The sequence below is a fragment of the Anopheles moucheti genome, chromosome 3, assembly GCF_943734755.1.
Source record: "Anopheles moucheti chromosome 3, idAnoMoucSN_F20_07, whole genome shotgun sequence".
Taxonomy (NCBI): domain Eukaryota; kingdom Metazoa; phylum Arthropoda; class Insecta; order Diptera; family Culicidae; genus Anopheles; species Anopheles moucheti.
This window is the reverse complement of record NC_069141.1, coordinates 76,676,082-76,745,526: the sequence shown is the minus strand read 5'-3', so window position 1 is coordinate 76,745,526 and position 69,445 is coordinate 76,676,082. Positions and strand designations below refer to the sequence as shown.

Here is a 69,445-nt window from a genome sequence, read left to right as displayed (position 1 = left end):
TCTTGGCCGCCATCTTGTGTCCGCCATCTTGGCCGCCATCTTGTGTCCGCCATCTTGTCCGCCATCTTGTCCGCCATCTTGGCCGCCATCTTGGCCTCCATCTTGTGTTCGCCATCTTGTCCGCCATCTTGTCCGCCATCTTGGCCGCCATCTTGTGTCCGCCATCTTGTCCGCCATCTTGGCCGCCATCTTGTCCGCCATCTTGTCCGCCATCTTGGCCGCCATCTTGTCCGCCATATTGGCCGCCATCTTGTGTCCGCCATCTTGTCCGCCATCTTGGCCGCCATCTTGTCCGCCATCTTGGCCGCCATCTTGTGTCCGCCATCTTGTCCGCCATCTTGTGTCCGCCATCTTGTCCGCCATCTTGGCCGCCATCTTGTCCGCCATCTTGTCCGCCATCTTGTGTCCGCCATCTTGTCCGCCATCTTGTGTCCGCCATCTTGTGTCCGCCATCTTGTCCGCCATCTTGGCCGCCATCTTGTGTCCGCCATCTTGGCCGCCATCTTGTGTCCGCCATCTTGTCCGCCATCTTGTCCGCCATCTTGGCCGCCATCTTGGCCTCCATCTTGTGTTCGCCATCTTGGCCGCCATCTTGTCCGCCATCTTGGCCGCTATCTTGTGTCCGCCATCTTGGCCGCCATCTTGTGTCCGCCATCTTGTCCACCTTCTTGGCCGCCATCTTGTCCGCCATCTTGTCCGCCATCTTGGCCGCCATCTTGTCCGCCATATTGGCCGCCATCTTGTCCGCCATCTTGTCCGCCATCTTGGCCGCCATCTTGTGTCCGCCATTTTGTCCGCCATCTTGGCCGCCATCTTGTCCGCCATCTTGTCCGCCATCTTGTCCGCCATCTTGTGTCCGCCATCTTGTCCGCCATTTTGTCCGCCATCTTGGCAGCTATCTTGTCCGCCATCTTGGCCGCCATCTTGTGTCCGCCATCTTGTCCGCCATCTTGTCCGCCATCTTGTGTCCGCCATCTTGTCCGCCATCTTGTCCGCCATCTTGGCCGCCATCTTGTCCGCCATCTTGTCCGCCATCTTGGCCGCCATCTTGTCCGCCATATTGGCCGCCATCTTGTGTCCGCCATCTTGTCCGCCATCTTGGCCGCCATCTTGTCCGCCATCTTGTCCGCCATCTTGGCCGCCATCTTGGCCGCCATCTTGGCCGCCATCTTGGCCGCCATCTTGTCCGCCAAATTGGCCGCCATCTTGTGTCCGCCATCTTGTCCGCCATCTTGGCCGCCATCTTGTCCGCCATCTTGGCCGCCATCTTGGCCGCCATCTTGTCCGCCATCTTGGCCGCCATCTTGTGTCCGCCATCTTGGCCGCCATCTTGTCCGCTATCTTGGCGGCCATCTTGGCCGCCATCTTTGCCATCATCTTGGCCGCCATCTTGTCCGCCATCTTGGCCGCCATCTTGTCCGCCATCTTGGCCGCCATCTTGTCCGCCATCTTGGCCGCCATCTTGGCCGCCATCTTGTCCGCCATCTTGTCCGCCATCTTGTGTCCGCCATCTTGTCCGCCATTTTGTCCGCCATCTTGGCCGCCATCTTGTCCGCCATCTTGGCCGCCATCTTGTGTCCGCCATCTTGTCCGCCATCTTGTCCGCCATCTTGTGTCCGCCATCTTGTCCGCCATCTTGGCCGCCATCTTGGCCGCCATCTTGTCCGCCATCTTGGCCGCCATCTTGTGTCCGCCATCTTGTCCGCCATCTTGTCCGCCATCTTGGCCGCCATATTGTCCGCCATTTTGTCCGCCATCTTGGCCGCCATCTTGGCCGCCATCTTGGCCGCCATCTTGGCCGCCATCTTGTGTCCGCCATCTTGTGTCCGCCATCTTGTCCGCCATCTTGGCAGCCATCTTGTCCGCCATCTTGGCCGCCATCTTGTGTCCGCCATCTTGTCCGCCATCTTGGCCGCCATCTTGTGTCCGCCATCTTGTCCGCCATCTTGTGTCCGCCATCTTGTGTCCGCCATCTTGTGTCCGCCATCTTGTCCGCCATCTTGTCCGCCATCTTGGCCGCCATCTTGTGTCCGCCATCTTGGCCGCCATCTTGTCCGCCATCTTGGCCGTCATCTTGGCCTCCATCTTGTGTTCGCCATCTTGGCCGCCATCTTGGCCGCCATCTTGGCCGCTATCTTGTGTCCGCCATCTTGTGTCCGCCATCTTGTCCGCCATCTTGTCCACCATCTTGGCCGCCATCTTGTCCGCCATCTTGTCCGCCATCTTGGCCGCCATCTTGTGTCCGCCATCTTGTCCGCCATCTTGTCCGCCATCTTGTCCGCCATCTTGGCCGCCATCTTGTGTCCGCCACCTTGTCCGCCATCTTGTGTCCGCCATCTTGTCCGCCATCTTGTCCGCCATCTTGTCCGCCATCTTGGCCGCCATCTTGTCCGCCATATTGGCCGCCATCTTGTGTCCGCCATCTTGGCCGCCATCTTGGCCACCATCTTGTCCGCCATCTTGGCCGCCATCTTGTCCGCCATCTTGGCCGCCATCTTGTCCACCATCTTGGCCGCCATCTTGTCCGCCATCTTGTCCGCCATCTTGGCCGCCATCTTGTGTCCGCCATCTTGTCCGCCATCTTGGCCGCCATCTTGTCCGCCATCTTGTCCGCCATCTTGTCCGCCATCTTGGCCGCCATCTTGTGTCCGCCATCTTGTCCGCCATCTTGTCCGCCATCTTGGCCGCCATCTTGTGTCCGCCATCTTGTCCGCCATCTTGGCCGCCATCTTGTGTCCGCCATCTTGTCCGCCATCTTGTCCGCCATCTTGGCCGCCATCATGTCCGCCATCTTGGCCGCCATCTTGTCCGCCATATTGGCCGCCATCTTGTGTCCGCCATCTTGGCCGCCATCTTGTCCGCCATATTGGCCGCCATCTTGTGTCCGCCATCTTGGCCGCCATCTTGTCCGCCATCTTGGCCGCCATCATGTCCGCCATCTTGGCCGCCATCTTGTCCGCCATCATGTCCGCCATCTTGGCCGCCATCTTGTCCGCCATATTGGCCGCCATCTTGTGTCCGCCATCTTGGCCGCCATCTTGTCCGCCATCTTGTGTCCGCCATCTTGTCCGCCATCTTGGCCGCCATCTTGTGTCCGCCATCTTGTCCGCCATCTTGTCCGCCATCTTGTCCGCCATCTTGGCCGCCATCATGTCCGCCATCTTGGCCGCCATCTTGTCCGCCATATTGGCCGCCATCTTGTGTCCGCCATCTTGGCCGCCATCTTGTCCGCCATATTGGCCGCCATCTTGTGTCCGCCATCTTGGCCGCCATCTTGTCCGCCATCTTGGCCGCCATCTTGGCCGCCATCTTGTCCACCATCTTGGCCGCCATCTTGTCCGCCATCTTGGCCGCCATCTTGTGTCCGCCATCTTGTCCGCCATCTTGTCCGCCATCTTGTCCGCCATCTTGTCCGCCATCTTGGCCGCCATCTTGTGTCCGCCATCTTGTCCGCCATCTTGTGTCCGCCATCTTGTCCGCCATCTTGGCCGCCATCTTGTCCACCATCTTGTCCGCCATCTTGGCCGCCATCTTGTCCGCCATATTGGCCGCCATCTTGTCCGCCATCTTGGCCGCCATCTTGGCCGCCATCTTGGCCGCCATCTTGGCCGCCATCTTGTCCGCCATCTTGTCCGCCATCTTGGCCGCCATCTTGTCCGCCAAATTGGCCGCCATCTTGTGTCCGCCATCTTGTCCGCCATCTTGGCCGCCATCTTGTCCGCCATCTTGGCCGCCATCTTGGCCGCCATCTTGTCCGCCATCTTGGCCGCCATCTTGTGTCCGCCATCTTGGCCGCCATCTTGTCCGCTATCTTGGCGGCCATCTTGGCCGCCATCTTTGCCATCATCTTGGCCGCCATCTTGTCCGCCATCTTGGCCGCCATCTTGTCCGCCATCTTGGCCGCCATCTTGTCCGCCATCTTGGCCGCCATCTTGGCCGCCATCTTGTCCGCCATCTTGTCCGCCATCTTGTGTCCGCCATCTTGTCCGCCATCTTGGCCGCCATCTTGTCCGCCATCTTGTCCGCCATCTTGGCCGCCATCTTGTCCGCCATATTGGCCGCCATCTTGTGTCCGCCATCTTGTCCGCCATCTTGGCCGCCATCTTGTCCGCCATCTTGGCCGCCATCTTGTGTCCGCCATCTTGTCCGCCATCTTGTGTCCGCCATCTTGTCCGCCATCTTGGCCGCCATCTTGTCCGCCATCTTGTCCGCCATCTTGTGTCCGCCATCTTGTCCGCCATCTTGTGTCCGCCATCTTGTGTCCGCCATCTTGTCCGCCATCTTGGCCGCCATCTTGTGTCCGCCATCTTGGCCGCCATCTTGTGTCCGCCATCTTGTCCGCCATCTTGTCCGCCATCTTGGCCGCCATCTTGGCCTCCATCTTGTGTTCGCCATCTTGGCCGCCATCTTGTCCGCCATCTTGGCCGCTATCTTGTGTCCGCCATCTTGGCCGCCATCTTGTGTCCGCCATCTTGTCCGCCATCTTGTCCACCTTCTTGGCCGCCATCTTGTCCGCCATCTTGTCCGCCATCTTGGCCGCCATCTTGTCCGCCATATTGGCCGCCATCTTGTCCGCCATCTTGTCCGCCATCTTGGCCGCCATCTTGTGTCCGCCATTTTGTCCGCCATCTTGTGTCCGCCATCTTGTCCGCCATCTTGGCCGCCATCTTGTCCGCCATCTTGGCCGCCATCTTGTCCGCCATCTTGTCCGCCATCTTGGCCGCCATCTTGTCCGCCATATTGGCCGCCATCTTGTGTCCGAAATCTTGTCCGCCATCTTGGCCGCCATCTTGTCCGCCATCTTGTCCGCCATCTTGGCCGCCATCTTGGCCGCCATCTTGGCCGCCATCTTGGCCGCCATCTTGTCCGCCAAATTGGCCGCCATCTTGTGTCCGCCATCTTGTCCGCCATCTTGGCCGCCATCTTGTCCGCCATCTTGGCCGCCATCTTGGCCGCCATCTTGTCCGCCATCTTGGCCGCCATCTTGTGTCCGCCATCTTGGCCGCCATCTTGTCCGCTATCTTGGCGGCCATCTTGGCCGCCATCTTTGCCATCATCTTGGCCGCCATCTTGTCCGCCATCTTGGCCGCCATCTTGTCCGCCATCTTGGCCGCCATCTTGGCCGCCATCTTGTCCGCCATCTTGTCCGCCATCTTGTGTCCGCCATCTTGTCCGCCATTTTGTCCGCCATCTTGGCCGCCATCTTGTCCGCCATCTTGGCCGCCATCTTGTGTCCGCCATCTTGTCCGCCATCTTGTCCGCCATCTTGTGTCCGCCATCTTGTCCGCCATCTTGGCCGCCATCTTGGCCGCCATCTTGTCCGCCATCTTGGCCGCCATCTTGTGTCCGCCATCTTGTCCGCCATCTTGTCCGCCATCTTGGCCGCCATATTGTCCGCCATTTTGTCCGCCATCTTGGCCGCCATCTTGGCCGCCATCTTGGCCGCCATCTTGGCCGCCATCTTGTGTCCGCCATCTTGTGTCCGCCATCTTGTCCGCCATCTTGGCAGCCATCTTGTCCGCCATCTTGGCCGCCATCTTGTGTCCGCCATCTTGTCCGCCATCTTGGCCGCCATCTTGTGTCCGCCATCTTGTCCGCCATCTTGTGTCCGCCATCTTGTGTCCGCCATCTTGTGTCCGCCATCTTGTCCGCCATCTTGTCCGCCATCTTGGCCGCCATCTTGTGTCCGCCATCTTGGCCGCCATCTTGTCCGCCATCTTGGCCGTCATCTTGGCCTCCATCTTGTGTTCGCCATCTTGGCCGCCATCTTGGCCGCCATCTTGGCCGCTATCTTGTGTCCGCCATCTTGGCCGCCATCTTGTGTCCGCCATCTTGTCCGCCATCTTGTCCACCATCTTGGCCGCCATCTTGTCCGCCATCTTGTCCGCCATCTTGGCCGCCATCTTGTGTCCGCCATCTTGTCCGCCATCTTGTCCGCCATCTTGTCCGCCATCTTGGCCGCCATCTTGTGTCCGCCACCTTGTCCGCCATCTTGTGTCCGCCATCTTGTCCGCCATCTTGTCCGCCATCTTGTCCGCCATCTTGGCCGCCATCTTGTCCGCCATATTGGCCGCCATCTTGTGTCCGCCATCTTGGCCGCCATCTTGGCCACCATCTTGTCCGCCATCTTGGCCGCCATCTTGTCCGCCATCTTGGCCGCCATCTTGTCCACCATCTTGGCCGCCATCTTGTCCGCCATCTTGTCCGCCATCTTGGCCGCCATCTTGTGTCCGCCATCTTGTCCGCCATCTTGGCCGCCATCTTGTCCGCCATCTTGTCCGCCATCTTGTCCGCCATCTTGGCCGCCATCTTGTGTCCGCCATCTTGTCCGCCATCTTGTCCGCCATCTTGGCCGCCATCTTGTGTCCGCCATCTTGTCCGCCATCTTGGCCGCCATCTTGTGTCCGCCATCTTGTCCGCCATCTTGTCCGCCATCTTGGCCGCCATCATGTCCGCCATCTTGGCCGCCATCTTGTCCGCCATATTGGCCGCCATCTTGTGTCCGCCATCTTGGCCGCCATCTTGTCCGCCATATTGGCCGCCATCTTGTGTCCGCCATCTTGGCCGCCATCTTGTCCGCCATCTTGGCCGCCATCATGTCCGCCATCTTGGCCGCCATCTTGTCCGCCATCATGTCCGCCATCTTGGCCGCCATCTTGTCCGCCATATTGGCCGCCATCTTGTGTCCGCCATCTTGGCCGCCATCTTGTCCGCCATCTTGGCCGCCATCTTGTGTCCGCCATCTTGTCCGCCATCTTGGCCGCCATCTTGTGTCCGCCATCTTGTCCGCCATCTTGTCCGCCATCTTGGCCGCCATCATGTCCGCCATCTTGGCCGCCATCTTGTCCGCCATATTGGCCGCCATCTTGTGTCCGCCATCTTGGCCGCCATCTTGTCCGCCATATTGGCCGCCATCTTGTGTCCGCCATCTTGGCCGCCATCTTGGCCGCCATCTTGTCCGCCATCTTGGCCGCCATCTTGGCCGCCATCTTGTCCACCATCTTGGCCGCCATCTTGTCCGCCATCTTGGCCGCCATCTTGTGTCCGCCATCTTGTCCGCCATCTTGTCCGCCATCTTGTCCGCCATCTTGTCCGCCATCTTGGCCGCCATCTTGTGTCCGCCATCTTGTCCGCCATCTTGTGTCCGCCATCTTGTCCGCCATCTTGGCCGCCATCTTGTCCACCATCTTGTCCGCCATCTTGGCCGCCATCTTGTCCGCCATATTGGCCGCCATCTTGTCCGCCATCTTGGCCGCCATCTTGGCCGCCATCTTGGCCGCCATCTTGGCCGCCATCTTGTCCGCCATCTTGTCCGCCATCTTGGCCGCCATCTTGTCCGCCAAATTGGCCGCCATCTTGTGTCCGCCATCTTGTCCGCCATCTTGGCCGCCATCTTGTCCGCCATCTTGGCCGCCATCTTGGCCGCCATCTTGTCCGCCATCTTGGCCGCCATCTTGTGTCCGCCATCTTGGCCGCCATCTTGTCCGCTATCTTGGCGGCCATCTTGGCCGCCATCTTTGCCATCATCTTGGCCGCCATCTTGTCCGCCATCTTGGCCGCCATCTTGTCCGCCATCTTGGCCGCCATCTTGTCCGCCATCTTGGCCGCCATCTTGGCCGCCATCTTGTCCGCCATCTTGTCCGCCATCTTGTGTCCGCCATCTTGTCCGCCATCTTGGCCGCCATCTTGTCCGCCATCTTGTCCGCCATCTTGGCCGCCATCTTGTCCGCCATATTGGCCGCCATCTTGTGTCCGCCATCTTGTCCGCCATCTTGGCCGCCATCTTGTCCGCCATCTTGGCCGCCATCTTGTGTCCGCCATCTTGTCCGCCATCTTGTGTCCGCCATCTTGTCCGCCATCTTGTCCGCCATCTTGGCCGCCATCTTGTCCACCATCTTGGCCGCCATCTTGTCCGCTATCTTGGCGGCCATCTTGGCCGCCATCTTTGCCATCATCTTGGCCGCCATCTTGTCCGCCATCTTGGCCGCCATCTTGTCCGCCATCTTGGCCGCCATCTTGTCCGCCATCTTGGCCGCCATCTTGGCCGCCATCTTGTCCGCCATCTTGTCCGCCATCTTGTGTCCGCCATCTTGTCCGCCATTTTGTCCGCCATCTTGGCCGCCATCTTGTCCGCCATCTTGGCCGCCATCTTGTGTCCGCCATCTTGTCCGCCATCTTGTCCGCCATCTTGTGTCCGCCATCTTGTCCGCCATCTTGGCCGCCATCTTGGCCGCCATCTTGTCCGCCATCTTGGCCGCCATCTTGTGTCCGCCATCTTGTCCGCCATCTTGTCCGCCATCTTGGCCGCCATATTGTCCGCCATTTTGTCCGCCATCTTGGCCGCCATCTTGGCCGCCATCTTGGCCGCCATCTTGGCCGCCATCTTGTGTCCGCCATCTTGTGTCCGCCATCTTGTCCGCCATCTTGGCAGCCATCTTGTCCGCCATCTTGGCCGCCATCTTGTGTCCGCCATCTTGTCCGCCATCTTGGCCGCCATCTTGTGTCCGCCATCTTGTCCGCCATCTTGTGTCCGCCATCTTGTGTCCGCCATCTTGTGTCCGCCATCTTGTCCGCCATCTTGTCCGCCATCTTGGCCGCCATCTTGTGTCCGCCATCTTGGCCGCCATCTTGTCCGCCATCTTGGCCGTCATCTTGGCCTCCATCTTGTGTTCGCCATCTTGGCCGCCATCTTGGCCGCCATCTTGGCCGCTATCTTGTGTCCGCCATCTTGGCCGCCATCTTGTGTCCGCCATCTTGTCCGCCATCTTGTCCACCATCTTGGCCGCCATCTTGTCCGCCATCTTGTCCGCCATCTTGGCCGCCATCTTGTGTCCGCCATCTTGTCCGCCATCTTGTCCGCCATCTTGTCCGCCATCTTGGCCGCCATCTTGTGTCCGCCACCTTGTCCGCCATCTTGTGTCCGCCATCTTGTCCGCCATCTTGTCCGCCATCTTGTCCGCCATCTTGGCCGCCATCTTGTCCGCCATATTGGCCGCCATCTTGTGTCCGCCATCTTGGCCGCCATCTTGGCCACCATCTTGTCCGCCATCTTGGCCGCCATCTTGTCCGCCATCTTGGCCGCCATCTTGTCCACCATCTTGGCCGCCATCTTGTCCGCCATCTTGTCCGCCATCTTGGCCGCCATCTTGTGTCCGCCATCTTGTCCGCCATCTTGGCCGCCATCTTGTCCGCCATCTTGTCCGCCATCTTGTCCGCCATCTTGGCCGCCATCTTGTGTCCGCCATCTTGTCCGCCATCTTGTCCGCCATCTTGGCCGCCATCTTGTGTCCGCCATCTTGTCCGCCATCTTGGCCGCCATCTTGTGTCCGCCATCTTGTCCGCCATCTTGTCCGCCATCTTGGCCGCCATCATGTCCGCCATCTTGGCCGCCATCTTGTCCGCCATCTTGTCCGCCATCTTGGCCGCCATCTTGTCCGCCATATTGGCCGCCATCTTGTGTCCGCCATCTTGGCCGCCATCTTGGCCGCCATCTTGTCCGCCATCTTGGCCGCCATCTTGGCCGCCATCTTGTCCACCATCTTGGCCGCCATCTTGTCCGCCATCTTGGCCGCCATCTTGTGTCCGCCATCTTGTCCGCCATCTTGTCCGCCATCTTGTCCGCCATCTTGTCCGCCATCTTGGCCGCCATCTTGTGTCCGCCATCTTGTCCGCCATCTTGTGTCCGCCATCTTGTCCGCCATCTTGGCCGCCATCTTGTCCACCATCTTGTCCGCCATCTTGGCCGCCATCTTGTCCGCCATATTGGCCGCCATCTTGTCCGCCATCTTGGCCGCCATCTTGGCCGCCATCTTGGCCGCCATCTTGGCCGCCATCTTGTCCGCCATCTTGTCCGCCATCTTGGCCGCCATCTTGTCCGCCAAATTGGCCGCCATCTTGTGTCCGCCATCTTGTCCGCCATCTTGGCCGCCATCTTGTCCGCCATCTTGGCCGCCATCTTGGCCGCCATCTTGTCCGCCATCTTGGCCGCCATCTTGTGTCCGCCATCTTGGCCGCCATCTTGTCCGCTATCTTGGCGGCCATCTTGTCCGCCATCTTGGCCGCCATCTTGTGTCCGCCATCTTGTCCGCCATCTTGGCCGCCATCTTGTCCGCCATCTTGTCCGCCATCTTGTCCGCCATCTTGGCCGCCATCTTGGCCGCCATCTTGTCCGCCATCTTGTCCGCCATCTTGTGTCCGCCATCTTGTCCGCCATCTTGGCCGCCATCTTGTCCGCCATCTTGTCCGCCATCTTGGCCGCCATCTTGTCCGCCATATTGGCCGCCATCTTGTGTCCGCCATCTTGTCCGCCATCTTGGCCGCCATCTTGTCCGCCATCTTGGCCGCCATCTTGTGTCCGCCATCTTGTCCGCCATCTTGTGTCCGCCATCTTGTCCGCCATCTTGGCCGCCATCTTGTCCGCCATCTTGTCCGCCATCTTGTGTCCGCCATCTTGTCCGCCATCTTGTGTCCGCCATCTTGTGTCCGCCATCTTGTCCGCCATCTTGGCCGCCATCTTGTGTCCGCCATCTTGGCCGCCATCTTGTGTCCGCCATCTTGTCCGCCATCTTGTCCGCCATCTTGGCCGCCATCTTGGCCTCCATCTTGTGTTCGCCATCTTGGCCGCCATCTTGTCCGCCATCTTGGCCGCTATCTTGTGTCCGCCATCTTGGCCGCCATCTTGTGTCCGCCATCTTGTCCGCCATCTTGTCCACCTTCTTGGCCGCCATCTTGTCCGCCATCTTGTCCGCCATCTTGGCCGCCATCTTGTCCGCCATATTGGCCGCCATCTTGTCCGCCATCTTGTCCGCCATCTTGGCCGCCATCTTGTGTCCGCCATTTTGTCCGCCATCTTGGTCGCCATCTTGTCCGCCATCTTGTCCGCCATCTTGTCCGCCATCTTGTGTCCGCCATCTTGTCCGCCATTTTGTCCGCCATCTTGGCAGCTATCTTGTCCGCCATCTTGGCCGCCATCTTGTGTCCGCCATCTTGTCCGCCATCTTGTCCGCCATCTTGTGTCCGCCATCTTGTCCGCCATCTTGTCCGCCATCTTGGCCGCCATCTTGTCCGCCATCTTGTCCGCCATCTTGGCCGCCATCTTGTCCGCCATATTGGCCGCCATCTTGTGTCCGCCATCTTGTCCGCCATCTTGGCCGCCATCTTGTCCGCCATCTTGTCCGCCATCTTGGCCGCCATCTTGGCCGCCATCTTGGCCGCCATCTTGTCCGCCAAATTGGCCGCCATCTTGTGTCCGCCATCTTGTCCGCCATCTTGGCCGCCATCTTGTCCGCCATCTTGTCCGCCATCTTGGCCGCCATCTTGTCCGCCATCTTGGCCGCCATCTTGTGTCCGCCATCTTGGCCGCCATCTTGTCCGCTATCTTGGCGGCCATCTTGGCCGCCATCTTTGCCATCATCTTGGCCGCCATCTTGTCCGCCATCTTGGCCGCCATCTTGTCCGCCATCTTGGCCGCCATCTTGTCCGCCATCTTGGCCGCCATCTTGGCCGCCATCTTGTCCGCCATCTTGTCCGCCATCTTGTGTCCGCCATCTTGTCCGCCATTTTGTCCGCCATCTTGGCCGCCATCTTGTCCGCCATCTTGGCCGCCATCTTGTGTCCGCCATCTTGTCCGCCATCTTGTCCGCCATCTTGTCCGCCATCTTGGCCGCCATCTTGGCCGCCATCTTGTCCGCCATCTTGGCCGCCATCTTGTGTCCGCCATCTTGTCCGCCATCTTGTCCGCCATCTTGGCCGCCATATTGTCCGCCATTTTGTCCGCCATCTTGGCCGCCATCTTGGCCGCCATCTTGGCCGCCATCTTGGCCGCCATCTTGTGTCCGCCATCTTGTGTCCGCCATCTTGTCCGCCATCTTGGCAGCCATCTTGTCCGCCATCTTGGCCGCCATCTTGTGTCCGCCATCTTGTCCGCCATCTTGGCCGCCATCTTGTGTCCGCCATCTTGTCCGCCATCTTGTGTCCGCCATCTTGTGTCCGCCATCTTGTGTCCGCCATCTTGTCCGCCATCTTGTCCGCCATCTTGGCCGCCATCTTGTGTCCGCCATCTTGGCCGCCATCTTGTCCGCCATCTTGGCCGTCATCTTGGCCTCCATCTTGTGTTCGCCATCTTGGCCGCCATCTTGGCCGCCATCTTGGCCGCTATCTTGTGTCCGCCATCTTGGCCGCCATCTTGTGTCCGCCATCTTGTCCGCCATCTTGTCCACCATCTTGGCCGCCATCTTGTCCGCCATCTTGTCCGCCATCTTGGCCGCCATCTTGTGTCCGCCATCTTGTCCGCCATCTTGTCCGCCATCTTGTCCGCCATCTTGGCCGCCATCTTGTGTCCGCCATCTTGTCCGCCATCTTGTGTCCGCCATCTTGTCCGCCATCTTGTCCGCCATCTTGTCCGCCATCTTGGCCGCCATCTTGTCCGCCATATTGGCCGCCATCTTGTGTCCGCCATCTTGTCCGCCATCTTGGCCACCATCTTGTCCGCCATCTTGGCCGCCATCTTGTCCGCCATCTTGGCCGCCATCTTGTCCACCATCTTGGCCGCCATCTTGTCCGCCATCTTGTCCGCCATCTTGGCCGCCATCTTGTGTCCGCCATCTTGTCCGCCATCTTGGCCGCCATCTTGTCCGCCATCTTGTCCGCCATCTTGTCCGCCATCTTGGCCGCCATCTTGTGTCCGCCATCTTGTCCGCCATCTTGTCCGCCATCTTGGCCGCCATCTTGGCCGCCATCTTGTGTCCGCCATCTTGTCCGCCATCTTGGCCGCCATCTTGTGTCCGCCATCTTGTCCGCCATCTTGTCCGCCATCTTGGCCGCCATCATGTCCGCCATCTTGGCCGCCATCTTGTCCGCCATCTTGTCCGCCATCTTGGCCGCCATCTTGTCCGCCATATTGGCCGCCATCTTGTGTCCGCCATCTTGGCCGCCATCTTGGCCGCCATCTTGTCCGCCATCTTGGCCGCCATCTTGGCCGCCATCTTGTCCACCATCTTGGCCGCCATCTTGTCCGCCATCTTGGCCGCCATCTTGTGTCCGCCATCTTGTCCGCCATCTTGTCCGCCATCTTGTCCGCCATCTTGGCCGCCATCTTGGCCGCCATCTTGTGTCCGCCATCTTGTCCGCCATCTTGTGTCCGCCATCTTGTCCGCCATCTTGTCCGCCATCTTGTCCACCATCTTGTCCGCCATCTTGGCCGCCATCTTGTCCGCCATATTGGCCGCCATCTTGTCCGCCATCTTGGCCGCCATCTTGGCCGCCATCTTGGCCGCCATCTTGGCCGCCATCTTGTCCGCCATCTTGTCCGCCATCTTGGCCGCCATCTTGTCCGCCAAATTGGCCGCCATCTTGTGTCCGCCATCTTGTCCGCCATCTTGGCCGCCATCTTGTCCGCCATCTTGGCCGCCATCTTGGCCGCCATCTTGTCCGCCATCTTGGCCGCCATCTTGTGTCCGCCATCTTGGCCGCCATCTTGTCCGCTATCTTGGCGGCCATCTTGGCCGCCATCTTTGCCATCATCTTGGCCGCCATCTTGTCCGCCATCTTGGCCGCCATCTTGTCCGCCATCTTGGCCGCCATCTTGTCCGCCATCTTGGCCGCCATCTTGGCCGCCATCTTGTCCGCCATCTTGTCCGCCATCTTGTGTCCGCCATCTTGTCCGCCATTTTGTCCGCCATCTTGGCCGCCATCTTGTCCGCCATCTTGGCCGCCATCTTGTGTCCGCCATCTTGTCCGCCATCTTGTCCGCCATCTTGTCCGCCATCTTGGCCGCCATCTTGTCCGCCATCTTGGCCGCCATCTTGTCCGCCATCTTGTCCGCCATTTTGGCCGCCATCTTGGCCGCCATCTTGTGACCGCCATCTTGTCCGCCATCTTGTCCGCCATCTTGTCCGCCATCTTGGCCGCCATATTGTCCGCCATTTTGTCCGCCATCTTGGCCGCCATCTTGGCCGCCATCTTGGCCGCCATCTTGGCCGCCATCTTGTGTCCGCCATCTTGTGTCCGCCATCTTGTCCGCCATCTTGGCAGCCATCTTGTCCGCCATCTTGGCCGCCATCTTGTGTCCGCCATCTTGTCCGCCATCTTGGCCGCCATCTTGTGTCCGCCATCTTGTCCGCCATCTTGTGTCCGCCATCTTGTGTCCGCCATCTTGTCCGCCATCTTGGCCGCCATCTTGTGTCCGCCATCTTGGCCGCCATCTTGTGTCCGCCATCTTGTCCGCCATCTTGTCCGCCATCTTGGCCGCCATCTTGGCCTCCATCTTGTGTTCGCCATCTTGTCCGCCATCTTGTCCGCCATCTTGGCCGCCATCTTGTGTCCGCCATCTTGTCCGCCATCTTGGCCGCCATCTTGTCCGCCATCTTGTCCGCCATCTTGGCCGCCATCTTGTCCGCCATATTGGCCGCCATCTTGTGTCCGCCATCTTGTCCGCCATCTTGGCCGCCATCTTGTCCGCCATCTTGGCCGCCATCTTGTGTCCGCCATCTTGTCCGCCATCTTGTGTCCGCCATCTTGTCCGCCATCTTGGCCGCCATCTTGTCCGCCATCTTGGCCGCCATCTTGTGTCCGCCATCTTGTCCGCCATCTTGTGTCCGCCATCTTGTGTCCGCCATCTTGTCCGCCATCTTGGCCGCCATCTTGTGTCCGCCATCTTGGCCGCCATCTTGTGTCCGCCATCTTGTCCGCCATCTTGTCCGCCATCTTGGCCGCCATCTTGGCCTCCATCTTGTGCTCGCCATCTTGGCCGCCATCTTGTCCGCCATCTTGGCCGCTATCTTGTGTCCGCCATCTTGGCCGCCATCTTGTGTCCGCCATCTTGTCCGCCATCTTGTCCACCATCTTGGCCGCCATCTTGTCCGCCATCTTGTCCGCCATCTTGGCCGCCATCTTGTCCGCCATATTGGCCGCCATCTTGTCCGCCATCTTGTCCGCCATCTTGGCCGCCATCTTGTGTCCGCCATCTTGTCCGCCATCTTGGCCGCCATCTTGTCCGCCATCTTGTCCGCCATCTTGTCCGCCATCTTGTGTCCGCCATCTTGTCCGCCATTTTGTCCGCCATCTTGGCAGCTATCTTGTCCGCCATCTTGGCCGCCATCTTGTGTCCGCCATCTTGTCCGCCATCTTGTCCGCCATCTTGTGTCCGCCATCTTGTCCGCCATCTTGTCCGCCATCTTGGCCGCCATCTTGTCCGCCATCTTGTCCGCCATCTTGGCCGCCATCTTGTCCGCCATATTGGCCGCCATCTTGTGTCCGCCATCTTGTCCGCCATCTTGGCAGCCATCTTGTCCGCCATCTTGTCCGCCATCTTGGCCGCCATCTTGGCCGCCATCTTGGCCGCCATCTTGTCCGCCAAATTGGCCGCCATCTTGTGTCCGCCATCTTGTCCGCCATCTTGGCCGCCATCTTGTCCGCCATCTTGGCCGCCATCTTGGCCGCCATCTTGTCCGCCATCTTGGCCGCCATCTTGTGTCCGCCATCTTGGCCGCCATCTTGTCCGCTATCTTGGCGGCCATCTTGGCCGCCATCTTTGCCATCATCTTGGCCGCCATCTTGTCCGCCATCTTGGCCGCCATCTTGTCCGCCATCTTGGCCGCCATCTTGTCCGCCATCTTGGCCGCCATCTTGTGTCCGCCATCTTGTCCGCCATCTGGTCCGCCATCTTGTGTCCGCCATCTTGTCCGCCATCTTAGCCGCCATCTTGTCCGCCATCTTGTCCGCCATATTGTCCGCCATTTTGTCCGCCATCGTGGCCGCCATCTTGGCCGCCATCTTGTCCGCCATCTTGGCCGCCATCTTGTCCGCCATCTTGGCAGCCATCTTGTCCGCCATCTTGGCCGCCATCTTGTGTCCGCCATCTTGTCCGCCATCTTGGCCGCCATCTTGTGTCCGCCATCTTGTCCGCCATCTTGTCCGCCATCTTGTCCGCCATCTTGGCCGCCATCATGTCCGCCATCTTGGCCGCCATCTTGGCCGCCATCTTGTCCGCCATATTGGCCGCCATCTTGTGTCCGCCATCTTGGCCGCCATCTTGTGTCCGCCATTTTGTCCGCCATCTTGTCCGCTATCTTGGCCGCCATCTTGGCCGCCATCTTGTCCGCCATCTTGGCCGCCATCTTGTCCGCCATCTTGGCCGCCATCTTGTCCGCCATCTTGGCCGCCATCTTGTGTCCGCCATCTTGTCCGCCATCTGGTCCGCCATCTTGTGTCCGCCATCTTGTCCGCCATCTTGGCCGCCATCTTGTCCGCCATCTTGTCCGCCATATTGTCCGCCATTTTGTCCGCCATCGTGGCCGCCATCTTGGCCGCCATCTTGTCCGCCATCTTGGCCGCCATCTTGTCCGCCATCTTGGCAGCCATCTTGTCCGCCATCTTGGCCGCCATCTTGTGTCCGCCATCTTGTCCGTCATCTTGGCCGCCATCTTGTGTCCGCCATCTTGTCCGCCATCTTGGCCGCCATCTTGTCCGCCATCTTGGCCGCCATCTTGGCCGCCATCTTGTCCGCCATATTGGCCGCCATCTTGTGTCCGCCATCTTGTCCGTCATCTTGGCAGCCATCTTGTCCGCCATCTTGGCCGCCATCTTGTGTCCGCCATCTTGTCCGCCATCTTGGCCGCCATCTTGTGTCCGCCATCTTGTCCGCCATCTTGGCCGCCATCTTGTCCGCCATCTTGGCCGCCATTTTGGCCGCCATCTTGGCCGCCATCTTGTCCGCCATATTGGCCGCCATCTTGTGTCCGCCATCTTGGCCGCCATCTTGGCCGCCATCTTGTGTCCGCCATCTTGTCCGCCATCTTGGCCGCCATATTGGCCGCCATCTTGGCCGCCATCTTGGCCGCCATCTTGGCCGCCATCTTGTCCGCCATCTTGTCCGCCATCTTGTCCGCCATCTTGTGTCCGCCATCTTGTCCGCCATCTTGGCCGCCATCTTGGCCACCATTTTTGTGTGGAAGGGAGGAGGGGGATTGAAGATGTCACCTCCTGATTTACATGCGCTCCTGGTATCGGAAATCTGAAAACAGCTGGTTTGTATGAAAAGTTAGTGTATAAACATTGCATACCTTACGGCGCATTGCATTGCAAATTGATTGCATACCTTACGGCGCTAGTACCAGGAGCTACCTCTTTCGTGCATGCTCTCCTGGTATTATACATTCGGAAACTGGTAGTTTTCGAAGAAATTTTTCACGATCAACGGGAAAGTTAGTGTTTAATCATTGCATACCTTTCGGCGGTTTCGAAGAAATTTTTCACGAGTAACGGGAAAGTTAGTGTTTAAACATTGCATACCTTTAGGCGGTTTTTAACCAAAATTGCAGTACAAGGTGCTATCTCTTCCGTGGATGCTCTCCTGGTATTGGGAATCTGAAAACAGCTGGTTTTGTATAGAATTTCGTACCAGCCGATGATGATTTTATTCATATTCTATAACAATGCTAGCTATTTCGTAGTACACTGACAGATTGTGTCGGTTATAACATCATTACCGGCTTGCAAACTTGCAGAAATTGTGACAATCGAAATACTAAACACAATATACTGTTGTATATTGAAAAACACAATACTGTTTCGAAACACGTAGGCTGGACATTTTCACGGTTCAATCGGGGAGAGAAAACAATACCACACCACGAGTATCGCAATGGCAATAGCTGGCGAATATTGCGGAAGTGAAAACAAGCATGGTTTCTATTCTAGCATCTAACGGTAGGATCATTTACGAACAAATGAAAAAATCCCGTTCAAGAAATAGAATACATTAGATAGAATAGAATAAAAGAAGAAGGAGTTTGAGTACACTGCATACTTCTCTTGCGTAGCAGTGTAACCGGGCCGATATAGCTATTCAAATAGAAACAAATGTTTTATATAACCAAGGATATATAAAATCCAACAATATTTTAGGATACTTTCCAAGGATATTTTCGATAATTTTTTTCCCTTTTTAATTATATTTTGTGCTATAAATTAACTCTGCTGTTAAATTTCCAAAAATCACAGCAGCACATTCGGCACAAATAGTTTGGGGCGAGGCCCTAGGCGACCGCCTACTCCGCCTACCGTTTGATCCGCCGCTGAGTAAGTGTACGATGATAAATTGTAAAATCTATCGTACACACACGTGGACACAAAACACTATCGTTATTCCAAGCCTATCTGATAGTGCTTTAGAATAACGGAATACACTTTCACTAGTAAAAGAAATAAAATGTACTCACGTGTTTTGGATAAAAATCCGATTTAAATATTTTTTAACCTAACTAACCTAATTAACCTAATTAACCTAACTTTAACAAATGTTCGTATCTATTCGGCGTCCTATCTATTCGGCGTATGAATCAAGAAAGAGACCCGAGTGTGTCCTGCCGCTTCCGTTGTTAGCTGCCACTATAACGCTCCTATACTGTACAGGTTATACCAGTGGTAACGCTATAGGGCAGCTTCGGATATCTTATACCACATTATTATATGTTATAATATTTAATATGATCAACGGCTTTTTCTAATGTGAACTACTCTGCAAGACAGTTCTGCAACCTAACAACAGAGGGCGCCACTGTAAATTGCACTTTCGAATTCAAACGGCGAAGCTGTCAGACCATAACTTACATTTTTTCATTCAATAATTTACAAGAAAGACAAATTTGCTGCATAAAATTACTTTTTTATTTTATCTTCGAACGTTCAATGGTATGATTAACGTGGAATCAAGCCTTTCGCAGCGAGAACCGTGAAAGAGCATCCGTCAGGGGTTGAACGTTCCGATCTCTCCATCTACGATTGATCATCAGCTGCTGCTCGATCTCCGGTACAACCCACGAGAAGTACGTCGATGCAACAGAGATTAACAACATTTCTTCTGACGGTTCCATTGCAAAGCGGGCAATAGCGATTAGAGTCTTGCAAATGGTGTTTGGATCGGTAGATTGTCTGTAAGAAACTTTTGCATTAGCGTGCTGTTCATTCAACACGGTGAGCCGGCAGAAGAGAATACGTACCGACCGCGAAGTGAAAGTTCCGATCCGATTGATGCCAGCAGAACGCGAGGCGACACCTTGGAACCGACGATTAAACGATGTAACTCTTTGGGACGGACGGAATCGCTGAGCTGAAACAGAAAGCTTGCGTACGATCCGGTGGCCGTGATCGCAGTTCCCAAACAGCCAATGTTATCCTTCAACCGGTGGAACATTGTGGACGCTTGTTGGAGGAACGCTTGTCGATCCTGGGCATTGCTTTGCTGTAAGCCGTAACACAGCAAAGCACTTTCGGTCGCACCGTTACGAGTTGACGCTCTGTACGCGGTATGTTGTAGAATAGCTTTGGATGCTTTTTGGCATGACTCACTAGCACCACAGGCTAATTCTATCGCAATTGACCGTAACTCGTCGATCGAATCGGATCCATTCAAGGGAGCCGAGGGGTGTAGATCGTGTCTGGATAGCAACGGAGCTACGATCGTCTCGACGAACGATTGTAACAATCGCGATGTCTTCACATCGGCACGCAACATTGACTGCATGTAGCGTACATTTTCCCTTACAACGGACCACGGTAAGATGTCAGCTTCATCGCGCAAGTAGCTCAAAAGCTGCAACACTGTACTGAAGTTGCCTCCACGGTTGAGCGTTAGTTGTAAAGTGTCATCAATTAAACGGGCACGTGCTGTAGGATCAATTGCAGTATGATTATTGGAGAGTTGATCGATAATTCCTCGCAGCAGGGAACCATCGTACTCCACACGGTACAGTCCAGTGGATTGAGGATTAAACACCACCACATCACCGGCGGATGTTTGAATCGTGTGCGACACCTCTGACACGTTCGGCGCCATCCAGAAGGCTGGCAATTTTTCGTAGGTTGTGTTGTTTGCCGTTGCGAAAGATATCGGTATCCACCAGGAGCCGTTGGCTGTGGGCCTGTACGCAGGATCTGACAGATAGCGCTGCTGGGTGAAGAAGTACTGGTTTCCTTCACGTCGCACACGCACCACAGGGTAACCGGCCTGATGGCTCCAGGTACGAAATACTTCATGCATCGTCAGATGCTTAGGTAGAGCCTCTTCCTTCCTGGCAGCCAGCTCGAGACTTTCGAACAGATCGTACTCCGTTACGATGCCCTGCTTTTTACTAGAATTATGCAAAAGATACCGCAATCAGGTGGGCGTTTCGGTGGTTAGATGTGAAAGGAGACGTACTTTCGCTGGATGTAGCCCCGAATTCCGCGCCGAAAAATACGTTCCCCCAGTGCATAGTTCATCATGCGAATAACGCAGCCCGCCTTAGAGTACACGACGGAAGAATACATGCCTACAATGTCGTTACGCGTCTCCACGTAGCGGGTCATTTGCTGAACGGAGGCAAAACTGTCCAAGTAAAATGTCAGCTGCAACGATTCGGTAAGGAATCGTTTGCGAAAGTTATGCTCCGGGTGGCTCTGTGGATGGTATAAAGCCGACACGTTACTATCCGACACACTCACCACGAGCTTCCGCAGTGCAAGCGCTACTACTTACGATCGATCCCAAGTAGTACGAGTAGAAGTGGGCGAAACCTTCCGCAAGCCACAGATAGCTCCACCGGGCGGGCGTGAGAAGGTTGCCAAAAATTTGATGTGTGTACTCGTGGGCGATAATGTGTGCCACAGCCCGCTTCTGCTTCACACCATCGGTCTGGGGGTTAACGTATAACGCGTTTCCTCTGTACGTTACCAGTCCCCAGTTTTCCATCGCTTCCGGCAGTAAGTTAAACTGCGGTACGACAATGTTGTCGATTTTGGGTAAGCCGTACGGTTGGGCAAAGTATTGCCTCATCGCACGGAGGAACCGTACCGAGGCGTCCACCGAGTAGGACAGCAAATGGCTCGACGAAGGGTTGGCCCATGTGGTGACAGTTACCGTGGGCCATTCGGTCAACACTTTACTCTCGCTAACATAGTCCGAAACGAACCACGCCACAAGGTACGTCGACATCCGGGGTGTTGTGGTGAAGCTGTACAGCCTGTTGCCATTCGGCAGAGGCAGGACGGTACGAGCAGGTGTATTGGAGCGTACGTGGTACGTCCGTCCACAGCTGACGTGCAGATCAAATGTGGCCTTCAGATTTGGCTCATCAAAGCACGGAAAGGCGGACCTTGCGTTGATTGGTGAAAAGTGTGTCACTCCGATGTACCTTAAGCGTGGAAGATAACTCACTGATAAGATGTCTGCTTTGCCAACAGCAGCGGGGTTCGGTTGTGTTTTCTTACCGCACGGCATCGTTCCCGGTTTGGTACGATACTTTGTAGAAGCCAGTCAAATCGAAACGATCGACACTGTTGGTGAAATCGATCTCGAGCGTGTATGTCCCGTGCCTGGAGTATAGTAATGTTGCTGCTTCGATCACCAAGAACTCCCGCAGGTTGTCCAGCTTGAAGTTCTTTATTTGAACCTGCCGTCCGTCCTGGTCACGTAGCTGGATCTGCGAAATGTTATTCCGTGTACTGTGCAGCACTAGCTGCGTGGTCGGATGCAATATCACGACACTGATCTGTACATTTCCAGTGTAGTTGAATATGTTCTGATCGATGGCAGTGTCCACACGAAGGATGTAGTGCATTGGTATGGTGCCGTTCGGCAAACGAAAGTTCTCATCCGCAGCACCGTGCACGGCACAGAATCCCAACACTAGGAAGACACTGTAGATAACACCTCGAGATGCGGCCATCTCCATGACATTCACCGGACTTGACTTGACACGTTCTGCTCAACGTTGCGCTAAAGGTTCTTCACTATTTATAGAAAGTTCTTCTAGGTTTAATGATTGATGAGCTTTAAAATTTATTGCCGACAATGTTAAAGGTGAAACAAAAAGGGTGTTGTCGTTCAATTCCACACCGCTGTGATACATTGTACTTGCAACAAACAAACGCATGCGTACAGTTTTCCATCATTTATTCGTGAATGCATAGGCTTAATGTTTCAGCAATGAATTCTTGAAGAGTTGCACCAACTGTAACGAGAAAGAGATAAGACAAAACATTCGTCACTAAGCTGGGATGGAGCTTTCAAACAGCTGATCGAGTTATCGATCTCAGTTATCGTGCCGGACACGTAATACAGAATGGATGCTTATCTTAAATATTTCCTACAAGCCATAAACTTATCTTCGTGCCAATTTGTACAATTTTAATGATTTTTGTGCTATGATTTATGATCCTAACTGGAGGGAGAAGTGTTACTTTCTTGGGTTTCTTGGGTTTTATACGTTGTAGAGTCGGAGCGAGTCAATCGGTGGCACCGTAACATGACGATAAGTCCCAACTCATACCCCAACACAGGTCCTGGAATCCTGGAACTTTCTAAGGCACGCGTCGAATTCCAACTTAGCTAAGTGAACTTAAAACTCGAGCCTTATGAAATCCTTACTAGAGCCCTGGACGACAAGGTAAGATATTGTCAAAATTAGGATGACAATATGATCAGTTACCAGTCGTAGGTCCTCACGTGATGGACTCAGAATTTTAAGGAGTTATTAAAGATCAGACTGTATAGAGACTGTATTAACAAACGATATTATGCTAGTGACTTAACATTACCGAAGTAATAAGCGAATTGTACAGAAATTTAAACTGTCCCGAGGCTGTTGGAATCGGAACTTCTAGCATCGTCTATCACAAGAACAAAATAAAAGTAAGCTAGAGCGCAGCTACTATCAGGGATATTATGGTGTTGCAGAGAGACTACAAGATAGATCTCTCTAGATCACCTCTCTACAAGATATGCTTCAAAATCAACTTGTCTTAATGTTTGTCTCTCCGTAGTGGGAAATACACCACTGATGAGATTTTCCCCACTTAGTAAATCTTAGTAAATAAAGTAAAGAGATTGGATGAGGTAGCAGCAGCTCCAATGTTGCCATTAACCAAAAGGTCACACACAATCTCGACCACAAATTTTGCATTTATAAGAATAAAAATTATAAGGAGTTCCAGCATCGAAAATAACATTAATGTGGAGATACGTTTAACCTTCTCTTTACTTCTCCTTAGTGATACTTTTATCACTGAGAGTTAAGTACATCTTGAAAAGTATTATATTGAAATACCCTAATGCTTAAGCTGGGATAATAGGTCTCTGATGAACAGAGTTATAAGATCCTTAGGTAGTTTATCCTTACCTCGTCATACTTTGGAACATCAGCCTTCCGTTGGTTAATGTCAGCCATAATATTAAGGAACGCCGGGTCGATGCCGATGCTGAAATTGTGTATCACAAACAAACAGGGTACAAATTGAGCTTCGATTCACAAGATGATGTTCCAGCGAGATGTTCTAGCTTACATACCTCTGAATAATTTGCAGTGCATTGCGAGCCAGCCACCGATCGAACGCTTCATACCCAATGGCGGAGTGACGGTATACTGCCCTCAGAATGAATTCCCACTCGCCCGGATTTTCATTGGTGAAGACTGAATCAAGCAACTCGTCCAAAAACTCTGCACTCTCCGCACAAGCCAACGTTTCTATAATGTTTAACCGTTCGCCAACATCGCTAACCGTCTGCAGGCGTAGCCACACGGTCTCTAGCTGGGACGGGCTGGCGATGGATGCACCACCACAGTAAACACTATCCCGAATATACGAAGGCAACGGTACCGATCCACTCAAATCGTTCAACATCCGCGATAACGCTTCCGTGCGACACTCGATCGATCCCGCTCGACAACTCCACTCTATGACGGAACGGCGCAGCTGTTCTGTTTCGTGAGGATCAGCCGGGGATGCATCGAAGCCGACCACACTGAAGACATTCGCTGTAAGCAGGGCTACGACACGCTGTGGAAGAATGTTTATAATTCATTATTGAAGCACACTCTCTAATACATGGCGTAACTTACAGAGAACGCATCGTAAGCTGAGCTGTCCACAATCAAAGCATTGCGCAACACACCAAGATTATCGTTGGCGAATAGCACAGTCCACGGTATAACATCCGTCTCGCCAGTAGCGTACATCAGCAAGCTGTGCACAATGTTGGCTCCGACCCGCTCGCTGTAGTACAGCTTGAAGCAATCGTCCAACAACTGTCCCCGGGAGATAGGTGAAACGAGCGATGGGTCAGCATGGAGCTGCGTGATCAAACGCATCCAGAGATCCTCGCCGTAGTTGACGCGATAGTAGCCGGTTTGCTCGGGGTTCACCAAAAGGAACTCTCCGTCCAGCAAGTTGTCCACTTGCAGCGAAACCTGTGATGTTCCCTGGGGCATCCAGAACTGTTGCGTTGCACCGGAGCTGGTGCCGTACGCGATCGGGACCCACCACGTCCGATTGCTGGCGACGATCGACGAACTGGGATACAGGAAGTGTTCCTGCAGGAAGATCAGCTCACCGGCTTGGTGCATTACCGTCACCAAAGGATAGCCAGATTGATAGATCCAGGGTCTCATGACCGTGGCTACGTCGAGACTGAGCGGTAGTGTAGCATCCTCCGCCACCGCTTGCTGCAGACTTGCGAACAGATCGTCCGGTGTAACCGAACGGCCTTTGCTGGGAAAGAAAGCAACTCATTAGCAATAGACAGGTAGCGGGCTGGGTCAACATACTTAGTGCTGATGTAGCGACGCATTCCCTTCAGGAACGTTAGCTCACCGAGAGCGTAGTGGAACATCCGGAAAACACTGCCCCCTTTCTGGTAGGCAATGATGTCAAACAACCGCGCAATGTCGGCCGGTTTTTCCACATCGAACGAAATGGGCCTCACGCCGATGTCACAGTCCAGCAGCAGTGCCGTTTGTAGCGCCTCGATGGTGAACTTCTCCTTAAACCTAATGTTTGGCTCCACCTGCGTGCGGGAAAGGATCACGTATTACACCAGGAGTTTGCCACCATTGTCCGGGGGGTTTCAAAAAGTGCTATTACCATGCTGCTGAGATAGTACTCGTAAAAGGTGGCAAAGCCTTCGCTCAGCGACAAATCCGACCACCAGTGGGGCGTCAGCAGATTGCCCAAGAACTGATGCACAAACTCGTGCACTACCGTGGCGATGACGTTCTCTTTATCGCGGTTCGTACCCGTCAGCTCATCGTACAGCAGATACCGCTCCTCGTAGATGACTAAGCCCCAGTTTTCCATCGCAGCAAAGTAAAAGTCCGGCACGGCCAGCTGGTCCAGCTTGGGCAAATCGTACGTCTGGTTAAAGTACTGTTCGACCACCCGTATAACGACGCCCCCAATGTCCAGCCCGTACGTTTGCGCCCGATCCGTCACCGTGGGCGGTGCAATCAGCTCCATGCTGATGCTCGACGGTGGTCCCTTCAACGACAGCCGGCTGCTGGCAAAGTCGTCCGTAATGGCGAACGCCACGAGGTACGTCGGCATGCTCGGTGTCGTTTGGAAGAGCGTTCGCTTCAGTCCATTCCCTCTACGATGTAACAAAAAAACGTGTGATACATAAGGACTTCTGATAAGCGAATCTACTGGGAGAATCTACTTACACGATGGTGACTGACTTTGCTGGCATGTTTGAGTACACCTTCATTCCAACACCACTGCTGATGGTTATGGTGAAGGTCGCCCGTATGCCTGGCTCATCAAAGCACGGAAAAGCAGTACGTGCATCGACCGGCTGGAACTGCGTGACGGCGGCATAACGCACCGCGTTACCATCGTTGTACGACGTCCAGTAAAATCCACCCACATCACTGCGAAGCGTACTTTCGAACACGATCGTCAGCTGATAAACGCCCGGCAGCAACTCCACGGCCAGGCCGATCGTGAGCGTTTCCAGGGCGGGATCCTCCACGGTGCTGCCGATCGGCACATTCAGCTGGTTGGAATTCCTAACCTCAACACTCACCAGCCGACTGCGCAACGTGTGCAGCACAATGGATTGCGTAGGCTGCAGCACGCGCACCCTTATCGCGACCGTCCCGGTATAGCTGAAGTCCTGCGAGTGGATGTTGGTGCTCAGCTCTAGCGTGTAACTTTCCGGGATGGTCCCATTCGGTAGCCGGTACGGGGAAGATTCCCTCGTACTGCGCACCCGGAACTGTTCCTGCTTGATCGAGTGCAGCTGGTTTCGGTCGAAGCGTCGCGGTTGTAACAAGTGATGATCGATCGACTCCGTTGGTGTGGCCTGTGCCGCCCACAGACTGGCCGGAATGAGGGCACACACAAACAGCAAGGATAGTGCGGTCGATACCCTGTTGTTGGACACCATTGCAGCTTCGTCTGAATATCTTCACAACAGTAATCCCGCCCTAGTGGCAGTAATCCTGCGAACTGATTCGTCTTTCCGCGGTGCAATGTTGTTTTATGTGGGAATATGACAATCACTACCAGATTAAGTCATCGAACGGTTCAACGATCATCTAATCAGTAAGGTGTGATGTGTGTAGTACGCACCCCTCGAGGGGACTATAAATTGAAACCCCGGTTTATCAGCTCCGCACCAAGTGCGAAACAATACAAACCGATTACGGCATTGTGATCGATACCGTGATGATGACCGTCAGATGCGAAATCACCTTATAACGCGGACTTTCACGCAAGCGCCACAAGCGTTGGGACACAATGAATGACGAAATCGAAACCCCAATTGATATTACATTCGTTTGTTTTTTTCTTTTTATTCTATCCCTGATATCATATCAATAATCGTACTCTAATCATCCGACGGCCGGAACTTGTGTAATGTGTCGCTGAATTCTGGAATTCTGGCAAAACAATAGCCCTCCCCCGTCCTTGTGCCGCACCCAATGAATCATCCGAGTGATTATCCAAGCAGATGCACCGTGATCGAGACCAAGAGTGCGGCTATGGACAGACCAACCGTTGCTGCTCCACCGTCATCTTCCGTTGTCGTTTGTACGGTTGTGGTCGTTACGGTGGTGGGTGCAGTAGTAGTTTCCGGTGCAACGGTGGTAGTAATCTCGGGGGCAACAGTGGTAGTAGTTCCAGGTGCAGCAGTGACAGTTGTTCCAGGTGCAGCAGTGGTAGTAGTTCCTGGTCCAGCAGTGGTAGTAGTTCCAGGTGCAGCAGTCGACGTAGTCGTTACCGGTGCCTCGGTCGTAGTAGTCTGGATCTCCGCCGCAAACTCGGTGAAGAAGTTGGACAACATCAAACCCTCGAAGCCATTCACCCAGTCCAAGTTAGTTTGGACCGTGTTGCGCAGGTTGGTCGCAGTGTTACTACTAACCCTAGCACCCAGCGCGGTGATGAGAGCATTAAGCTGAGATAAATAAGAAATGGTTATGATTAGTCTCACATATTCTTGAGCGTTACATCGCACCTGCTTGGGATATCTTACCTTGTTCAATTCCTCCACGTTGTTGGTGCGCGAAGCAATGGCAGATAAGGCCGAGTTGAGCGTGGATGTCGACAGCGTACTAACAAACTCATTCACCATGCTCGGATCCATCAGGAACTCGATCAGCGCATCGACACCGGTACGGCTGCCAGAGTAGACCGCCTGCACCACACGGCTGCGTTCGTCCGCACGGTAGTTGATCTCCACATTGCCGAGGGCCGTAGTTAGCAACGATGTCAGGAACTCCTTGTTGTACGAGCATCCCAGCGAATCGATCAGCATCGTGCGTTCGGCAAGATTTTTCGAGTCCATCATCTTCCGGTACAGGTACTGGAACTCGGTCACACCAGCCTCGCGCATACCGTAGCAGTAGGTCACGGTGGCAATGTCCGGATGGACGGCGTTCACTCCCATGCTCGTGGCTTCCGCCGTCAGTAGTGCGGCCGTCTTCTGCAGACAGTCGATATAGCCGATCGTGCAAGCCCAGGTTGAGATCGTCTGCACGAGGTACTTGTGCAGGAGCGTGTCGGTCGGCGATACTGCGTTGATCGTTAACGTACCGTACACATTTTCGATCAATGCGTCCACAAACACCAAGAAATCATGGTATCCCTCCGTGCCGCGCAGACGGCTGTTGAAGTAGGTCAGGGCAACGTTTGCTGCCGTCCATGGGGCGTACTCGCGTTCATTGCGCAGGTACGTCATCAGCCGCAAAGCCACACGCATGTCAAGCCGACCCGATCGTGCCAGCCAGTAAGCATCGTCGATAAGTTGCGCCCGGTTCAACCGATGCACAGCGGCCCAGTTCTCGATCAGCGCGTCAGTGATAAGCTCCCAGTTGCGATCATCGTAGTTGACGCGATAGTATCCGACCTGCTGCTTGTTGAAGATGATCCACTCACTAGCGGGCACGGTCGTCCCAAACCGGGCAGCCTTCGTCGCAAGCCACTGGAAGTCGTCGAACTCGTTGAAGTCCGCCCGAGCCTGCTGCACGTAGTTGTACGGGATCATCCAGATGTTGCTGTTCGGCACTTTGCGATCGGAGTAGAACCGCTCCTGCGAGATGATGACGTCGCCCGTGTCGTACGATCGACGCACGTTTAGCACCGGATAGCCGGCCTCATTGGTCCAGGTGCGCATGATCTGTGCCACGGTTACATCGCCCGGCAGCACACCCTTACCCTCGATCGCGCTCTGCAGTCCGTCGTACAGCTGCTCATCGAACGCCACACTCAAGGCACGATCGGTAAGGTACGCCTTCAATCCTGCCCTCCAGTTATCATCACCAAGTACGTTTCGCATCATGTTCAACACACTGCCAGCTGGAAAGGGGACGTAAAGTTAGGGCTCTCGTATAGGCCTCTACAGTGAAGCGAGCTTACATTTCGGGTAGGCGACACGATCGAACAGTGACGAAATTTCGCCCGGTGTGGCGGCATTCCAGTTCATCGGGCGGGTTGACGCCTGGCCGTCGGGGACCATGGCGGCCTGGATGACCTGCACGTTGAACAGCTCCCAGTACTCCTGGTCCGGGTAGGCCAGATGCAGCGCATAGTACTCGTAGAGCGTGGCGAAACCTTCATTCAGCCAGATGTATTCCCACCATTCGGGGGTCACCAGATCGCCGAACCACTGATGTGCGTACTCGTGCGCAATCGTGCTCGCGACGTTCGTCTTCGTGCGATAAGTCGAAACAGCCTCGTTGAACAATAGTGCCTGCTCTCTGCAATATAATAAAATCCAATCCCCCAAACGATAGCGGTGGATGGTAAAGATATTGGACAGCATTATATATGGGGGTTTTGCAGTCGTTCGCCATCTTCTAATCGCCTTTATCGCTGAATTGCCCCCTCGCCGTTTTATGATGCCACCCCGATCGATTGAGCCCTGCGTCAGTGCACCATTGGATGTGCGCGCAGTTGTTGCGGTAGGGGATCAATTGAAGGGCCGGCAAACGTCGGAGGTGCGTGTTGGATAACACACCCCTCCTGCATACCACCCGCACACACTTACCTGTACGTTACCAGGCCCCAGTTTTCCATCGCACCGGCGGCAAAGTCGGGCACCGCTATTTGGTCCATCTTCGGCATGTACGTGCTGTACGGGATGCCCAGATGGTCGTCCAGCGCTTGCAGTATCTTAACGCCCGCTTGCAGTGCGAACAGCGCCTCCGAGAAGGCATTCGGGCGCACGTAGACACGCTGCGTGCCGCTGATGCGATACTGGAAGTCCGACACGACGAACGCCAGCAGGTAGGTCGACATGGCGGGCGTCGTTTGGAACATCGTCGTACGCATGCCGTCCGGGTTGCTCAGGACACCCTTTTGCGGCATGTTCGATATGGCCGTGTAGGTTGGGCTGTGCGTGATCGACACGTCGAACGTTGCCTTGAGTGCGGGCTCATCGTAGCACGGGAATGCCATGCGGGCGCTGGTTGACTCGAACTGGGTCGTCGCTAAATATCTGTTGGCAACCGAAAGGGAAGCGGATTGTTCACTCTGACCACACGCCATAAATATAACCTGGAATGGAGCTGCGACTGTACCCACCTTCGGTCGCCATTATCCGCCACGTAAGAGGACACATAGAACCCGTCATCGTTGGTGGCGAGTCTTCCTTGAAACGTGACCTCCAGCAGATAGAGACCCGGTTGCAGGATGGTGGGACTCGTGAACGTGATATGCTCGAAGGTAGTGTCCGTGCTGAACTGTGCGTCACCGATCAGTGTCGGTGCGCCGGCCACACCATTCGGCAGGGACGAAACCGTCGCCGACGCGATCGCTAATCCACGGTTGTGCAACACCAGCTGGTTCGTCGCTTCCAGCACCTGCAGCTGGATGGCGACGGACCCATCGAACGTACGCACATTGCTGTGAATTTCCGTGCGCAGCTGCAGATTGTAATGGATCGGCACGGACGTTTTCGGCAAACGGTACCGCTCGTCTACGGGTTGCGCCGGCACTACACCGACAATATCGCCCGCAGCACTTGCCTCGCTAGCAGCGAGTTCCGGTTCGTCGACGTAGATGCCACTGCTCCTGAACGGAGGTCGTCGTTCGGCACGCGCGGAAAGGCAACACAGGCCAATCGACACCGCCAGTATCAACGCGGAACGCACCATGTTTCGGGGGTGCGGGGGAAGGATTCGCTCTCTATCTCACTGTGCAGCCGTGTGCTGTACCTATCCTGTGGCAGCCTTAGCGGTGCACTAGTCAGCACTTTTGCCAAACCAAATGCTTTAATACCCCGGGGCGCTTAAGGGGCACCACTCGACTCGGGCCAACTTCTCAATCGCTCTATCTTTTTATCTAGCATGGCTTTACGTTAATAACCACCGCCTGCATTCTATTGACACCAGCAGTAGGCAAGTATATCAGCCGAGTCCTAACGATAAGATAATCGCTGAATGGTTGTATTACTTTATTGCTGTTCTTCGAGCTAAGGAAACCTGCACATATCTGATCCTCATAAACTTAGAAATGCTTGATTTCCCGTTTTTTTTGGGTGCAACCATAAATTGAACGATGACTTATGACATGACTAAACTATACGCGTTTGTCTAAGCAATTCAATTTCTATTTTTATTTCATGCCATCAAGATGTGGATTTCTGTGGATTAAAGGTCACCAAGCCAGTAGATCTGCCAGGAATGGGATGATCTTTGCTACTGTTGTCCTTACCTTACCTCTGCTGGCATCGTTCCATGTTGCAGCAAACGGTGAAACGAACACCAGAAATAGTGTATTCGGCTTTCAATAAGTTCACAAATCATTTCCCAACATGTTTTCCCCGCCGACAGGGGCATCATCAATATTACACGGTGGATTAGATTAGATTGGTAATCTAATCGCTTCGTACAGAATGCGCGATACGCGGATTGAATGACTTCTGTAAGCGTAAATCGGCTATTGAGCTCTAATAGGCGTACCCTTGCGCGAAACAATGCCGTCTATGCCGGAACGAATGTAATCGATTACAATGCAGAATGCTGCTATCATTATCATCCACCATCTGACCGGCTCGGCGGAGGAAACGGATCAGGGGAAAAAGGCTTTATCATCCATCCTTCCATTCATGTGTTATGGATTTTCGCTGAGGTTTTCGGCTTCACATGACCATATGGACGCTCCTCGGCATTAACTAACTCTGTGCCATATCGACGAAGGTCCCTCCATATCCCGTATCTCAAAGTCACTAGGGAATTCAACACATTTCTCAAGCTCGGCAGTGCTCGATTACTGCTGCGACATATGCCAACCACCAAGGCCTTCATCACCATACAACCACTATAGGAATGCATCTAGAGCAGGTCACAAGTGAGGAATAGACCCAACACAAGAAGCTTTTCGTAACCTTGTTGTTATACAAAACTGCTGTTAATGCAATCAAATTCGAAGCGAGGGTTCAATCAACGTATTTGCTTGTCATCTTTTTATGATCCTAGCTACTTGAGAACCCTCCACCGCAGTCCGGTACGTTTAATACTAGAATAATCCAGTTTAAATCCCTTCTAGTTCTCTAAATCAGGGGTCTCCAAACTGCGGCCCACGAGAGCCTCAAGCCTCTGGGTTGAAGGTTAAGTGTAAATGACCCACAACTACGGTAGTTTTACTCAATGCGGTCCGTGGACTGAAAAGTTTCGAGGGCCCTGCTCTAGATTATCGCTTCACATGTTCTTTATACTCATAATGATCCTCTATTACCATGCATCGGATGGTTTCACCACTATTATTATATCTTAGTATATATTGATTTCAGTTCCTGTCTAACTGTCTGCCTAACTATCGCTTATATTTTTGCTTCCTCTAGGTATCTTTCAACCTTTCTTCTGCCTAAATATTACAATATCTAAAGTAAAAAGCCAAGATGATGATCTCTGAATTGGATAGCGATACTTATTCGTTATCTTCTTTTCCTCCACGAGATAATATTCGAACTGCTATCTCTGATTGTTCCTGAAGGTGACATGTTGCCACTTGTGTACCTCTTTAACCGTACTTGACAATTCCACTTCCAGGTTCACTTAGGTTCTTAGGTTGCTATCTGATGGGAGGATCTCCTCTGTGATTACGAACGAAATCACCGAGAGTCAGTCATTAATCAGGGATCTTAAGAAGAGATGAGTAGGTGAGTATGAAATACTAAAATTGGCTGGTTTATGCCCAAGTGACGCAACCATATATACGCATACCGTAATCTCAATCCTAGAGTTTTGGAAATTTATACAGTAAGAAGTCGAGGATACAGCATAAAAGATTTAAATGTAGCCCACAAATAGAAATTTCCGTTATTCGCTACCACATTGATGCAGCTTTAAGATGTATCTAGCAGTCACAAAACTAAGCAAAAGCAAACTAGCAAAACGAAAACTAAGTGCACTTCTTGGAGTGCAACTCTGGATAAACTCACTAATGGCGAAGCGTTCTCAAAAATTCTAATAAACTCAAGTCTCAAGGCTCTGAGAACATAAAACAAGCTGCAGAAAAATGTAGCTAATAAGACTTCCAGCATAGGGCGAAGATAAACATAGCAAGATAGTTGGACGCGAATGAATCCAACGCGAAAAGATCACTTCCCAAACACACCTCTTTCAATGTAATCTAGAATAGACAACATTTAGTTGTGACCCATGGACAACCCTTCTGGATGTGGCGAGCAATTCCCGATATTCCCCGGTATCCCAGGTTCGTCAATGTCTATGGTGTTCGGTGGCAAACACCCTGCTACCGTGAAAATGCGTTGAAATCATAGCAAGCATAACACCTGACTAGGTCTAAAAACACCACAAGAGACCACTTCAACAAGAATTTAGCGTTATCATAAAAATTTTGCCAAAAAAGAACAGAGCTTTGCTGCAATATATTGAAACGAGCTGGAATTTCGGGTTACTCCACGCAAGACGTTCGAAAATATGCAAGGGTGTGAAGATTTGCTCCAACGTGTATTCGAGCGTAAGATGACCACATTCAGTATAAAGCAGTTTCATTAAAGTCCTACAACAATACACTGGTAAATCAATTAGCTAGCAATACAAGACCAACGTTCATGGGCAAATAGCTTATTGAGAAGGGTTTCGTGAACCTGTTTTAAAATGATTTCTTGCACTAGTTCCAAATTCCTTAGCCTCGCTACATATTTTTACAACACATATCCTTGATCACGACCAACTACTACGTGCCCAAACACTTAATAGTACTCTTCACAGAGGTATGGACGAGCCTTTCCCGAACTGTCGCAGCCATCCAATTTCCAAGTTCCATTTGGGCTCAGTGTGTAACAGCTGTCTGCTTCTATAGTTGTATCGAAAGGTAGGGTTTGTACCGGTAGGTCCGTTGTAATCCACGTTAGCGAGTTACTATCTGCGGCACCCAGGTTAGTAGCCGCTATCCAGTAACGGGTGCGCGCTGAGATCGATTCTGCATCGAAATAGATCAACATAAAGGCGTAGTACGATCAGTACCTTTTGCAGGCGCTACATCTTCGCGCGATGCACTACTTACGCAGCATCGACTCCAAAAATGCCTGCTCCTCGACACTTTCTATGGTGGCCAGACTTTTTCCCTCCTCAATGCAGTTCCGCCAGGCACGGAAGAACGTTCCCACGCCCCGCGTACCGACGCTGTACCGTTTCTTTTTCACGGCAAAATCAGCAGGCAGCAGGAAACGTCCCTTGCGATCAACTGAAAGTAGTGGCAATGTGGTTTATGTAGTGCAATCGATCGATACTATCACCAGAGGATCACCCTACCGATCAGTTTCCTTTGCTGCCCAAGCTCCTTTGACTTCGGGACAGTATCGTCCACACGCTGTAAGGCTAACGATAGGCTGACGAAAATCGCCAGCAGAACCACCGCAACGTTTCTTTGCGCAAGGAACATTTCGTGACTGGCCGTGTAATGTGGAAGGGCTGCAACTCACCTTGACACTGAAAAGCCGACGGTACGATGCACCTTCTTTTATAAGCGCGCTGGGGACATCAAGCGAGAGCAGGACCAATAAGAAAAGCCATGAAGCAAAACTGGTTCCGTTTTTGGGCGATTCTGAAATTGAGGGCGATCGAGATTGAGTATTTTGAAAACCAAAACAAAAAAAACACATCGCATCAGGCAAAACAAAAAAATAAGCTATTGTCAATAAAATGGGACTTCCATTTTCGTTGTTGGAAATGTAATTAGTTTAAATACAAAATGTGGAGCTTATTTATCTTTTCAGTTTGTTAATTCTTCAAATGTTCTAATATGAAAATATGTAAGTTTTCCACCATTTTTTAAAACGTTTTTAACTATTGAATGACAGCCGATACTCTCATCGATTAAGGATATTTTAGACAAACAATTTGCAGCACCTTCAAAAAATAGTTTCTACTTTTAAGAGGTGTGCTTTGGCACTTTTGAGCAGTTGCATTCCATCTGCAATTCAGGTTTGTGTCTGCAACGAGTTCACCGGGAGGTCATTGGTCCCCTTTACCTTTGGTGCAACGTTTTTTGGCAAAAGCCGCTTAGCATACACTCCTCTTTGCCTTCTTGCTTCATCGCTTGTCTCCCGCGTGTCATTCCGTGCCAGAATCGCATCTCGTTCTGCATTTCCGCAAACGGCTCCAATTCGATCGGAAACTCGTTTTCGGTGCCATGATTTGGGGCTGTAGTTAACTGTTTTCTGAAAAGCTACAAAAATAAAGAATAAACCCCCACTAAAGCCGTACGGGGCAGAAATACGGGACCACAGCGGGTCAATGTACCGACATTAAAAACCGAAGAGAGAAAAGACAGAGGTGCAGCGGCGGCGGAAGTCGCAAAGGACACTATAAAAAATTGTGCACACGAAAGTAATGCTTTCATTTCTGGTTCGTCCGTTGCATCGAACGATCGTCTCTTTCGAGGTTTCGGAGCAGATTACAAAGGATCACAAGTGGTTGGTGGTGATTTGTGTGTTACAAACGTTAAAGGGTGTTACAAACGCTGGTGACCGTTGCTTTTACAACGGGATGTCGTTCTATAAGCCACTGTTCTCCTCGCTCGTGGCGGTGCTGTTCGTTCTGTCGCAGGCAGCAGCTGCCACAATACCTGACACCGTTAAAACTAAGCCGGCCGAAACAAACGTTGCACGAGGTGGCGGCGGCGACGGTGGTGGTGGTAAGTGTAACGTTTAGGTGTGACCCAAGCGTGAGTTAATGTATTTAACTATCAAAACCAGAATTTGCGCTAGGTTTTAACCGAGAAAACCTTCATTGGACTGTTTGAGTTTATATACTACTCACACATCATCAAATTTTACACTGATTCCAACTCCATTTACTCCAGCAGCTCTAGCTGTCCCATTAAACTCCCCTCCCAATCTCTTCAGGTGTGGCAAATGTCAGCTCTTTATCTGCCCAAGAAGATCCCTCCAATGAATCTAATAACCCCGCATCATATTCCCCTATTTTGGTTGGTGAATTTAAGAACCTCGAGACAAAAACTTCCAAAAATCCTCGTACTTTGAGGATTCGTCGTAAGATATCGAAAATCCTTGAACAAATCCTTGAGCAACACTAAACTTCTCACGACTGCTGAGTATCTGGCCATACACCTTGGCCATACCCAAGCTAGATAACATCTTACCTTTGCAAACAACCAATCTTATCACAATTTCCTTTGTGATATGGAAAGGCCTAGACATCAGTCACGATCAGAGGACTCCTCTCATGCCTAAGAATTGATCACACTAATACTACACAACAACCCTCCTTTTGTGTATGTGTTTCCTGTTTCCTATCAACATAAATCATCTTTTCACACGTTCTGTTGTATCTTGTAATACAATCGTTTATTATATATTATTATCAACAATGCAAGACGTCTCACTCCGAAAACCTGCAACTAAGAAAAGCACGCGTCTCACAAGTGTCGCCACTGAACTGCTACCCAGTTGACAGTTCTCCCCGTTTACACTGCGGTGTTCACGGCTCCAACACGTTTCGTACCATGTCACCCACAATTTTGGTGACGCATTATGTTCCCATGTTCCCGTCATATATGGGTGACGCTCTAGTGCACTTAGAATAAAGTATTTGTTAGGGATATATAGAACGCCTAGAGGGTAGGCAATAAACTGATACGGTTAGCGCCACCTAGGAATAAGAATAAGTACTACGTCATGAAATAGGACAGGATAATTTCTTGGTAACTGGGCAAAATGGCGGATTCAAAATTATAAACAATTACTATCTAAACATCACTAATTCAACAACACCATGGGTAGTGTCTATCCATAGTGTTTGAACAAACCAGTTAGTCAACAGCAAGATTTTGAAGTTTATCCTTTAACCACTCAACTGTCAGCTCTATTGTGAGTCCTGGTAACGGGTAACGAACAATAGACACATAGCAGTGCTTTCTACGGGAGAACGATCTAAGTCCTGTCGTGTGAGGCCGAGGAGACTTGTTTTAAGATAGTCATTCAATGATTATCTGTTAATGTATGTTTTCTACAGTGTTATGAAAACCCATAATAAGTATATTTAAAGTCATTTCCCAAAGCAATAAGTACAAAATTGTCGATTCTCTGGGATTTACCCAAAAACGGTTCACATGTTACCTTTAAAACATTAACTCAATCAGCTCAAATCTTCTAACAATACTCAATCACACCTGTTGTCTATAACAACAGATCAGAATTGTATTTAGCTAGCAATACAAGACCAACGCGCATGGGTAAATAGTTTATTGAGAAGGGTTTCGTGAACCTGTTTTAAAATGATTTCTTGTACTAGTTCCAAATTCCTAAGCTCGCTACATAGTTTTGCAACACATATCCTTGATCACGACCATCTATTACGTGCCCAAACACTTAATAGTACTCTTCACAGAGGTATGGACGAGTCTTTTCCGAACTGTCGCAGCCATGCATTTTCCAATTTCCAGATGGACTCAGTGTATAACAGCTGTCAGGTTCAGGTTCAGGCTCAGGGTCCGGTGCAGTTTGTACCGGTAGGTCCGTTGTAATCCATGTGTACATGTTAGGATCTGCTGCACCCAGGTTAGTAGCCGCTATCCAGTAACGGGTGCGCGCTGAAATCGCTTCTGCATCGAAATAGATCAACAGAAAGGCGTAGTACGATCAGTACCTTTCGCAGGCGCTACATCTTCGCGCGTTGCACTACTTACGTAGCATCGACTCCAAAAATGCCTGCTCCTCCGCACTTTCTATGGTGGCCAGACTTTTTCCCTCCTCAATGCAGTTCCGCCAGGCTCGGAAGAACGTTCCCACACCCCGCGTACCGACGCTGTACCGTTTCTTTTTCACGGCAAAATCAGCAGGCAGCAGGAAACGTCCCTTGCGATCAACTGAAAGTAGTGGCAATGTGGTTTATGTAGTGCAATCGATCGATACTATCACCAGAGGATCACCCTACCGATCAGTTTCGTTTGCTGCCCAAGCTCCTTTGACTTCGGGACAGTATCGTCCACACGCTGTAAGGCTAACGATAGGCTGACGAAAATCGCCAGCAGAACCACCGCAACGTTTCTTTGCGCAAGGAACATTTCGTGACTGGCCGTGTAATGTGGAAGGGCTGCAACTCACCTTGACACTGAAAAGCCGACGGTACGATGCACCTTCTTTTATAAGCGCGCTGGGGACATCAAGCGAGAGCAGGACCAATAAGAAAAGCCATGAAGCAAAACTGGTTCCGTTTTTGGGCGATTCTGAAATTGAGGGCGATCGAGATTGAGGATTTTGAAAACCAAAACAAAAAAAAACACATCGCATCAGGTAAAACAAAAAAATAAGCTATTGTTGATAAAATGGGACTACCATTTTCGTTGTTCGAAATTTAATTAGTTTAAATACAAAATTTGGGGCATATTTATCTTGTCAGTTTGTTAATTCTTTAAATGTTCTGCTATGAAAATATGTAAGTTTTCCACCATTTTTTAAAAAGTTTTTAACTATTGAATGACAGCCGATACTCTCATCGATTAAGGATATTTTAGACAAACAATTTGCTGCACCTTCAAAAAATAGTTTCTACTTTTAAGAGGTGTGCTTTGGCACTTTTGAGCAGTTGCATTCCATCTGCAATTCAGGTTTGTGTCTGCAACGAGTTCACCGGGAGGTCATTGGTCCCCTTTACCTTTGGTGCAACGTTTTTTGGCAAAAGCCGCTTAGCATACACTCCTCTTTGCCTTCTTGCTTCATCAGTTGTCTCCCGCGTGTCATTCCGTGCCAGAATCGCATCTCGTTCTGCATTTCCGCAAACGGCTCCAATTCGATCGGAAACTCGTTTTCGGTGCCATGATTTGGGGCTGTAGTTAACTGTTTTCTGAAAAGCTACAAAAATAAAGAATAAACCCCCACTAAAGCCGTACGGGGCAGAAATACGGGACCACAGCGGGTCAATGTACCAACATTAAAAACCGAAGAGAGAAAAGACAGAGGTGCAGCGGCGGCGGAAGTCGCAAAGGACACTATAAAAAATTGTGCACACGAAAGTAATGCTTTCATTTCTGGTTCGTCCGTTGCATCGAACGATCGTCTCTTTCGGGGTTTCGGAGCAGATCGCAAAGGATCACAAGTGGTTGGTGGTGATTTGTGTGTTATAAACGTGAAAGGGTGTTACAAACGCTGGTGACCGTTGCTTTTTACAACGGGATGTCGTTCTATAAGCCCCTGTTCTCCTCGCTCGTGGCTGTGCTGTTCGTTCTGTCGCAGGCAGCAGCTTCCACAATACCGGAGACCGTTAAAGCTAAGCCGGCCGAAACAAACGTAGCACGAGGTGGCGGCGGCGACGGTGGTGGTGGTAAGTGTAACGTTTAGGTGTGACCCAAGCGTGAGTTAATGTATTTAACTATCAAAACATCAAATATTCATTGAACTGTTTGAGTTCAAATACTCCTCACACATCATCAAATTTTACACTGATTCCAACTCCATTTACTCCAGCAGGTCTAGCTGTCCCATTAAACTCCCCTCCCAATCTCTTCCGGTGTGGCAAATGTCAGCTCTTTATCTGCCCAAGAAGATCCCTCCAATGAATCCAATAACCCCGCATCATATTCCCTGACTTTGGTTGATGAATTTAAGAACCTCGTGACAAAAACTTCCAAAAATCCTCGTACTTTGAGGATTCGTCGTAAGATATCGAAAATCCTTGAACAAATCCTTGAGCAACACTAAACTTCTCACGACTTTAACAATGCTCAACTTTACATATCTTCAAAAGAATTACCGAATGGAGCGTCAAAAGCTCAAATCTCCCTCAAAACAAAACATAAATGTTAATGTATTTAACACGGTTTCTTGAACAGCGGTAAACAACTTTCCCGTCAATGGACTTCCGCCACTAACTTACAGCACGAAAACATATACATTCAACAACACCGGGTCAACATTCTTCCAAGCTTGGTATAATTGTCGCTCAATGGGACAACGATTGGCTTCGATTGAAAATTTTCAGGACCTTCAGGCGTACAGGGATCAAATCTGTAAGAACCGAACAATTCCTGTGTTACTTATTAGATAAAGACGAATAATAGTAATATATATTCCTCTTTTGATCATCCCTCTATAGCACCGTTTGAAACTTACGATACAGCGTACTGGATAGCAGCAACAAATCTTGGGGCCCGCCATGACGAGCGCGGCAATTTCTATTGGATTACAAATGACAGACCGGTCGGGTATCTAAACGGATTCCAAAACTGGATCGATGGTGTTATACCGAACGATAAGGACGTGTGTGTGTCAACATACCTTCCCAGTGCGATGTGGGTTTACGGTTCGTGCGATTCTGTTATTTCATACGCATGCGAAATATCACAGGATGTCTGATCACTTCCCGACGGATATAAATTGGTTAGTACACGTGTTCGACGGGACGGTAGCTCCATTATGAATAAGTTTAGTTTTGGCGAAAGCTTTTTAAAGAATAAAATAATAAAACAGTGAATTGAAGCAAATGTTGTTTTCTAGTCTAATACCTACGGTAAGTATTTAAGGGATGAAATGTTAGATAATGAGATTTTCTTCGAGAACTTGTACGCAATCTTAAACCCACCAAACGAGCAACGGAATTTGAATACTTTTCTCACGCACCGGTCACATTTATTTGATATTGCATACACCATTTGTCCAACAATTCATTAAAATATGCCATTTCGCTTCTGCTTTTTTGTGTGTTTGTTTGTTTGTTTATAGCAACACGACACATTGTTACGATTGTTTCGTACAATTACGTTAAAATAGGTCAACGTCCAATCGGAGAAAAATGGATTACAAAATACGCGTGGGGATTGCGAAACATGTACGCAGGGGCCCCGGCCTCCTAAACGCGGTATATGCACAAACGTTTTTAATCCGATTTTTATTTTAAACAACGACAAGATATTTTATCCAATTCAGTTTTTTTTTCAACAAGCGTTTGTATTGTTAAGTGTGTTTGTTTCTTCTTATTGTAATGACTCTAACAACAAAACAGTAGCCCAATTGGTCTAATTTGTTTGTCAATTGTAAAACGTGAGATGCGCAAGCACATGTTTCGCTAGGAAGATTGTAACGCAATGTTACGCGTTTTTCTTTTCGTCACATCGATTGGAACGTTTTGCTGGAAGAAGCATGCTCTTCTACACCGATATACTTATCTACTGCTACACGATCAACAGATAAACAATAAACAACATAAATAGGTTACAAAGTATTCGGGTGCGTATTGATTCCCAGAATTAAAATTGATTCAACATCGAATTGGATCGTTATGCATCGCTACTTGTTGGAACTCTACAGTACGTACATGTTTGGTGGGCTTCTTCTTCGCAATGATACATCTCAAACGTTTTGTTCAAGTTTGCCTTTGCGTACTGTTTGTATAGGTTTGTGTGCATCTGCTTTCAAAATAATATACAAAAAACCCCGATTTGAGTCGAACGAATAAATGGCAAAACGAAATCTTTGCCAAACTACATTCTGTTTTCTACCCCGTACACCAGTGCTGTAGTACGATCGCAACAGTTAATCCCCATCTTAAACGATTAATGACAACAACACACAGTGAAACGGTTCCATTTTGCAGATAGAGAACTCGATTAGCCGCAAGCGCGCACGATGATCACAATTTAAATATGTTGACGTACACAATGGTAATCGTACCTGATGTAATGTCCGTGACGCATTATATCAGGTATGTCCGCGGTGAAAGGTATTTTTGGTTCATCTCACTTATTGAACTTCTGCTGCTGTTTGCTCTTTTCCCTTCCTTCTCCCCTAAAATCCAATATCCAGCAAGTGCGGCTTTATAATATTTATGTTACTTTTTACGTTTTCTTTTGCCTTACTAATTCGAGGTTACTTTCGATGCGATTTTCATTTGTCAGCTCGTTTGTATCGGCTATTGGGCAACTATTTCTTTTGCTCTCTCCTGCCTAATAATCTATCCATAAATTGTTCGTTTTGCTAAAGATATTGTCAACAATTCAGTACGATGTTTGGGAACAACGAAGAAAACCTGTGGTGAGGCAAACGTGACGAACAGTGCTTTCCGCTCTGTCTCTCGCTTTCTCTCTATCTCTCATGTACATCATCTTTCTTTTATCAAAAAAGCAAAATTTGTCACTATCAGGAATGTTCGTGCTTTCACGCCAAAAAGGTGGAACAGCGAGAGAGAATAAGGAGAGTTGAAGCAATTCCTGTTTTGCTTTGCCTAAACTCTATTTGCATTTTTTTGCATGGGTGGGCCGTATCATCTTGAAGGTGGTTAGGATTGGGTGCGAATACGGAGAAGGTAAGTAGATGTAGTACTTGCTTATACTTTCTTGTTCGTTTTTTTTTTTCTTTACAGCCTTCGGCTCGGTTACTGCTTACTGCTGCTACTTGAGCAGATTGATCAGCTCTATCACCTGCTTCCGGTTGCTGTGCATGTATGCTTTCGCCTCCCACAGCATATTAATTAGTGGTTCATCAATCTTTTCATCCATCGCTATATCGTCCGACATCTGGGGATTGAAGCGGAAGTACGGTATGCCAATCATGCTACACCATGCCCTGGCCCGGTCCACCACCCGACCGTCGGATGCGGTGGCTTGATCTACCAGCAGGGTACCTGAAGGTTTTACAGCAGTTTGCTTGTAATTAACAGCTTCCATAAAAAGAACTCAAGCGATATACTACTTACTGATAGTGGAAATTCCGTACGCCAATTTGGCCGTGTCCCATATGCTATCCGGACGGAACACATCAATTTCCTTCAAATCCACCACGGGTGTTAATCCAGTGCCGAGTGAAACTACAACCGACACCTGCACGAAAAGCAAAAACAACGATTAATTCAAATTGGTTTCCTGGAAAATTTTCCCTTCCTTCCAATTCACTTACCGGAACTGCTTCGGCAGCCCGACCAATATGGTGCAGGGCAGCGTTCAACTCGTGGATCTCCGTCATGGCGTCCAGCGTCGGATTGTTCGCAATCAATCCTCCATCAAGGAAACGGCCAAACGCACGGAAGTAGGACGGTGCGGCACCGGTTGCACGGGCCGCACGCCACACCAGCTGCTCACTGGGCGGTGGCGGTGGTTGACCACGATTGTTCGAGGGCGTTACGATACCGAGAATGTCACTGGCCGCCTCGTAGTTGCGGAAGAGGTGCAAATTTACCGGCTTCCGGTCGGCCATCACACCAGTCACCATCAACCGTGGGTGCTTGATGTCCGACATGACGGTAAACTCACCCAACTGTTCCTTCAGTACCGTCTCGAGCGGATCGCTCGGATACGGGCGCGAACCGACGAACGCTTGATCCTTCATGCGCAGATACAAACACATGCACTGTTTCATCGTTTTGCCACAGCCTAACGCGAGTGCCAGTATGCCACCGGTGCTCGTACCAGCGATCCAATCAAACAGATGCACGATAGGTGTCTGGGAGAGGTTTTCTATCTCCAACAGCATTTGTGCCAATACCAACCCCCTAATACCGCCACCATCTAGGCAAAGTAAACGACCCCGGCCACCGTACGATTCACCGCTAGTTCCGGGTTCACATGCCGAGCGTGGTCTAGACTCCGTCCGGCTTCCACCACCGCTGGAACATTCTCCCGCTGGACTTTTGGATGCTTCCGCACCGGCAATCTCGTCCGTTAGCATCGGTTCATCGCCCACATCAAAGTCTCCGAGCAGATTGGTGCAACCCTTCAGCGACGAAGTGGTCGACGTGGGAGAGGTTGGCTTGGAGGCCGCCTCTACCTTATTCGTAAACATCGACAGCAACGCATCCATCATGCTGGCCCCCTTCCGTTCCTGGCTGACATCTATCGTTTTGACCTCGCGCCTTTCGCGCTCCTCCGGAATGCTAGCCCGTATCGTGCTCGATATGAGGCTTGGCACACTGTTCCGATGCGATTTGGTGGTCGTACGGGCCAACACGTGCTGGATTTGTTCCCGTTGCTCCGAGGTTTCCGGTTGTGCGGGTGGAATACCATTATAGGTAGCACCGGACGCACATCCCGGCGGGCATTTGTTGGCAACCTTCTCCGAGCACCGTTTTGCCCCAACCGAGTGTAAGATGTACAGTATCATCGAATCCTTCGAACCACTATCATCCTTGCCGACCATGTGGCGTGGTGTTTTACCGTCCTTGTTTGGTTTGTTAAAGTCAGCGCCGAACACCACCAAACACTGCACGATCGGGATTAGTTTCTTCTCCACCGCAATGTGCAGTGGCGTGTTGCCCGAGTTGTCGACTACGTCGATCTCCGCATCGTGCGCTAACAACGCAACTACACATTCCAACCGGTCACGTGCAACCTGCAAGAGGAATTAATTTAATTGAAATGTTTACATTTTAACTCTGTTTGCTTAATTGTAATATTAAAGAAATATGCAAACAAAAAAGCAATGCAATGAAACTTGCGTTTAACTCAACAGCAACATCACTCACCATTACGTGCAGCGGTGTTTGGCCGTTAAAGTTTACTAAATTCACGTCACAGCCGCGTTCTATTAGCGAGCTCAGTACCTCCCGGCTCGAGCTCCAGTGCAGCGGTGTGCCACCGTGTTTCATGTCCTGCGTGAACAGTTTATTTGGATTGCTGACAAGAAAATCAGCTACATTACCTGTAGAAGAAGGTTCTACGTCGATTATATCCAATTGATGTAATTTTAAATGGAAGCCAAAAATAAGCAAATATCGTTTTGACATATTTAATGTAGCAGCATTTAAATATAGAACAGTATTGCAAAAAAAAATAAAAAAGGGAGAAAGAAAATAAATAAATGAAAAATTAAAATAATGTGCTGCAGCAATGTTTGCGCAAAGAACGACACACAGACAAATCGTGCTAGTTATGGAACACTAAGGTAACACTTGCCATCAGTGCAGGCTTTTGTGAAAGAAGAAATAGAAACATAGAAACAGAACGAAATCATTTGTAAATGAAACTAATGTTCAGTTGTGAGTGCCTAGTGCCCAGTGTCTTTCGGGCACACTACTTACTCGATGGAATGGTTTTGCTGTAGGACGTACCAGCACCGCGGGCCATTTTGTTTGTATCGGCCCCGGCCAACAGTAACGCCTTCACGCAGTCCGGTTTATCGGCCAAACAGGACAGATGCAGCGGTGTATAACCATCGGTATTGCAATGGTTTAGGTTCGAGGTACTTTTTGCTGTTAACAGCTGCAAATAAACAAAACGGCAAGGTTATCAGTTCCATTTGCTACTTAAAGGGTGCCGCAATTTTAGTAATCTCGCAATAATTACTAATCTCAAATCTGAACCGAGATCCAACCGATCCTAGATTTACGTTTGAGATTAACATCCAAAAGGGAATCCATTGCCCAACACTAGTATCAATTGCCACGAATATCTCATTCGGTTCAATCTTATCTATTGCAAACCCCTGTATTTATAATAAAGCGAAGATTACGTGTTACCTACATTTATCATTTCTTTAGTCGTACTAGCCGCAAAGTGAAACACAGAGTTGCTGTTCTTATCCAGATGCTCCAAGTTGCATTGATTCGATTGTACCAACACCTTCACAAACTCAATGTTGTTCGCCTTAACGGCAACCTGCAAACAACGAGAAATAAGATCAATTTTATACTAGTACATAGAGGGAAGAGTTAAACTTTAAACTAGTTTACCTGCAGTGGAGTCATCATGTCGGAATATTCGGCATAGTCGAGAAAATCGATAATACTAGGGTTCGATACGTAGTCGGTTAGATTGTAAAAAGCAACAACATGTGCCAGGGACCAGGAAGGGTTTTCAATCAGCACATCACAAAGTTTCTGCAAACCGTTTATATTATACATCTACAAAAGAGGGAAAGAAGGTATACCATTATGCATCATTGCCTGCGTTGCCGCAACACGTTTGAGAGGGAAACCAAACTTACCTCGCGAACAATTTTTACTAATTCCGGCAGACGTTGATGGAAGGCTTCAAATTTTTCCTCCGCTGCCGCTTGTGTTGGTGCCCGGTACAAGCTGCAAATATATTACAATCCTGTTAGTCAGGTGCTAAGTCTTCTCGTTAAGATCACACTCACCTGTAGGACGTGTTGATCGTTTCCGAGTGAGGCCGTTCCAGAATGATTTCGTACACCAGCTTTTTGTCGGGCGCGTTCGGGTTCGGTGCAAACAGTCGCATCGATTCATTTCGCTGCAGTACTTGCAGGTTGATGTAGGACTCATTTTTCACCTCTTGCACCTTGTTGGGCGGCACGTCACCGCCTAACAGCCGCTGGATTACTGTTCAGTTATTTGTGTACATGCGGATGTGGTGAAAAAAGAGATTACAAGATAAGAACAAAATTTGAAGAGAAAATTATGATTAGCCTAATAATGCTATACATCGCGTCCTACGAACAATAGAGCTACGGAAGAGTGTGTACCTAAACCGGATGCCAGTGCACCGATCCCGAGCCAAGCCATTTGCATTTAGTGGTACACGCTACTTCGGAATGGTTGTTTGATCCCACGCGTTGCAGCAGTGGATTATTACTGAGCAGTATGTACAAGGATTACGGGGAAGACACTTTGAGGGAACATTTTCAGGAAGGCTAAACACAACACTTAACTAAACGGCGGTCCGTGTAGTTGGGATGGTAATCGATAATCGGTAGGGAACAATAGGAAGGAGTTGTTTTAAAGTTAACAATGCAACGTAGCGACACTTGTAGGAACTGAAACGAGTACAAATCATGAGTGAAAATATGGCAAAATACCCAGAGGTCATATAGTCAAACACACAATTGCACACAACCGCTACTACATTGAACACCGATCAGCACCAGAAATTGTTTAACCAAGCAACCAAAAGCAAAATGCCAACTGCGATTCGAAGATGAAACCGTATCTAGCAACCATATGTACGTTGTCAACCGTGAAGTATTATGACGCGCGCGTCGAGCCAGAACGTGAACAGGGATGAATAATATGAAAGTAAAACCAAGATCAAACTGTTCCGGTCAAGGGTGAGTGCTAAACCGCGACACATGTACGCACTGTATCTGTCCATCTGATAGTATCGAACTAGAGAGATTGTTTAATTGTAGCGCTATAGACTTCGTTTCCGAATACAAATGTGTTGAACTGATACAAGCGCAGCGACAATATTTTTATCTTATTCTATCGTTCTAAAAGCTTATGAAAGCTTCAAATACCTTGAATAAAATCTCTTTCCACGATTGGAGGGTTTTTCCACAGCCCTACGAAGCAAAGATCAAAGCAACATCGTTTTATTAGGGATGCAAACTTTCGCTCATTATTATTGCGAGGATTTGTAGCACGCGGGCAGAAGTGCGCACAAACTCATCGGAGAGAAGTGGCGCCTTGCCACTAGGGAACAAACCATGCTTCGTCAATCGATATAAGGGCGAGCAAAAGAAGAAAAACAAAAAAAACAATCGCGAGACAAACATTTTCGTTTTCGTTTCCAGCACGATTGTGACGGCTCATTCTGATGTTGTTGACCCTCTTTCTGCGCCACTTGTGCTCACTACTTTCTTTGCCGTAACTTAACTTCCACCTCGGAGCTTTACTTTGTTTCAGAAAGATTTATGATGAGCTGGTGGTTTAGTCAATACATTCTTACGGACTTTGTATGAACTGTTAGCTTTGAAGGGGATTAATTCATGCTGTCACGTTTCCACCAATCTCAAACGATATCACTGCTCACATACCCCCCGGGTCTGGAGAGGGTTAAACACACTTTCCACAGCACGACACACAGTCCTGGTGTGAAAACCGGGGGTTTCCGGGCCATCCGGACATTCCGGGAATGTTTGATGGCAGGCATTTACACTAAAACGAAGAAAAAATCAAACATTCTCCACAAGCTCCACTCACCATTCAACATCGCTTCTGCTTTGCGGTCGAATACGGCGGCTCCTTTGTTTTTTTTCTACGTCTTTCTAACCCACAAGACTAAATCCCACCCGATTGCATCAGCACACTGTCGATTAACGGGCTGTAGTACTACTACTGAGATGCTGAAATTACGTAGCGCGAGCTAACGGATGCTGCAACGAACTGCCGGGAAGCAGAACAGGCTGACCTTCGGCACTGTATCATCCGTTCTACAGATGTTTTTCTTTCCTGTCGCTTTGGCTATGACTAATAGATTAGAATTTTCACGTACGTTTGCGTTTTGACGACACTTGACAGCAAAGGGAGGAATTCGAGGAACACAAGAAAAAAAAACAATCAACAACCAACTGTTTGTTAACTGAATTGTTTAACTATATGCAATGGTACAAAGTTTTTAAACTGTTGTAAGATTTGTACACATTGAATAATACATTTAAAAAGCTATAAGTTAATGAATATTGCTAACAAATCCCGGATGAAATAGTTTGTTTACAAATTATTTGATAAGGAGGTGGTCTCACTCAATACAAATCCGGTACAGTTTGACAGTTTCGCGATTATAGTTTATTTTCTCTAAAAATTTTGTCCTAAATGAGATTGAAAATGATGCAGAATTGTTTTAAATAAATCATTTCAAATGTGTTCAAGTTTTCCATCCATTTTTATTTAAATAATACCGTATAATCGTAGCCTTTTCCCAGGAGGATTGGCATGCAACTGTCAGACGCGCATGCAATTTGATGACAGGCACACGTGTTGACCAGCCTTCCGTCGGGGTTTGTTTACAACCTCGGTTGACACATGTGCGCTCGAGATTTTCCCGCAAAAATTCAAACTTTACTGCACACACGTTTTTGACCCAAGGCAACCCATAAATTGTTAACTTTATCTTATTTAAAGCTTATTTCTGTGCAGTTTATGATTCATATTTTCTAAAATGTAGTTGTGACTGTTTGGCTGCGATTGCCTAATTGCTAGACGGGTTTGTTTGGAAAATTTCATAATTAAACTTTGAGAGGCTCCCTCTTTAAGATGCTTCAAGCAACTATGAGTGACTGTTTTCTTGGACTGGTTCTTTGTTTGCCCTTGGAGGGCATTTTTATCTCAAGACTAAGTACAAGGCAAGCTCGTAAAGTTAATAATTGCATACTTTTAGGAGTTTTGCTCGTTGCGAAGACAACAGTTGTGGCCCTTAACAATCGATATCATTTTTTAGGAAGGTTTTTGGTTTATTTCATTCTACTTTGGGTCCGTTAGACCATGAGTGTATTCCTGTTTTAGTTGGAATATTTTGTAGATACTAAATACATTTCGAAAGCGCAGGACTTGAAATGGTTACGTGAATCATTGCTTTTCCGCCAATTACTTCCGCCAGCACGTTTATTATACTGTAATATGTTATTTTTAAACTAAATAACTCAAGTTGTTGAAAATATTCTCATCTATAATACCAGCACATTAACGCCTAGCAGTGCGGTAATCATAATCCAGCAAATGGTGTGTGGGGAACATATTTTGTTGAAGCAACTATTGAATAATAATACTTATTGAAGGTTTGCTGTAGTACGATCATTCGGATCATTCGCTCACCGTACTCACTCTTCGCCGTACTGGTTAGATAATCGCTTATAATAGGTAAAATAAATATCAAACGGCATGCCGGCAGGGTGTTTTTTTCCGCTTCTTCCCAAGATGTACACGCGCTTTTCTCCCAGCCACTTAGAAAGCCGGTCCCCATACAGCACAGGGCACCCGTTGCCGTTGGTTGCGTGCGAAGGGTACCACTACTAGGCCCAGCGCGAACCGCCGAGATGTGTGACCCGACGGTGAGCCACCGAGCAATCGGTATAGAAGTGTGCGTCAGGTGTGCCTGTTCACAACCCGGTCCGATGCGCATACTAATAAGGATTTTGTGTAATAAATCATTATTTGATCAACCGAGCTGGCTTCAATGAATTTGGTGAAAAGTCAATATTTGAGAATGATGCGCGATTTCGGTGCGGTTTGTATCCGCCCGTCCGCCCGGAAAGAGTACGGAAAGGAGTGGATCATGGGGCAGGGCGGGAGGCTGTTGCCGGGAAGCCGGAATATGTGAGTGCGTACGTTAGCGCACGATTTCGTCATGCAGGTGTCGATCGACGAAGGGACGCACGGATCGTGCGATGGAATGGAAAAGGGCCCGTTTTAACGTGGAAGAGCCAAGCCGAGAGAGCGCATGCTGGTTTTATGTGTCTGGTTTTCGATTACGAGCTTGCGAGGGTTGTGATTAATCAACCAATCGATGTTATCCACAGTTTTGCGTGCTTTTTTTGGTGAAGATGCACCGCGGATTGCGTTTCACCGTAATTGACTTAACGTTCAAAATATTTATGATCGCTAATCCATTGAAATATAGCAGAAATAAAAGGTATCATTGGTTGCATATTGTGACATTTGTTCGGCATTGCCACATAAATTACATAATGTGGCCGAGACCTTGAATGAGTCAGAGAAATTTTGTTCGATGCCTAGAGTTTTGCGTAACTGAAACACTCCCACAAATAAAAGTGCATTTCATCAGTTTATGCACAAGCTACACTGGTGGGCATAAATATATAAACGCGCATTTTTACAACACCAAGCCGTTGATTTTATTGTGCCTCGGGTGCCGAACACTACCTTTTCTGGAAATGCTATTAAATATGATAAAGTTATAATCGTATATAATTTTCCGTGATGCCTATTTGGAAGTTACATTTCTAGTGTTCAAAGATAATTGAAAACCCAAATGCGAGCCATTTCGAATGATTACGATGATAATTCGCCAAAGTGTTCTACCATTACACTTATTACCACCAGTGTATTTGAAATTTCGTAACCAACCACTGCACCACTTGCTTGGTAACAACTGTCTTCCATCATCCGCATGTTTGAACAGGTTTGTAGTAAAAACAAAAACATGTTTTAATTATGTTTTGGCTGTAATATTTCGAGCAAATCCATTTGCACACAGGTCATCCCTCGGACACTGACCCAATTAGTGTGCGGTTGTATTGTGTTTGACGACGTGATTTACCATCTAGTTCCCTAATCTACTCCCTCACATTAGGAAACCGTAGTCAGACAGTGAAACCGTGCACGTGAAACCATTAAAACGATGTTACATGCATTTTTCTGCCAACGAAATTCCACACCACACGCACCACACAAAAGGTTACGCGTGGGGGCACGAAACAGGTTTTTGTAAGTCATGCCTTTGGTCTTTTATGTGTGAATTTTTTCTCAATTGTTGTCAAACGAAGTTTCATTCCCAACTTTTTAATTCTAATCACTGACCATCCCTTACCATTATTCACCCGCAGCTGCAGTGGAACTAGTGCAACGACCCGAATCTTGATAGCCGATCTAGCCGGTCGGTCGGGATTTTGTTTAACAATAAATCAGTACAAGCGAAAGGGAGTGCGTACAAGCGTAAATTGCGTAACAGGTTGTCCGGTGCCGAAAAAAAAAACCCAGCTCCAATTTCGCCCGGTTTCGTGGTGCTATCCGGCCCAAGGTCGACACTCAGCCACACTGTCCGGTTTGGCACTGCTGTTACGCTGTTACGGAGAAATCGAAATACATATCCGACAATTATCTTGTCCGTCGGTTGGGGTATTTCTTTTTTTTTTCTCTCTTTCTTTTGGGGCATTGGGCTGTCTCGATGGTTGCCATACGATCGGGATCCGCTGATCGCACTGCCCTTTCCGGGGCGCGATGTAGGTCAGTTCGGGTACGAAGGGTCATATGCATTACATCTTATTGATTTGTATGACCCGAACCACAACCATGCCCTAGGTAGGTAGGCGATTATTCGGTGGGAAAATGAGAATAACAAGAAGCAGAAAAGGTTTTTGCACGTATAATTTACAGAGAAGTCACTTTACTGAGACTTCTCTGAGTGAATTGGTCAGTATAAGCGGGGCTAGTGTGAAATAGTGAAGAACTTAACACTGCAGTGTAGTCTTGTGTAGTAGAGGATCAAGAGGTCATTGGTTTCGCCCTGGGCGAAATGATAGTAGAGGCCTCTAACTGTCTCTAGCATTACAGTTCTCTTCGGGACACCTCGTACAGTCAAATTCGCTTCTGATAAGATTCGAACTATGAGTAGTCTACTCCAAAAATTCTTTAGATTCTAGAGCCTTGATGATATAAATTCCAACACTAGTACTGTGAGACATTCGTAATTTCCCCATTAGCATTCTACCTTCCATTTACAGCCGTGATCAAGTTAAGTTGTAAAAAAAGGCAATAGTAATCATCCGAAGAATTCTTAATGGCCTTTAACGACAGCACAGAGCATACAGCCCAATACGGAAGGTCTCACGCGCTAACCATTATGCTTCCGATTTAATGAACACTCTGCTCTGCTCTGTCTAGTAGCAACAGTCTAGGCATGAAACGGATACGTTTGTCTCGTTACGCTGTGGGAGAAATTTTCATGGCCATTCTGACCGTCGATGTCGATCAACTCGCCATTTCTACCAAGAAACTTACCGCGGTTGAGAGATGAAACCAGTCCTAGGTGGCGGACGATGGCCAAAGGGATATGCGATGCGGGTCTGTACCGTGATAATGCCCCCTATTGGGTATGGGAGAACGATAATAATACATTGCGCGACGGACGGAGTTTAAAGCTCGAAGGGAGCAAAGGTCCTGGTTGGAGCTGTTTAACCGTCCCGGAACGGTTGAGACAAGTCGTTGATCCCGGAAGCAAAAACACCTGTAGGAAAAGGTTTTCCGGGCTCCGCTGCCAACACAACGATGACTAACAGGTGAAAGACGGGCGCAGAGCATAAATGGAATGGGAAACTTGTTTTCTCAAGAATCCAACGCGCAGATACGGACGGTATGTGCCATCTTTAAAGGGTTAGCTGGTTTGGTTTTGGGAATATGGGTGTTGCTGTCGAACCACACCCCATAAATTCATAAATTATTCAAACAAACAAACATTCTTTGCCAGCACTGTGATCGTGCTTTAGGTATACATGTGATAAAACAAAAATGTTCTTTGTCTTTGTGTTAGTTTGAAGTAGTCGATAGTAACTTAAACTTGATGTATTAAATTAGGGGATGACTCGGAGGTGTATTGGTAGAGGCGCCGATCCAAAATCCCATCTGGACCAATCCAAATGGCGGATCTCATGGGGTTGTTGAGCCGGTCAAGATTAGGAAGATAGGTCTTCTTTACACCTTTCTCGACACCTTTGTTATTTATAAACGATTCTTGGCAGTCCTTTCGATCGAAATCAGCTTGAAGCTGTTGCAGGAAGTGGAAAAAAAATTCGAAACTACATAGATCAATTCTAGTTCTACGGGAACAGCGTCTAGAAATAGCTTCAAAGTCGAATTCTCGAAACCCCTGCATTATTGCCAGTGAGTTTAGTGTGTTAGAAAAAAAAAGCGAATGCCGTCACTGACAGTGGCAAATGTCATGGAAATACTAACATCCGCATAGTGTTGCATGTGTTCAATAGACCAAAAACATTGAACCTTCAACTTGTAGCCATTATTTTCCTTTGAATGCGGACACCTTTTGGAACTGTTATGATTTTTAATAGCTTTATGGGGTCGCATCTGTCTATGCATAGTTTCATAAGTGAACAAAACGGTCTATTCGTTCTTCACACTTCACTTCAAAAAAAGCAATCGCTGATGAGGGCACAAAATGGTTTGTGTAACTGTCAGATCAAACACTACACTAATGACAGCTTTTAACGGCTTTTTTTATATATTGAAACAATCAACCGTTTTGATAACATTTGTTAAAAAATAAGATGAATACCTTGGCCGCTATAGATCGCTCATCGATCATTAATCTCAACCGCGCATCTTATAGCTTTTGTTTATGCTAACACCATCACTACAATAGTTTTGCGATTTGTGAAGGTTAGCCGCCTTCCAACACGGTGTACCACGATTCGTCATAACAGGAAGGAATCGATGAAACCCCCACTGGCTCAATCGTCAATTAAATATTATAATATGATCAACAGCTGTGCGTGCAAAATCCATTTGCAGCTCGAATGGGAAATCAATTTTTGGACGCATTATAATTTATTTGCATCGTTTGATAATAAACCCAGCTTACCATACGGTAGAGGCCGTCGATTTTATTTTTATTACCAACCGGCAATAAACTCCCCCCGAAATCAAGGACAGGCTCCACTGCTCTATTAGACGCTGATTTAGCGCTGATGCAGAAGGATGTAATAATTAAAAGCATCTTTCAAACCACAAATCATACTCGCGGCATATCATTTTCACACCGTACACTAATGCAACCAAACAGTCTGCTTAAAGAAAAGATCAACGATCGCTTTCGATAAGTTTTACATCACGCTTGGGTGCCACACTGCTTTGCCGTCAGGCGTACTGCTTGTCGGCACACATGTTTTTAAGGGCATAAATGCTAAAGTCAAACAGTGCGCACCATCCATTGCATTGCTGGCACTCTGCGCAGCCATTTCCCATCTGCCGGCAAAAGCCTCCGTCCCCTCACTGCCCACTGCAATGTGATATCAAAGCGACTGCAAAGTGTGGCATGGCAGCCGGATTTTGGGGGGATTGGCTATATTTATTACAAATCGGTTATGTTGCCCCACCGTAACGCAATCATTCACAATGGACGCAATGGCCGGTGATCAAACACGGAGCATCGGGGAAGAAACATACAGTACTGGGCGGATGATGCGTTCGAGGAGCGATATTGTCACCGGTTGACAAACTGGTTATGGAGATGGTATGAAAAACACTTCACTCGAATTCAATTGAAAGTGAAAATGTATGAAAAACAGGCGCCGGGCAATGTGTGCGATGCATGATCGATCGTTTCACATGCTCCGTTTAACGTTGATTGCAGAATGGCAATGGTACGGCTTCTGCGCCGGTACAGTACGTTTCTTACTTTAATAAACTAATAGCCGTATATTATGCGCTTCGAAATCAATCATAGTTATTAAAAAATTACAGGCTTGATTTTTGTTACAAACTATTCATTCTCTTAATTTTCGTACCATTAATTGATATCACGAACAAAATCGACGTAAAATGTTTGTTAAAAGTGAGCCATCATTGAAATCAATATGGCGATCGTGATCGAGTAGAAGATGATAATCGTTAAACACAAGACGCTCATTAACGATCGAGCAGAATTATAATTAATTTTAATTGTTAATAACTATTAGCCATAGGAAATTTGAAAAATATATCTTTTTATTTCTATAACGACGGATTGGGTGGTTTAAATTTGTCCCCTCAATGGGTACATTAACGATTACTAAATTTCTCTTCAAGCGAAGTGATTTTGAGATAATTTGAGCAAATTTGCATTGACGATTGTTATTGTAGATGAAACGGAAATGAACGGAATCTAAAATGGACTCCTAACGATCGTGATAATTTGTTATCTGCTCTGTAATAGGTCGAATATGGAGTGATTTATTTTTGTGTTAAACATTTATTTATTTCCAGCCAAACTGGGTCTACAATAATAATTTTTAAATGAAGAAAAAAATTATGTTACTTTTTCTTCTTCGTTACATCCACGCAAATACCCATGTGATGGTGAAAATTGGTCATTGACTGTATGTTTGCTTCCTTTTCCGTGCTGTTAAAGGGGTGTGGAGGGAAGGCGGCGTGAGGGTTAAACCGAGCACGGTGCCACCCAAATCGAACCCACCCGGCAAAGCGATAGATCAACGGTGGATTTCAACTCAAGTGCTTCCCGCGCGGTACCGGGTGACCTGGGTGTGCAGATACCACACATTTTCGTAAGCTTTATTTACACGTACACCGTAACGTGCTGCGTGCAAACGAAACAAACGGTGACAAAGCTGTGATCAAACAATTTCACCCATTGGGTGTATATAAAGCCAGCGACAATTGATCGCACTGCATCATTCACAGTACTTAGCGCATCGTGCCATCATCTGCCCACCCGGGAAAGACCAGGCTTAATCGAACGGCTTCCAGCCCTGACAGTGAGAAAAAAAAACGGTATCAACGATGAAGCTCCTAATTGTGGTAGGTTGAACTGCAGGAAGTCCTGAGCGAACATCATCGAATACAGTTCTAATTGTACCACGTGCGTCCTCTTTTCAACAGTCCTTCGCTCTGTTTGTGCTGGCTGTGACGCTCGTGTCGGCGCTGCCCGCCGTCCAGGATGAGTCCATACTCGGTGGGGACGTGTACGAGGCGGAAGTAGACAGTTTCAACCCGCAAGATCCGCAGGCCTTCCTGAAGCTGAAGAAGTTGAAGAAGCTGCTCTTCCTCGGATAAACACACATGGAACACTCTTCCACAAGCAGTTCTTTAAGCCATTCATCAACTTCGTCTAGTGCCGTTCAACACATCGCTCCTCAGTCCCTGCTGTTAGCATGCAGAGCCATGCATTACGTAGAAGCAACTTGTCCATTTCACTGCAGAGAAGTCATACTTCCAGAGCAATTAGGATCTTGAGAGTTTGTAATTAGTTTTTTTTTACAATTTCACCCACCTTTATCATACGGTTTTTTTAAATATATACTTTTATTTTGTTAGTGTTGTTGTTTATTTTTGTTTAAATATGGTGTGAAAAGATCAATTATTTCAGTCCTTATTCCTCTGCTCATTCTTTGGGCTCTCTCGCGAGTACAACCTGGGAATAATCCGACGGAATTTTGATTCATCGGTTTAATGTCGTACGAAGTTAATCCAATTAATCCTCCGAGACTGTCTGTCTTATAAGCTGCCCTTATAAGCTTAATATGTCAGCACCCGATAAAAGGCAAATTTAGCAATCACATGTGTTGCGCATGACTACGAATCACCGACTAAACCTCAGCTCAATTCAGCATGTTCTGTTCGCCAAGCGATCGTGCCTTATTTCACCTCTCTTTTCGAGATCTTGCCGAACTACTGTTTGTTCTTCTTCTCGTTTGCCACGTATTGCCCACCGTCTCATAACACTCGATTGGACGACCAGGCGAGGGATCAGAATATTAGTCCATAATAACGGTGTCTAAACAGGTTTTTATGTCTCCGACTGTCGAATGCTAAAAATCGCTACACTTATTTCACTAAAAATGCGTTGACACACTCATAGGTCGTTCACCTGTTTCTCTAATTTGAAATCTAAATAAAGACATCTAGCAGTCAAAATATCTCACTTACTACACTAAGTTTTCTCAGGAAAAGTAAGCGTTTTTGACTTTGGCTTTAGCTACTGTCTCCTAAGTCCTTTGGGCATTCAAGTTTTTTATCGTCGCCTGGCATTATTTATTAATTTATTTCCATATGATTGTCTAACGCTTCGTAGATTGAGACAAGCTTCGAGTCTGTAGTTGTTATCTATTCCAATGCTTTTAATTGTAATGTCTAATTAGTTATAACCTATCCTAGTTCCAAAAATGAAAACCCCAGTGGAGGATCAATCCCCTTGGAGGCCCAGGGCGGAATTTTTCAAGGGGGGACCATAATTTTGCTACGGCATTATCGGTGTTAGGGAGATGTACTTCAAACATGATGTAACAACACCAGCAAAGTCTCGGAAAGAAAGCTCCCTTGCGTACATCTCAGAGTTCTGTTGCGTAGCCCTGTAAACGGGCCTAGTAAGCTAGTCTCTATATATAAACGTTTGTATGCGCTAAGGAGAACCATAACGCCACTACTTGGATCGCCATTAGCTGGTACGAAATTCCATACAAAACCAGCTTTTTTCAGATTGCCGATACCAGGAGAGCATCCACAGAAGAGGTAGCACCTAGTACAGCAATTTTGGTCGAAAACCGCCGAAAGGTATGCAATTTTTAAACACTAACTTTCCCGTCGGTGGAGAAAATTTTCTTCGAAAACTACCAGTTTCTGAATGTATGGTACCAGGAGAGCATCCACGGAAGAGGTAGCTCCTGGTACTGCGCCGTAAGGTATGCAATGTTTATACACTAACTTTGCAACCAACTTGCAATGCGCCGTCAGGTATGCAATGTTTATACACTAACCTTGCAACCAACTTGCAATGCAAGTTTGGTGCAAGCAAGAAACTTGCAGCAAGATGGCGCGCAAGATGGCGCCCAACTTCGTACTTGCATGCAAGAATTTGCTTGCAAGAACTTGCATGCAAGTTTGCATGCAAGCTTGCATGCAAGTTTGTTGCAAGCAAGTACGAAGTTGGGCGCCATCTTGCGCGCCATCTTGCTGCAAGTTTCTTGCTTGCACCAAACTTGCATTGCAAGTTGGTTGCAAGGTTAGTGTATAAACATTGCATACCCGACGGCGCAGTACCAGGAGCTACCTCTTCCGTGCATGCTCTCCTGGTACTTTAAATTAGGAAACTGGTAGTTTTCGAAGAAATTTTTCACGGCCAACGGGAAAGTTAGTGTTTAAACATTGCATACTTTTCGGCGGTTTTCGACCAAAATTGCTGTACTAGGTGCTACCTCTTCCGTGGATGCTCTCCTGGTATTATACATTCGGAAACAGGTAGTTTTCGAAGAAATTTTTCTCGATTAACGGGAAAATTAGTGTCCTTGTACTGGTGCAATTTCGTTTGTACTTTAAAGTCACAAAGTCGATATTCTTCTCTGCATTTAATTTATCACATAGAAACAAATGTTTTATATAACCAAGGAAGATATTTTTGATCAATTTTCTACCTTGTAAATTAATTTTTTTTGCTATAAATTAACTTTGTTGTAAAATTTTCAAAAATCGCACAATCGGCAAAAATTTTTTGGGGCCCCAAACACGGTGAGGCCCTAGGCGACCGCCTACTCCGCCTACCGTTTGATCCGCCGCTGGAAAACCCCGTCGGTCGTCGAGAATATGGGGCCACAAAGTAATGCAACATAAAAAAGTAATGCGACGTAAATAAAAGTAGCAAACTTCACAGATATTACATACATAAAATTGAACGATCATCATTCTTTGACATCCACTTTTCAGTGCCAGATACAGTATTTAAACATTCCATTAATCGTTTGTTTCAGTATACGCTCACGCTTTATGGTGTATTATGGTCTGAGATTTTTGAAGGTTCCAGCCATTTAAAGAACGTTGAGAGTAGAACAACAGATACACTGTATGTTATTCAGTGTCTAGATCAGTTTCGGGGATCCTGCTATGGATAATCAAACATTCTTCCAATGTATCAAGAAGTCATCAGAGCACCTATGTTGGTGTAGATCATATTGATTCTAGAGCTTGAGCAATTTAAATAATTAGCCAAATGTAACAATTAAATTAAATTATACTTTGACATTTCACATCACCAACGATACATCCATTTTCCATATTGAAACCTCAAGCCTGTCATTCTTTGTTTAAAGCTTTTTAGGTTGAGCAACTTATGCTTAGAGGTTTTATGCTAAGTAAGTTAAGCTAAGGTTAAAATGCAGTTCTCTCCTACGATGCTAAACCTTCTTGATGTAACTCATGTAAAATGTATGAATCAATTTCGTACGCCCATACCACACAGATAGCTGCCAGTACCATCAAAATGCAGCCGCATGATAAATTTAATCGCTCCGCTTCTCGATATCCTAACAACCGTTCGGCTGAAAGGCGTCCAGTTTCATTCATGGTGGTCAATGCCAATGGTTATCGGTGTGCCCTTTACAACCTTTGCTGCATCTTGGGGCGCAGTGAATGATAAATAACTGGAAATTAGTCGCAGGCCAAAAAAAGAAAACAAAACATTAACCATCCCCAAAAAAAATAAAAAGGACAGAAACCCCCCCGGACGCACTTTCGATTTCATTTGCATAGGAAATTTGCATACTTCACAGACGCGTGTAAATTAACTGGGGGTGACAGATTATGGCGATATGAGTTGGTGTTGTCCCCACCCTCTACACATCCTAACGTCCGAAAACTGGACAACTGAATGCGGTATGATGGTGCTCTGTGACTACCGAAGGTCATTGTCACCGATGGTGCAATGGAATGACCTCCCGGCAGTTCAGTGCCTCGTAAACCGTTGATCAATAGAAGCCGAAGGTTGGTGTTAGATGTATGCTAATGGTTTTAGGGCCACCCGGGGCCATCCAATTGGGTAACCGCGCACCAAAACGTGTAGACCCAGTTTTCACCGGTTTATTACTCCTGTTTCGGGGCGGGTCGAAACCCTTACACTGAATGCATTGAACGTATTAATTTTATTGTGTTTAACATAGGAAATATAGCTTTCTTATGGAATTTTCTTTAAAAAAAAGGACCGTCCTTCAATCAACGATCAACACGACCGTTGTAGAATCGATGTCACACGTAGGATAATGTAAGCGCGCCGAAACTAATAGTAAAGTTTCCTTTTACTGCTGTTTGTTACGTTACGTGCATATGGATGCACGAACTGTTTCATGCCGTTCCGAACGGGACGATAAAATCCTCCATAATGTCGTGGAGACGTTAACTGTCACACGCACGTGTCGGTGTACGGTCTGCATAATCAATCGTAGCCTACTAGATGCGTATCGGTGACGTACTGTCTGCTGCATCCTGATCGTGTCCGTTTGATTGTTGACTGTTACCATTAATTCGGTAATTTTAATTAGTGACATTGTAATAAATAAAACCTTAATAAAAAGCCATCTTTTACCACCGTACAAGGAAGTACGATACACTGTTTCCACCTTGTAGTTTAAAGCTGCAGCTCTACATTTTAGAATAATTTATTAATCACACTTTGATGCACCTTTCCACGTGTCGCCATGGCCACTTGTAACCTTCAAAAAATCAGCATTAAGCGTTGGAATCTGTTTCCGACCACTTAACGCACGACTGAACCTGAACTAGTTATCACTAGGAAGCACACTAGGGTTGTTGAGCGGCTAGGTCCGGAAACAATCGCTTTCTTGCAGACAATCATCATCATGCGTGATCAACAGCTCTGGCAAAACATTAGTAACACAAACATAACATTACACTCCATGATCATCCTTCCACCCTTCGGCACCCGAGAGGGAGGAGGGTGATACAATAACGACCCAATATGGACAAGATGAATCTATCAAGTCCATTGCCGCTTCAAAATCCCAGCATGATGCAGCAACAATGGCCGCCCATGATATGTGGACCTAAGTGTGAATAAAATATTTCCATCCCTCCATCTGATGGGTTTGCAGCAAATAACAAATTGTTCATACCGGGTTCATACGGAACAGCATTTACGCAAGCGAAAAGATGTGGATATGTGGACGGGACAATAAAAGACCAAAAAATATGGAAGCGCAGACACCGCACAACGTCTCATTGCACATATGAATATACTTTATCGGCGGAAGATTCTCTGCGGGCACACGCGCAGGGTGGGGGGGGGGTCTGGGTTTCACACTTTTGTGTAAGTTTTTCTAATGACCCTCGATCGGCTCAATGTGAACCGTGGTACCTGATCAAAAAGGTGGTAAAGTACCACCGTTTACTTCCGAGTCGGTGTTGAATTTTGCTTTTTCGTTGCGAGGGTTCGTTGCTTTCCGGCATTGAAGTCGTTTGTTTACTGACGCGGCCAGCCGTCAAACGGGAAATGATAGTAATGAATCGAAATGATTCATTTGTCTAGCGTTGAAAAAAAAGGCCCGCTAAAACGAATGAGTAGGTAAATCAATATAATTAAAAATTGATTTTATGCTTTTTTTTACTCAATAAAAGGGGCCTTTTTTTGGTGAAGTATTTGTTGGTGCGGTATTTGTGTGTTAGATTTTTATTTTTTTTAATTCGATCAATTATCGCTGGATGAGGTATGTTTTGACTATTGAAATTTAATCATAAAGTGTCATAACAAAAAATACTTTTTTTGTAAATATTACTTCCTCAATCAATATTACTTAATCGTTTTCATACTTTAATACTTTAATATTATAGTAGTAAACTGTTTACTTTAAGCTCCATTAGTCCGCGTAATATTTTTAAATACCTCTTTACGTTTATATTTCATCATAAAAGAATTAAAATACACAAACAACACAACATCTCCTCCCTTATCTTTGTAGAATAAAATCATACCAAAAGTGTATGTGTGATGAGAAACTTTTTTTATTGCTTTTCCATTTAAAACCTAACCACAAACGCAAACGGAAAGAAGAAAAAACGATATTCAGCAAACAGGCGCTCACTGATGCGACATTTCCTAAATGCTGAATTTGATAAACGATCTATAAACCCAGACCCAGCCGGCATCGGAAAGTTCCTACCGCATTCTGTCCCCCCAAAAAAGCGGATCGCGCACATACATTATTCCCATTCTGCCGTTCGTGTTTGCCGATAAATATTGGCCAAAGGAATCTTTGTTTTTGTGAAGAGAAGAGAAAAGCCTTCTGGCCCGAAATTTTTAAACAATTCCCAGGTTTAACCGATGGGGGGGGGGGGGGGGGGGGGGGGGATGTTACGACTACATATGCGACCGGTGCGCGCCAGTGTATCATGAACGCAGGTGCGATAGATTTGCATTTTGCTGTTGTTGTTATGAAATTCCAATTCAACCCAGCCCAACCCCGGTACGTCACACGTGCGCTCGGTTCGGTTCGCATCCCGGAAGCTTCACCGGGAGCTTTACGATCGGACGCGCGTCGTGAGATGTGACTTTTTGCTCCGTTCTGTTCTTGTGAAAAGCACTTCTTCCTGGTTTGTGACGTATGCAATAAAACAAAATTATCCATTCGGGTGTGAGTGTGTGTTGTTAGTATGCAACGGAGAGGACTCACTTGGGTATTCACATGCACGAACTACTGTACATAAATACCACCCATTCCGGATCAACTACAATGACGCCATTTTTTCCCTCTTTTTTGCATAAAACAATGGCGCAACAATGGTGAAGAGCCCTCATCGATCAACGGGCAAGAATGATAAATGTGACACCTTTCCAGGCCACCCGGTGACTGAGTGGCGTTCGATGGGGAGGGAGGGTTTTCGGCACACAGGTCAACCGACCGTTCGGCTAAAATCGTTGAAGGCCCTTCAAACCGGCAATACCCGTACCGGTAAGGTCATCGCAGGATGGAACGCCTCGATCGACCAAGTTGTGGGCCGCCATAACGATCGTAACGGTGGAAAATTTGTCTTTTGGGGCGGGAGATGTTACAAAAGAAAACCACGCACGCCGCCTTATCAGCCGCTCGAGATGTACGGCATGAAACCCTTGGCATTGGGTTTGGCAGTGTGGTAACAGTGCGGCAACAGCCCATCCCGAAACCGTGACACACCCGAACGATCGTAGGGCAGCCAGTTGGGTGGGGGGAGGATTGTCACGATGGGGTTAAGTGTGTACCGAAGAAAAAAAACGGGAACCACACACACACACACACACACACACACACACACACACACACACACACACACACACACACACACACAACCTGCCCGATAAGCAGGCTGACGTGAGTGTGTGCGAGAGGGAGAGCGAGAGAGAGCGAGCGAGCGCGAAAGAGCGAGGACGTTGGTAAGCGGAACCACGGTACGGTGACGGTGCCACCATCTCGCCACGGACCCACGACATCTTGAAGGTGTACAGGTCGATCGTGGCAGGGAACGGTAGATCCAAACAAAAGCAAACAGCAAGATTCACCACCGTGCGTCGCTTCGTCGCGACGTTGATGCGGAATCATATAAAAGTGGCTGGCAGGTCGACGATCAGCATCAAGTTGCGTTCAGCTCACCGAACAGTAGACAGTTCTTCAACGCGGAATTCGATTCCCCCCCAGTGTTTGAAAGTGTCCCCCCTGCAAAAACCCACCAAAAAACACCGCCTCAACATGAAATTCTTGATCATGGTACGTTACGACACGATCGTTCTTCGGAATATTCTAACACTGTGACGAGTGATACAGATTAGTGAAGTGCGCAGTTTATGGCATAATGTTAAGAGTGGTGCAATAGCGTTACTTCCCGATAAGCAAACTTCGGCAAGATAAAAAAAACTGTTCCGGAAGGAACTGTAGAAGGACAGAGTGTGAAGCCTCAGTGTGGAAGATTTTACCAGGGGGTTTCTGTCTAAAATTAGCTACTCTTGGAGTTTTGAAGATGTTGAAGATGGCCGAATGCCGAGAGGCGAATAACATTGCTAAACGGCTGTTGTTTAGTTGTTTGTTGCGAGGTGTGACAATCTTTAATGTCCCCAGAGCTGTTTCCCTTGTGCAATATAGGCGTAGATGATCGTTTGAAGTGACTTGGATCGCTAGGTATCTGAAGTGTTGGGACATTCGGAGTCTTGGAATTCTTGGAGAATCCGGAACAGTTTTCTTGAAGTTCCGACATTTGTGAAGCTCTTGAACATTATTCCAAAGATGCGAAAATATTTGACCAATTAACTATGTCTAACGATTTCCGTTGGGAAGAATTCCACGAAAGCTAACCCTTTTTTGTTTGTTTTCTCTCCCACAGACCATCTGCCTGTTCGTGCTGGCCTTCGCCCTGGTGTCGGCTATCCCAGCAGTGCAAGACGAGGGTATCTTCGGTGCCGATGGAGCTGCGGACGAAACCCTGAACGTTCAGGACCCGCAGGCCTTCCTGCTGAAGAAGCTGCTGCTCAAGAAGAAATTGCTACTGCTCGGTTAAGAAACGTCAATCGCTTCCAGTTCCCCGCCTCCTCCCTTGTAATAAGTAATAAGTAATCGGGAAAACAATGCTCACAGCCTCCCTTCCCCAAATGACCCCGTCTCCACCGAAACCCCTCACCCTGCTCTTGGGCAATGTCCCAAGTGTGGTTCTTTAGTCTCCGGTTGGACGCGCTATCCGTAACGAATGACTACGAAAACCCCCCACAACCGGATGAATATGGTGATGGTCATTCGTGTCCGCATCGTTAGGATCCAGTAGTCCAGCAACGGGCCAAATCCAGTCACGGCTCCAGCACCGCGTCAAGAACCATGCGAAGAAAGAGAAAGGGACGTTACAGAAGAGGGCAGCTACTATTAAGGTGCAATATGTAGGATCTACGCTACAGCGAGTATTAGCGAAAGGAGTTTATTTTTTATACGTAAATGATAGCCTGCGTCTGTGTCTGTGTGGTGTTTTTTTTTTTGTAACTAGACCACGAGCTATCTACCGGCCCGCGAGAATCTACTTCAAACAAATGAAATAAAACAAACAAACGAACAAACAAAACCCCTGCCAATCGTTTCACATTTGTCCGAAAATACTATCCAACAGGATCTTGGGGATATTCGGCGTGAGAGAGATGTTAATTTGTTGGGTCACGATGTTTGCCAACTTCAAATGCAACTTCTTCTGAGTTTAACCGTAGAGTTGACAATCAAATTTACACACGTAAGTTGGCAACCGGCATACCCGGGTATTCCATACGCTTTGACGTATGCAATTAACCGTTTTCGTAGCTAAACAATGCTTTCTATCTATTTATATTCTTGCAAATCTTTGTAAATCAGAATGTTAAATGAATATAGAACTATAATGCAAAATTATATACATTTTTTTATATCACACATACTATAATATAAAAAAGAAACAAGTAATCATTCGTATATTCGTATCATTCGTAAAAAATACCCGGGTATCCGGATGCCTACTTGAAAGTTAAATAAAAGATCTTTCTAGCATCACGTTTTAAGGCTGATGCAACACAACCCCAAATAAAACGGGAACAGTGCCGAAGAGCAATAAAACTGTTTGGCTTCATTAATTCTAGTGTGATAATTTCGTCTACAAATTATGGCGATATATTACCATCATCAATGGTATATTAAATTGGGGCCGGCTTACACACACGCTCGACTCTGATAATAAGCTAGCATAATGACATTCATTCACCTGCCACGTGCCAGTTGAGTTGAGATTTTGGCTGGTGTTTTATGCGCTTATTTCGGAGCAAAAGAAAAGTTCCCACCCGATCAATTAACTCGGCAAACCAGAGTGGCTTTGCTGCACGCACAACCCAACGCGTCACAAGCCGCCTCCGTTATCTGGTCTGTCGCAAACCGCATATTGTTTGATAATTTCAGCTTCCATGCTGAAACGAAAGTGAATTACCAAATGAGTATGCTGGTTTTCGACCACCTCCCCGTTCCTACTTACATCATTGACCCCGCTAGGGGTGTTTAATTGACCCGAAGAGTTTTGTTGTTGTTATCGTCGAAGTAGGCTACGATGATCTACTTTCTTGTGTTTTGTTTTTTGACGCATCGAAATGAGAAACTCGATCAATGCTTTGCTGAATAACGTTTGTTTTGGTAACCATTTAAGGAGCTCAGCACAGCATGTTGAAAATAAATCGGATCTACTTGCTAAGAAAGGTGTCTTAACTTTATCGTCCATTTGAGTTAAAATTCAAGAGGCAAAGGCAAAGGCTGTTCCAAAGTTAAAGGTCGAAAAGCTAAATAAATCGTTTTTTCTTCTACATTTTCAATAAACCCTACGTATAATGACAGTAAATTTATGTTTAATTCAGCAAATAGTTTTGATTTTGCTTTGGCTTCAATTATGCTGCCGTTATAAGGTCCGAAAATCAGTATGTTTGTTGTTCAAATACATGCGGGTGATGCAGATTGCCTACCAGCAGGCGTTTATCTTTCGCTGTTTATTGTCTCATAATTTTTTAAAAAAGGGATCAAGCATGTATTACATGGTTTTGTTTAATTTTTTGTTTTGTTTTTAATAATACAATTTAAAAAATTCAAATTTAATGTCTAAATAATTATTTAGACAACACACTTATTGCATTATATTGCCACTTTTATATAAAAATCTAGGGGGAAAATATCATAATCCCACTGTAAAATTACCTCTAGAGCATTCATAATTTTGCTAATATATTTATAGAAGTTAAAAAAAACAATTTCAACAACGATATGAAACTATTAGGAATCAAAACCACATGTACATTGCATATGGTATTGAAGTGACAAAAGAGAAATGCTGGAGTAAGAGCTTCAAACAAAAAGGGATAAGAGAGTTAAGTATCTAATAAAGTTGTAAAAAGTACAACTATGAGGAGATTAGCTTGTTAAAATAGTTTTTTGACACCTCTTTTAGGCGAAATATAATACTTAACTTCTGCTTGGGCAATTAAACAAACAATGCTTGCAGAAACAGAAAAACAATAAACATTAAGTAATACTAAACGATTATATTTATTTGTTATTGTGTCAGTAAAAACAAAAATTGTTCACAAAGCGTTGACAAACATTTGGCAGAAGGTGTTTTTTGCGTCTTTTGTTTTCTTGTTGACGAACGTAACGCTCATTTCAAACGTATGGAAAGCTGCGCCTGGTACGGTACTGCTGCTGTTTCATCCCAAAAAGAAAAGCTTCTTAATTTGCCGCCACTTAAGAAAGGCTTGCGGGTCCTGTGGGTTGAAGGTGTCCGCCTGCTGCACATCTAACGTTGGCCCGAACAGTGATTCGTCCTGTGAGGCGGGTAAGCTCAGGACGACGGTAGCGAACAGCAAAACTGCCAGCACAATCATCTGCAGTAGGCACCGAGATGGAGAAGCACGTTAATAGAAATATTTGAACAACCGTAACTTTGTCTAACACTTACCGTAATTCTTGCGTTCATCGTGATAAACTCTTGGTGACACACGCTGGACGATCTGTCTTTTTGCTCTTGCTAGTCGGACGTACACTTGCTCGGGTGCAACTGATTCCCTCCGTACGAGTCCTGACACTTTTTATACGTGCCGGCGAGAGAAGCCACACATCGGTAAAGAAGGCGATCAAGAAGAAAAGATCACTACGCAATGCAACGCTACGCAACGAAACCATCCCCCGACCAGCCCACGTGGAGAAGAAAGCACTCGAAGAAGGGATAAAACAAGTACTTAGCATGTATACTTGGACGTGGTGGCAGGGTGCACGACATGGCAAGTCTGTGTCCCTCTTGTGGCTTTTGATAGAATATTAGTAGATGGCTCAATGGAAGACATTTAAAGTTATCCTGTATAACATGTTCTAGAACTAGTTCTATATAACCTTAACTGGTTTGTTGAAGACTAACTTGTCTTATTCACTAATTATTTTCGTTTTTGTTTACTTAGCATGTCAACAATACTAATAGATAAATTAAATCTAACGTACCACATTCATTCCACATGCCAAAGGGCGTTAAACAATTACCCACTTTCAACCCCGTGTGAACGAGTTCCCCCTTCAAATTCAGTTGACCCCTAATTCCTCCATCACACATCGGCACGCATTGATGGATTGCATTACAGTGGGAAATTATCGCATCATAGCCACATAATACCATAGGAGCTACTAGACATAGGAGAGAATGAAAGTGGAATTGATGATGGCACGCATATGTCTAAATCGCAAACCGGTCCCGGTGACACTGGTTGCCCGATTCGCGTCCACTGGCCAGGATCATCTAACCCGTTGGCACGGTGCGGTGTTGCCCTACTCTCAATATGGTTAGCACCTCACCGCGTTTTGCAGGTGGCACCGTGCGGGATTGTTTTCCCCATAGCAAACGGGGAGATGCTGGAACTTTCATGCTCGGGCGATCATTACGTTCGTGCAAGCCATACACGGTGGTGAGTTACCCGCCGTTGAACACATTACCGGGCATTACGAGCTGTAAAGAACAGTCCAGAATTATTGACCAATGTTGGGTTATGTTAGGTTTTTGTGCCCTTGTTTTCTCTGCATCCTGTTAAATATTGCATCATTGGTTAATTGAACTGTTTCTCGGATGCATTCATATGTTAAGGGACTGTTTGAACCGTCCACGTTCTACAGTTTTAATAGAATAATGTTGGAATAAATTAAAAATGGATAGACAATAGCGCCTTTAGAAGGAAGGAAATTAGAAAGAAAAGGAATCTTTAAGAAATTCTCGTTTTCATGTGCTCTGTTCTTGCACAATTTGTGACAGTTTCTACATAATTAAATAGAATAATGTCTAGCGCATTATGTAATAGATAATTGGGGAATCTTTGATAGCCCATGATGCTTGAAGTCTTGTGAAACTTTGAGGGTTCATGAATCCCTTGAGAGTAGATTTTTTATTTGAATCACTCTTCGCCATCTAATTCAGATTAATCTGAATGGTTGTTGTCAAAAAATTCATTAAACAAAACACTAATCAAGAACATTGTCTAATACAGCATGCATGCGTCAATAAATAAGTCCGGAAAGGTTACTATTACTAAGTTTTATTAAATGTGCTTAATAAAGAATTTGTTCCGGAAATAGCTGTACGATACTGTTACGTTTTATAACCTTTATTCTTTAAAACATAAAACACGTCTTACTTGGATGCCGATAAGAATAGAAGAGAACGTGCATGGTGCTGACGTTCAAACTGTCACCTTTGGCAGTGCTGCCAGAACAGATACTAAATAATTCTACTAAGCTGTCCATCGTTCCGTTTTGTTTTAATCATCAACTCTACGACCGGATACCCGTGAAGGCGTAACATTTCCAAACTTTAATCACTTACTATTGAAATACGGCAACTACTTATTGTTTTCTTACTATGTTTTTAAGGAATTTAATTCTCTTCCAGCATATGTTAAAGAATGGGAGTTTCAGAAGTGTGGAAGTACTTTTTTTTCTTAATTTCATTTTCACATCCCTTATCTCAGCGACCGTACATTCCATGGGGCAACATAATCTTTAAATTGGAATAGCCGTGGATAAGTCAGAACTGTTAGTTAATTTACTATTTTGCATTGAACTTTTTGGTAGAAGTAGAACTTTTAGTAGAATGTATGTTTATTGTGCATGAAAACTCAAAACTTTGACGGTTAAGTACATTGCTAGTAGTAAATACACGACCCCTGTCAAGTGGTTGTCAAATGTTCCAAACTGTGTATACTATATAATTGGAAATACCCATTTTTTGATGGGTTTTACCGGAAAAAAAACCAC

At 48.1% G+C, this 69,445-nt stretch overlaps 7 protein-coding genes across 9 annotated transcripts; 2 read left to right on the top strand and 5 right to left on the bottom strand.

The window, feature by feature from the left end:
• Positions 1-18,707: 18,707 nt before the first annotated feature.
• On the bottom strand, positions 18,708-21,710 carry LOC128303014 (glutamyl aminopeptidase-like). Its single transcript, XM_053039866.1, has 6 exons — positions 21,247-21,710; positions 20,516-21,170; positions 20,198-20,436; positions 19,293-20,129; positions 18,999-19,121; positions 18,708-18,930 (listed from the first exon to the last, which is right to left on the bottom strand). The coding sequence occupies exons 1-6, from the start codon at positions 21,708-21,710 to the stop codon at positions 18,708-18,710; spliced, it is 2,541 nt and encodes an 846-aa protein (XP_052895826.1).
• A 240-nt stretch (positions 21,711-21,950) lies between these two features.
• On the bottom strand, positions 21,951-30,407 carry LOC128303012 (uncharacterized). The gene is made up of 12 exons (XM_053039865.1): positions 29,836-30,407; positions 29,300-29,749; positions 28,669-29,009; positions 27,287-28,608; positions 26,763-27,208; positions 25,473-26,216; positions 24,898-25,399; positions 24,582-24,820; positions 23,877-24,525; positions 23,324-23,814; positions 23,157-23,235; positions 21,951-21,989 (listed from the first exon to the last, which is right to left on the bottom strand). Exons 1-12 carry the CDS (start codon positions 30,405-30,407, stop codon positions 21,951-21,953), a joined length of 5,874 nt encoding a protein of 1,957 aa, XP_052895825.1.
• A 3,065-nt stretch (positions 30,408-33,472) lies between these two features.
• Positions 33,473-34,164, bottom strand: LOC128305378 (protein A16-like). Its single transcript, XM_053042783.1, has 3 exons — positions 34,035-34,164; positions 33,787-33,966; positions 33,473-33,702 (listed from the first exon to the last, which is right to left on the bottom strand). The coding sequence occupies exons 1-3, from the start codon at positions 34,162-34,164 to the stop codon at positions 33,473-33,475; spliced, it is 540 nt and encodes a 179-aa protein (XP_052898743.1).
• A 2,817-nt stretch (positions 34,165-36,981) lies between these two features.
• LOC128305377 (protein A16-like) lies at positions 36,982-37,809 on the bottom strand. Its single transcript, XM_053042782.1, has 3 exons — positions 37,680-37,809; positions 37,432-37,611; positions 36,982-37,347 (listed from the first exon to the last, which is right to left on the bottom strand). The coding sequence occupies exons 1-3, from the start codon at positions 37,807-37,809 to the stop codon at positions 37,115-37,117; spliced, it is 543 nt and encodes a 180-aa protein (XP_052898742.1). The 3' UTR covers positions 36,982-37,114.
• Positions 37,810-40,346: 2,537 nt separating this feature from the next.
• Positions 40,347-47,937, bottom strand: LOC128301885 (85/88 kDa calcium-independent phospholipase A2). 3 transcript variants are annotated; one of them, XM_053038549.1, is made up of 11 exons: positions 46,151-46,190; positions 45,806-46,007; positions 45,653-45,743; positions 45,399-45,569; positions 45,190-45,324; positions 44,766-44,928; positions 44,193-44,383; positions 43,455-44,059; positions 42,632-43,337; positions 42,432-42,555; positions 40,347-42,359 (listed from the first exon to the last, which is right to left on the bottom strand). In XM_053038549.1, exons 1-11 carry the CDS (start codon positions 46,188-46,190, stop codon positions 42,127-42,129), a joined length of 2,661 nt encoding a protein of 886 aa, XP_052894509.1. In that variant the 3' UTR covers positions 40,347-42,126. The 3 variants fall into 3 exon arrangements, with proteins under 3 accessions (XP_052894509.1, XP_052894507.1, XP_052894508.1); XM_053038547.1 differs by lacking the exon at positions 46,151-46,190 and adding an exon at positions 47,607-47,937 and having other exon boundaries at positions 42,632-44,059; positions 44,748-44,928; XM_053038548.1 differs by lacking the exon at positions 46,151-46,190 and adding an exon at positions 47,607-47,937 and having other exon boundaries at positions 42,632-44,059; positions 44,193-44,368; positions 44,748-44,928.
• Positions 47,938-55,652: 7,715 nt separating this feature from the next.
• Positions 55,653-55,958, top strand: LOC128305066 (uncharacterized). Its single transcript, XM_053042352.1, has 2 exons — positions 55,653-55,670; positions 55,752-55,958. Exons 1-2 carry the CDS (start codon positions 55,653-55,655, stop codon positions 55,923-55,925), a joined length of 192 nt encoding a protein of 63 aa, XP_052898312.1. The 3' UTR covers positions 55,926-55,958.
• A 7,317-nt stretch (positions 55,959-63,275) lies between these two features.
• Positions 63,276-64,618, top strand: LOC128304497 (uncharacterized). Its single transcript, XM_053041690.1, has 2 exons — positions 63,276-63,388; positions 63,999-64,618. The coding sequence occupies exons 1-2, from the start codon at positions 63,371-63,373 to the stop codon at positions 64,170-64,172; spliced, it is 192 nt and encodes a 63-aa protein (XP_052897650.1). The 5' UTR covers positions 63,276-63,370; the 3' UTR covers positions 64,173-64,618.
• The last annotated feature ends 4,827 nt before the right edge of the window (positions 64,619-69,445 follow it).

Excerpts from the sequence above, each read along its gene's own strand:
- LOC128303014 (XM_053039866.1), bottom strand. The coding sequence starts at position 21,710 with ATGGAGATGGCCGCATCTCGAGGTGTTATCTACAGTGTCTTCCTAGTG. Across the intron at positions 21,171-21,246 it reads ACCGGGAACGATGCCGTGCG|GTACATCGGAGTGACACACT; the intron begins GTAAGAAAACAC and ends TCCACGCTTAAG. Across the intron at positions 19,122-19,292 it reads CAACATACCGCGTACAGAGC|CTTTCTGTTTCAGCTCAGCG; the intron begins GTCAACTCGTAA and ends ATCGTACGCAAG.
- LOC128303012 (XM_053039865.1), bottom strand. The coding sequence starts at position 30,407 with ATGGTGCGTTCCGCGTTGATACTGGCGGTGTCGATTGGCCTGTGTTGC. Across the intron at positions 24,821-24,897 it reads AGTACTATCTCAGCAGCATG|GTGGAGCCAAACATTAGGTT; the intron begins GTAATAGCACTT and ends TCCCGCACGCAG. Across the intron at positions 21,990-23,156 it reads ATGTTCCAAAGTATGACGAG|TTGGTGCAACTCTTCAAGAA; the intron begins GTAAGGATAAAC and ends TTCTCGTTACAG.
- LOC128305378 (XM_053042783.1), bottom strand. The coding sequence starts at position 34,164 with ATGTTCCTTGCGCAAAGAAACGTTGCGGTGGTTCTGCTGGCGATTTTC. Across the intron at positions 33,967-34,034 it reads GCAGCAAAGGAAACTGATCG|TTGATCGCAAGGGACGTTTC; the intron begins GTAGGGTGATCC and ends CACTACTTTCAG. Across the intron at positions 33,703-33,786 it reads ATTTTTGGAGTCGATGCTGC|AATCGATCTCAGCGCGCACC; the intron begins GTAAGTAGTGCA and ends ATTTCGATGCAG.
- LOC128305377 (XM_053042782.1), bottom strand. The coding sequence starts at position 37,809 with ATGTTCCTTGCGCAAAGAAACGTTGCGGTGGTTCTGCTGGCGATTTTC. Across the intron at positions 37,612-37,679 it reads GCAGCAAACGAAACTGATCG|TTGATCGCAAGGGACGTTTC; the intron begins GTAGGGTGATCC and ends CACTACTTTCAG. Across the intron at positions 37,348-37,431 it reads ATTTTTGGAGTCGATGCTAC|AAGCGATTTCAGCGCGCACC; the intron begins GTAAGTAGTGCA and ends ATTTCGATGCAG.
- LOC128301885 (XM_053038547.1), bottom strand. Across the intron at positions 45,744-45,805 it reads ACGATCAACACGTCCTACAG|CTTGTACCGGGCACCAACAC; the intron begins GTGAGTGTGATC and ends ATATATTTGCAG. Across the intron at positions 44,384-44,747 it reads CAGCAAAACCATTCCATCGA|AACCTTCTTCTACAGGTAAT; the intron begins GTAAGTAGTGTG and ends TAATCGACGTAG.